Source organism: Delphinus delphis, chromosome 20 (genome assembly GCF_949987515.2).
Source record: "Delphinus delphis chromosome 20, mDelDel1.2, whole genome shotgun sequence".
NCBI classification, from domain to species: Eukaryota; Metazoa; Chordata; class Mammalia; order Artiodactyla; family Delphinidae; genus Delphinus; species Delphinus delphis.
Window position 1 is genome coordinate 25,689,943 of NC_082702.1, and position 60,948 is coordinate 25,750,890.

At 40.4% G+C, this 60,948-nt stretch overlaps 2 protein-coding genes across 2 annotated transcripts in view; both read left to right on the top strand.

Annotated features, from left to right (window-relative positions):
• The window catches only part of CNEP1R1 (CTD nuclear envelope phosphatase 1 regulatory subunit 1), a 14,348-nt gene extending 9,237 nt beyond the window's left edge, over positions 1 to 5,111 (top strand). Inside the window, exon 6 of the mRNA XM_060000803.1 lies at positions 3,750 to 5,111. Coding sequence (XP_059856786.1) covers positions 3,750 to 3,791 — 42 coding nt within the window. The 3' untranslated portion in view covers positions 3,792 to 5,111. The remainder of the gene's footprint in view (positions 1 to 3,749) is intronic.
• An 11,400-nt stretch (positions 5,112 to 16,511) lies between these two features.
• On the top strand, positions 16,512 to 52,941 carry HEATR3 (HEAT repeat containing 3). Its single transcript, XM_059999885.1, has 15 exons — positions 16,512 to 16,789; positions 16,930 to 17,102; positions 18,986 to 19,073; positions 20,976 to 21,088; positions 23,324 to 23,433; positions 25,688 to 25,828; positions 27,342 to 27,619; positions 32,166 to 32,256; positions 32,363 to 32,520; positions 32,810 to 32,892; positions 34,538 to 34,674; positions 40,686 to 40,774; positions 45,587 to 45,730; positions 49,206 to 49,382; positions 52,165 to 52,941. Exons 1-15 carry the CDS (start codon positions 16,655 to 16,657, stop codon positions 52,285 to 52,287), a joined length of 2,040 nt encoding a protein of 679 aa, XP_059855868.1. The 5' UTR covers positions 16,512 to 16,654; the 3' UTR covers positions 52,288 to 52,941.
• The last annotated feature ends 8,007 nt before the right edge of the window (positions 52,942 to 60,948 follow it).

Genomic DNA, 60,948 nt, shown 5'->3' on the forward strand with positions numbered 1-60,948 from the left:
TGCGTTGGGTTTTTGTTGCTGTGCGTGGGCTTTCTCTAGGTGCAGCGAGTGGGGGCTCCTCTTCCTTGCGGTGCGTGGGCTTCTCATTGTGGTGGCTTCTCTTGTTGCAGAGCACAGGCTCTAGGCACACAGGCTTCAGTAGTTGTGGCACATGGGCTCAGTAGTTGTGGCTCCTGGCCTCTAGAGTGCAGGCTCAGTAGTTGTGGTGCGCAGGCTTAGTTGCTCTGTGGCACGTGGGATCTTCCCAGACCAGGGCTTGAACCCGTGTCCCCTGCGTTGGCGGGTGGATTCTTAACCACTGCGCCACCAGGGAAGCCCCCCGCCATGTCTACCTCTTTATTCCTGCCCTGCCTTTTTTCTAAGTTAATTTTTTTTAAAATGGTGCTTTATTTTCATAATTAGAAGGTGAAATAATTACCATTTCAAATAGTTAGACAGATTTGAATATTTCCTATTTTGGTGCTTTCCTCTTCCCTGAAATGTATTCAAAGCCTTGTTTTTTTGTTTGTTTTTTTGAATTTTATTTAATTTATCTTTTTATACAGCTGGTTCTTACTAGTCATCCATTTTATACACATAAGTGTATACATGTCAATCCCAATCTCCCGATTCATCCCACCACCACCTCCACCTGCTGCTGCTTTCCCCCCTTGGTGTCCATAGGTTTGTTCACTACATCTATGTCTCAATTTCTGCCCTGCAAACCGGTTCATCTGTACCATTTTTCTAGGTTCCACATATATGTGTTTATTCCTGCCCTGCAACTAGGTTCATCAGTACAGTTTTTTTTTTTTTAGATTCCATATGTATGCGTTAGCTTATGATGTTTGTTTTTCTGTTTCTGACTGACTTCACTCTGTATGACAGACTCTGGGTCCATCCATCTCACTACAAATAACTCAATTCATTTCTTTTTATGGCTGAGTAATATTCCATTGTATATATGTGCCACATCTTTATCCATTCATCTGTCGATGGACATTTAGGTTGGTTCCATGCCCTGGCTATTGTAAGTAGTGCTGCAGTGAACATTGTGGTATGTGTCTCTTTTTGAATCATGGTTTTCTCAAGGGTATATGCCCAGTAGTGGGATTGCTGGGTCATATGGTAGTTCTATTTGTAGTTTTTTAAGGAACCTCCATACTGTTTTCCATAGTGGTTGTATCAATTTACATTCCCACCAACAGTGCAGGAGGGTTCCCTTTTCACCACACCCTTTCCAGCTTTTATTGTTTCTAGATTTTTGATAATGGCCATTCTGGATAGAATGCCCAGAGATAAACCCACGCACAGATGGGCAGCTAGTTTATGACAAAGGAGGCAAGAACATACAGTGGAGAAAAGACAGCCTCTTCAATAAGTGGTGCTGGGAAAACTGGACAGGTACATGTAAAAGAATGAAATTAGAACACTCCCTAACACCATACACAAGAATAAACTCCAAATGGATTAAAGACTTAAATGTAAGACCAGACATTATAAAACTCCTAGAGGAAAACATAGGAAAAACACTCTTTGACATAAACCACAACAAGATCTTTTTTGACCCACCTCCTAGAGTAACGGAAATAAAAACAAAAATAAACAAGCAGGACTTTTTTAAACTTAAAAGCTTTTGCACAGCAAAGGAAACCATAAACGAGACTAAAAGACAACCCTCAGAATGGGAGAAAATATTAGCAAATGAAACAAGAGACAGAGGATTAATCTCCAAAATATATGAACAGCTCAATATCAAAAAAACAAACAATCCAGTTAAAAAATGGCAGAAGACCTAAATAGACATTTCACCAAGGAAGACACACATGGCCGAGAGACACGTGAAAAGATGCTCAGCATCACTAATTACTAGAGAAATGCAAATCAAAACTGCAATGAGGTATCACCTCATGGCCATTCTTAATTCATGTGTACCCCTGCCAACCTTCCCTATCATCAGGTTATTTAAAAACAAATCCCAAGTGATGTATTTTACCCTCAATCAGCATGATAGAAGCACCAAATTTTTATTCATATATGTGAATGTAAGTCCATAGGAAACAATCTGGAAGAATTCATGCTAAAACTGGTTTCTTCTATAAGAGGGCTAGTGTTTGAGGTGAATGGAAAGGGTGACTTTCAGCTCATCTTGGTTGAACTTTTTATAATGAGATTACATTAATGTCTTATGTAATTTAAAATAGATTTAAAGTGGATTTAAAACCATGATATTTTTATACAGTGGTATACATACATTCTGTATTGCAATAGCAATATAAAAAGGTACAAGCTGCTGAAACATAGTAATGTTGATGAATTTCAGAAACACGTTGAGTGAAGTAGATGAAAAAGAACACGCTGTGTGATTCCATTTACTTAAAGATCAGAGAGAGGCAGATTAACCTGTGGTAAGCAGTTATGTAGGGAGTGGGGGGTACCATTGACCTTGGAAAGGAGCATGGAGGAACTTTCTGAGTGGTGGTGATGTTCTGTAGCCTGATCTGGGTGGTGGTGACGTGGGTATATACATTTGTCAAAACTCATAAAACTGTACACAAGATTTGAGCATTTTACTGTGCATGAATTATACCTCAGTAAAACAGTAGAAAAATTAGTATCAAAGTTCTACCAAGATATCAAGGAGTTACCGAAAAAGAGAAAGTGAGAATTGAGAGGGAGCCAGAATCCTGACAACACTTGACCTGAGGACAATAAAGTGTGTTTCTGAAAACCACCTAGAATTTTACCAACCAAAGATAATCACCACGTTTTGTATTGTGTATTCTCATTTACTTTTATAAAAGAAAGTTGTTATAATCAAGTTTATAAAGAGCCATTAAAAAAATAAAAAGATGTTACGAATTTTTCAAACCTGCTTCTTTGACCCAACATTAGGATTTAAGAGCCACCGTATACTGAAGGTTAACTGTGAAAGGTCCCAGGCCTGTTTTTTTATCTGCATGATCTCAAGATCTTCCATTTTGTTTAATTACATACTGTCCCACTTTATGGACACATCATAATTTAATCCCCTATGTCCACATTTTGCATGTTATATATGTTGTGCATTTTTCACTAGAACTTAAGCTCCGTAAAGACAAGGAACTTTGTCTAGTTAGTTCATTACTGGGTCCCTGGCATCTCACACGTCTGGCACATTAATGGGTACTCAGTAAATACTGAATTAATAGCACTTAAATGTACATCTTTACCCTTGCACCTAGTTTCCTTCAGATAAATTCCTAGAAGTGGAATTGTTTGGATTATATGGTATATGCTTTTATTTTTGATAAATGTGACAGCCCTGTAGAAGAGTTGTATCCACATACACTGAATACCAGCAGTGTATATGAGTGTCTATTGCTCCAACCATTGGTTTACATTTTAACTTGAGGAAGTTAAAGTTTTAACGTTAGAAAAAGGGAAAAATTTTTGTTCAAATACATAGTTTTATTTATGTTTTATGGTAAGGGGCATAAATTAGTCTATATAAGTTGGGATTTTATTTTATCCACTGGGTTGGTTGGCTGATTTTCTGGTAGCCAGTGGATAGGGAATTCATCAAATAAAGATTTTATGTGTATGTGTTAAAGTACTAAAGATTTTAGAAGAAAGTTCCATACAAAGAACACTTTGAAAACATAATTATTAATTGCTTAATCTTGCCTAATATAGGGGGGTGTTCTAATGCCCTTTAAGGTTTCTAGGTAAGTGGTGGTGTTCTTAATAGAACTGTATACTTTTAAACTTTTTTTTTTTCATTTTTACAGACAGGAAAACTAATTTTGAAACCTAGGCCTCATGTTCAATGACAATCTGCACTCATTGTTATGGGACTTAAAACAACCTTTCTTCAAAAAGTGATACAGCAAAAAGCCATAAAGGATTACTTTTACAGTTGGATATGTGAACGTCATAGCAACAACTGACAAGAAATGTGCAATATTTACCCAGATTATCTTCATGGTGGTGACTCGCGTAATCAGTGCTTTGGTACCTTTGATTATTTGTGTTTCAGTATTAGTGTCACTTTAGTACTTCAGATCCTGCAGAGATTTTTGCAGATGAAGTATGTATGTATGTTACTAAGTTAAACTTAGAAACAGAACCTCATCCAGTTTTTATAATGTATTTTTGTAAACTACTGTAAATAGCAAATCAATGCCAGTGTTAAAAAGGAAACGTTATGTGGACTTTGTTCTCCTGTACCAGTGTTTCAGGAACATCTGCTTGCCATCTCCACAGCTCTTTAAAACCAGCTATTACGTATAGCTGTGCCTTTCACTCTTACACTCCTCTCTTTTAATCATAATGCAGGAAAAACATTGGATTGAGCTTAGACTAAGGAAAATTCATCTCCATTATGTTTTAAGAAATTATAGGTGTTTTGAGAAACAGTTTTTGTTAAAACTAGATAGTGAACTTCAGCCACTATTGTGATATTTTCCAGTTCATTGTTTTTATTTAATGCTAAATATACTTTATATTTTTTTAATGATTTTAAGAACACTCCAAAGGCTTCTGATAGACAAGTTTAGTTATAAATTATGTATTGTCTGGGGAATTTGATAGTCATTGTTTTAGATAATGGGATTTTATGCTGTGGTAGACGTGCTGTTACACTAGTATTGTGCAGGTGTGCTTGATCAGCCACACCATCACAGGGACAACTTGGGAGCAGTGCCACAAACTAGAGTCTACAATTCTCACTGTTTAGAGAGTGTTAATGACATACTGTGTATGCATATTAGCCACATATACTATAACAGCCCTTAAAATTAAGCTATTGGGATTGCTGTAAATATTTTAAAGAACTGGAGGTGCCTTTTACCTGTTTATTAGAAGATTTTGAAAGGTTTAAATTATTTCACGAGCAATCTTAAATTTCATTTAACATAAGGCTGAAAATTCAAAAACAGGACAAAAAACCTTTTTAACAAGGCTGCCATTTATCTTAAATGTGTTCATCTTGGCTTTCACGTGTATAAAATTTCATTCTTTGAACTGCAGCAATAAACCCCTCTGCTCCTACGAAGTTTTAAGAGGGTATTCCATATATTCTGCATTGTTTTATTTCCTGTAAATTTTGTAGGTAAATATGTGCATAAAAATAAATACTTTATATATATTTAGTGATTGGGCTTTTTCCTTGGTTTATTTTAAGTCTGTAACTGAAAAAAATTTTAAACATACTGAGTGTGTCAGGTACAGGCTAACATAAAATGAGTCAGATACAGGCTGAGTAAAATGAGATACTTTAACTGTGTGTCCAGTAGAGCAAATTTCAAGTAGCAATTGAAGGTACCCAGTTTATTAGGCTGTGAATACTTTAAATTTTTTTTTTAATATTTATTTATTTATTTCACTGCGCTGGGTCTTAGTTGTGGCATGTGGCATCTTCATTGCGGCATGCGGGATCTTTTAGTTGCAGCATGCAGAATCTAGTTCCCTGACCAGGGATCGAACCTGGGTCCCCCCCCCCCCCCCCGCATTGGGAGTGTGGAGTCCCAACCGCTGGACCACCAGGGAAGTCCCCTTTTAATATTTCTTATTCATCATTGTCTGATAATATGTGGTGTTTAATTAGGAAATGCAGGTTTTCTCAAAAATTAAGCTCTGCAAACCTGGATCACTAGTTTCCTCCAAGAGTATAAAGCTGAAGAGGGATTTTATGTGTCCTAAATCCTTTTTGGAATCATCAGCTACTTTTTGTATTTAACAAAATCCTTGAATCTTTTCCCCTAGAAAAATATGTCTGTGTATGTACATATACGGTGCATGTACTTGGAAAGGTTTTCAAGGATTTCCTGATGCCAGGCTACTTGGAATCCATTGGCTCCAAGAAAGAAACTTTTGTTACAGTTCCAAAGATTTTTCATACCTTTAATTCTAACAGAACAGTTCATTTTCCAAAAAAGTCTTTGCTCTGGTTGAAATGGCCCAAGGATCCTTGCTAGGTTAGCCTCTCATCACCAGCGCCCTCACTCTCTCATACGCTCTTCCACACTGTTAGGAAATTACTGTTGAGTCTAGTCCTCTAACTTTACAGGTGGGGAAGACAGTCTTAGATTTTCAAAGTGACTTCACTCTACGTCCCCATGACGTACTGAAGACAACTAACACCAAGTCTCTTGACTCTGCTTGAAAGGATGTTTATGTGTGGGTGTTGAACTTAAGTCATGAGCCATTATAATGGTATGGTTAAGAATGTAGACGCTTATGCCAAACTGGATTCTAATCTCAGATCTACTACTTGCTAGTTTTGTAACCTTAGGCAAATTAGTAACGTTAGTTTTTTCATTTATAAAATGGGTATAATGCCAATCTCCTCGGTAGAGGAAGATAATGTATAGGATATAGGTGTATCGCCAGTCATCTTATATTGAGTATTAAATTGTTAATTCATGGAGAGCACTTAAACAGTGCTTGGCTACAGAGTCAATGCTCAGTAAATCTAGTTGTTAAACCAAACACTAAAAGTAAAAAAAGGAACAAAACAAAAAACCTCATTGTTACAACTTTACCTAATATCAACATCTCAGTTGAGATAGCCAGGAGGAAGTTGTGCTTATCTTTTGAATCAGGCAAACTCCTGAATACTGGATTAAATACAAAGAGAAAGGCTATTTGGCCTCGAATGATTTAAGAAACCTAAAATGGTTCTAGGTGTTTTCTCAAGCAACTTCACTGAAAACATAAGGGCTGTGACTGCCTGATAGTGCTGCTTTTTGAGTGGCTCTTTTCTCCTTCAGAACTGGACTCTTGATGGGCATTTTGTAGAGACTTGAGTCTCTACATCCTTCTGGCTGACAGATGCTCTGCCTTCATCGGCAACTAAAGTGGCTCTATCATTTCCTCTCCTGTTGAAACCAAAGAAACTTGAGTCTCATTCTGTTTCCAAACTACACTTTCTATATGCTTTACATTAAGTAAGTATAATTTCTATCTTTTTCTACTAAAAATAGGTGCACCTTGTCTGCATCATAGAACACAAAACATTTTTTAAATTGATGTTTTTAGTGAATGATTGTGTGCCATGCAAATCTATTTGTGTGAGAGACAAAAAAGGAAGTAAAAGGATATCCATTACCTGAAAGTTTTAGGTGTGCTCCTTCATCACCTTTGTACACTGCCCTTTAAGTGGCAAGTGCTTTGTTGGGTATTTGTGTGAGGAAGAATTTTTGCACTCTCAGAACTTGTTGCCTGGGGGGAATACAGACTAGTGATTGAGCAGTTACCATGTGGTTTAAGTGCTATGAGGGGTAAAAGTGTGGGACGCTATAGGAGCCCAGAGGAAGTGGGCCAGCCCAGACACAACTTGACAGAGGTTATTTCCTTCTGATCTGAAGGGTCAGTCGTGGGGGGTAGGGGTGGGGCAGAGGCAGTTCTTGAACTTGCCTGGTGGTGAGGAGTTGGAGAGGAATTGTGGCAAGAGCTGAGGCTGGAAGTAAGTAGGCATCTGGCGTTGGGAGTCTTGTGAGGGTAGTGGCAAGCCACCAAACTGTTTTGGTAGGGAAGTGACTTAACTGGATTTGCATTTTATGATCATGACTGCAACTGTGTGGACTGAAGGGCCATGCCCTGGAGGGCAGTTAGGAACTGCTGCTATATAGTCCAGGTGAGAGATGAGGGCTCCTGAACCAGAGAAGTAAGAGCTTTCAGTAGTCAAATGAGTGGGACTTTGTGGGAGGCCAAGAGAGGGAGCAGTTGAGCATCAAGTCTACCACTTTTTCCATCCTGTTACCTGTTACAGAAATAAAGTTTCGATGATTACCAATGATTGGGAACTATTTTATCTTCTTAGAGAGTCCCTATGCTCCAAAGCATATTAAAAGCTCCAAGTGGTCCTGCAGTAGAGGAACCTGTTTCCCTGACGCTTTGTGAAATGCCTGTTAACGTACACTGGATGTTTGGATATTTGTCATGATATTTGTCTACCAAGGTTGTTTTGAATGCCCTTGCTAGGTGTGGGGAATGCCAGCTGAATGAGTCCAGTCTCTTGGAAGACAACCCAGAAAACTCCCTTCCTTTGCATTTGGGACGAGGGTGAGGCCATAAAGATAAGTTTCTGTTGCAGAGTACTTAGTAGTGCTCAGTGGTAGTGGCACTGGTTTCCTCATCAGGCCAGCTTGATGGCATGGGTATGGGCATTCTTTTCTAAAAGTTTAGCCAGACCTCCCCCAAATCCTGTGAGGTACCCAACCCTTTCGATAGTCTGTCTTCTGTTTAATCAGCCAAAGTCAGCTTCTCTTTCTTGCCAATAAGACCCTGACTTACAGAATATTACACAGAAGAAGTGTTCCAAAGAGCATGCTTTGAGGAGACTTGACCCGTCCCTGTAAGGGACTAGGGAGCTGCTTCAAACCAAGCGTGATGTCATCTTCCAGGTAAGGGGTCTCTGGGCCATGTGTAGTGGAAGAGTCCAGCCTGGCTGGATTGACTTGGGTCATAGTCCTGGTTCCTCCATTAACCGCTTAGGCAGGTGACTTATTCTTAAAGTCCCTATATTCTGAGTCCTTGTCATCCGTGTATCTTTAGTACCCTAGAGCACCTGGCATTTGGAAGATGCTCAGTTACTGTTGGTTGAATGAGTGAATGAACCTTAACTTTGGTATTTAAATTTTGTACATAATTACACCAAGTCATAAGTTTTCTTACATAATGTATCTAGTTTTATGGGGAGGTTCTTAAGATAGAAGGCTAAATGCTAAGATTTGTAAGGTAAATAACAGTAGGGAAACTAAAATAGCTAAGTCTATTATAACTTCATTAAGTAAATCAAAAGAGAAATACTGTATATGCTTGCTAGAAGTTGCTGTTTTTTAAAAAAATTTGTTTTTGGCTGCTTTGGGTCTTCGCTGCCGCGCGCGGGTTTTCTCTATTGCGGCGAGTGGGAGCTACTGTTCGTTGCACTGTGCAGGCTACTCATTGCGGTGGCTTCTCGTTGCAGAGCACGGGCTCTAGGCACGCGAGCTTCAGTAGTTGTAGCATGTGGGCTCAGTAGTTGTGGCTCGAGGGCTCTAGAGCACAGGCTCAGTAGTTGTGGCGCATGGGCTTAGTTGCTCCGTGGCATGTGGGATCTTTCTGGACCAGGACTTGAACCCGTGTCCCCTGCATTGGCAGGTGGATTCTTAACCATTGTGCCACCAGGGAAGCCCCTAAAACAATAATTTCATACCATCAAATATTCAGCTCATACTTCCCCAGTTTCCTCATAAGTGTCTCTTTTAGAGTTGGTTTGTCTGAATCAAGAATCAGATAAAGTAAATTTAAATAGCAACAGTTTGGGAAAAAAACCAAACTAGGGTCTGGGCCTGGGTTTCTGAAATTATATCTGATTACATTTGTGAACTCATGCACATAGAATACTTTTTAAATAAATAAAATGACTCCAGTTAAGAGCTTCCACAGTAAACAACATTATCACAGTGAACACCATTGCTCTCTCTTCATGTATTAACAACTTCAAAGGAAATGGGGAACCCAATACTCAAGTCACAATGAAAGTCCAGTTTGACTGCTGTGCGGCATCCTTAGAGAATTCCCAGTCCAGATAAGGGCAGGAGGAAAGGAAGGAGATCACAGGAAGAAACTGGAATGGATATATTTGAACATACGGCAAATACTGTTGACAAAGATGTTAGACATTTGGAAAAAAATAATGGCAGATTGATGGAAAGCCAGGATAATGAAAAAAAGGCAATTATTAACTCCAAGATAAATGAAGGTTGTATAAGAAAGAGACTGGCTTTAGTGGACTTCTTAGAAGTTTAGCAGTGAGCAGTATTTGCATTGTCCTAGTAATTTGGATAGTGATCGCTGATTTAATCAAGAATTGTGGTACAGTTTTGTTGGATGAAGGAGAAATGGGGGAGAGGTACAGGAGAGCTAAGTCCTTACCTACCAGGGCAAGAAGGTAAGAAATAGTATATAATACTGACAAATAAGAAAAAGTAATAGCTTATCATTTGGGAGTATGGAGATGATAATAGGAGAAACAGGTAGAATAGTTGAGAATGTCTACTTCCTAGAATGGGCTTGGGGTTGGGAAGAAGTAAAGCAAGGGACTGCCGTTCTTTTATGATTTTCAAATTGTGTATATGTATAAATACTTCTTTTCAGTGAGGTAGCAAAATGAATATGAGTTTGCTAGCTGGAGTAGTTCATTTTATGAGTGGAGAAACAGGTATAGAGAGCATTTTACCCAATTTGGGAGCCCTTGCTCTGCTCTTATACTTAGTCATTTTCTGCGTTCCTCCCTTTATCTGGTGTTACCCATTAAAACTTTGGTTTCCTCAGTTTGCTAGCTCTTCAGTAAATACCAACAAATTCATTAGGAGACAGTGTATTGCATTTATTATAACTCAAGTCTGACTGAGTAGGGTCAGTCCCATATTTGTCGTTTGCAAATCACGTGCTCTTAGGCAAGTAGCTTAACTTCTCTGTGCTTCAGTTCTCTCATCTCTAACATAGGGATGCTAACGTCACATGGGATTGTTGACGGTTTATATAGCTTAATACGTGCAAAACTCTTAGAGCAGTGTCTGGCACATAGTGATGGCTCAAGAAATACTGTCAGTGGGACCCTCACTCTCCAAATAGGGAATGGAACCCATTATTATTACCAATGAATATGGGGGAACTGATCAAAACAGGGATAGGTTCTAAAGGCTTTTAAAAAAATCAACTTTATTGAGGTTAATTTACATAAAACAACTCTCATTATTATAAAAAACAGTTTTTAACTGTACAGTTCGATGGATTTTGATAAATGGAGCACCCCTGTAACAAACACTACAAGCAAGACACAGAACATTTCAGTCACCCCAAAGGGTTCCATCCCCCCATTTCCCAGTCAGTTCCATCCCCTACCCCTGGCTCTGGGCAACTCCTGTTCGGCTCTTTAGATTTGTGGTTTCTAGAGCTTCACATAAATGAAATCATAGTATAATCATACAGTACTCTTTAGTCTGGTTTCTTTTGCTAAACATATTTTTGAGACTTTTTGTCTATGTTAATATATGTATCTGTAATTCATCCCTTTCCATTGCTTTTTTCTGTTTCTCCATTTACCTGTTGATGGGTATTTGGATTGTTTCCAGTTTGGGGCTGTTATTAATAGACCTTCTGTGAATATTCATGTACAGTTCAAGTGTGGATATATTCATTTTTCTTGGGAATACCTGGAGTGGGATTGCTGGATTATGGGCTGAGTATACGTGACTTTATAAGAAACCACTCAACTGTTTTCTGAAGAGGTTGCCCCATTTTACATTCCCACCAGCAATGTTTGAAGGTTCCAGGAGCTATACCCCCACTAAAAAGGCTAAAATGAGAAAGACTGACAATACTGGTTTAGGCGAGGAGATAGAACTGACTCTGTTGACTTTTGGGTAAATAGGACGCTCTTAAAATGTTCTCCCATCACTCTGTTTGGATCAAAACCATTTAAGGTTTGTTGCTTTCCAAAGGTTAAGTGAGTTAGATGGGATTTAGGGCAATCCGTATTGCCCTAAATACTCATCGCAACGAAGAGTAGCCCAGGCTCGCCGCAACTAGAGAAAGCCCGCGCACAGCAACGAAGACCCAACGCAGCCTAAAATAAATAAATACATAAATAAAAAATTATGCCAATACTACCTGCTTATTCTAGAAAACCCCCAAAATAAACTAGTTGAAAAATAAGATATTTAAATGATCTCCTTTAACTCCCCCTATAGTTAAACACAGGTGACACTTCGGTATATATACTTTCATAGGTATTCCCTCTGTGTGTGTTTTTCCAAAAATGGGATTATACTATATATGCTGCTTTGTAACCTGCCTTTTTGCTTCATAGTACCTGGTGAACACCTTTCTTGCCTTATGAATAAACACTGTCAAAGGATGATTTTCAACAAGTTTAAATTTTCATTCATCAAATAAACGTATAGTGAGCATCTGTCAGTTCCTTAATGAAGGAAACAGGAAGATGGTAAAATTGGTATAAAGGAGGAACAGAAATTTATTTAGTGAGGAATAATATACTTAAACAAGACTGCTAGGAAACCATAAAATTCCTAGAAAGAAGAAAAGATTGGCAGCACTCTTTCTTTTTTTTTATCTTTTATTTATTTTTAAATGAATTTTTATTGGAGTATAGTTGCTTTACAACGTTGTGTTCATAGGCAGAACTCTTTGACATAAATTGCAGCAATATTTTTTTGGATCTGTCTCCTAAACTGAAGGAAATAAAAGCAAACATAAACAAATGGGACCTAATTGAACCTAAAAGCTTTTGCACAGTAAACTAAACCATCGACAAAATGAAAAGACAACCCACTGAATGGGAGAAAATATTTGCAAATGATATGACTGATAAGGGGTTACTATCCAAAATATATAAACAATTCAACATCAAAAAAACAAACAACCCAATTAAAAAATGAGCAGAAGAATTGAATAGACATTTTTCCAAAGGAGACATACAGATGGCCAACAGGCACCTGAAAATATGCTCAACGTCATTAATCAGCAGAGAAATGCAAATTAAGACCACAGTGAGATATCCCCTCACACCTGTCAGAATGGGCTGTCATCAAAAAGAACACAAATAACACATGTTGGCGAGGATGTGGAGAAAAGGGAACCCTTGCACACTGTTGGTGGGAATGTAAATTGGTGCAGCCACTGTGAAAAACAGTATGGAGGTTTCTCAAAAAACTAAGAATAGAACTACCATATGACCCAGCAATTCCACTCCTTTGTGTACATAAATATATAGAGAGAGTGCGTGCGCGCAAGCGCGCTAGTTGGAAAAGATACATGCACCCCAATGTTCATAGCAGCATTATTTACAATTGCCAAGATACAGAAGCAACCTAAGTGTCCATCAACAGATGTATGGATAAAGAAGATGTGGTATATATATATACGGTGGAATACTACTCAGTTATAAAAAAGAATGAAATTTTGCCATTTGCAACGTGGATGGACTTGGAGGGTATTATGCTAAATGAAATAAGTCGGACAGAGAAAGACAAATACTGTATGGTATCACTTATATGTGGAATCTAAAAAATAAAATAGTGAATATAACAGAGAAGAAATAGACTCACAGATACAGAGAACAAACTAGTAGTTACCAGTGGGTAGAGGGAAGCGGGGGAGGGGATTAAGAAGTACAAACTACTAGGGACTTCCCTGGCGGTCCAGCAGTGAAGACTCCTTTGCTTCCACTGCAAGGGGCATGGGTTAGATCCCTGGTTGGGGAACTAAGATCCCGCAAGCCGCAAACCACGCAGCGCAGCCAAAAAAAGAACACCAAACAGTACAAACTACTATGTATACAATAAATAAGCTACAAGGATATGTTATACAACACAGGGAATATATTTTATATTTTATATAAATTGTAATATTTTATAACTAATGGAATATAACCTTTAAAAATTGTGAATCACTATGTTGTACACCTGAAACTTACATAATGTACATCAACGATACCTCAAAAAAAAAAGAAGATTGCTAGGTTAGGTATGAAATTGGTTATGTCCTACAAGGCAATGAAATTGTATTCTTTGAGGTTATATTTTCTACTAGACAGAAATAATTTGCATCTCAATAGGACAAAATCATTTGTAATTTATCAATCTATAAATTATATCTAACTTCATAGAATCTAGACCAATAAGCAAATAGTCACTCAACAAAAGTACATTTCTCTGATTCTCAACCTAGGGCAATATTGCTGCCCAGGAGACATTTGTCCTCTGAGGGGCAAAGTCATCCCCCCTGTTTAGAACCCCTGGTGTAGATTTGCACTGTACAAAATGGTACATGGAGGGCTGAGGATAGAGTATCTGCTGGGACAGGAGGACAACAGGCCAGGCCCCACAGGACAGCCATCTTTTTGGTTTACATCTCCTATCCCACAATGAGTCTAACACTCAGAGGAACTGGAAGTAGATCTAAGACTGTGTATCAGGAAAATGGAAATGATTAATGCCAGGGTGTACTGGGGAAGCTTGCTGAGCTATACAGCCCCCAGGCCTGGGTAAAGGAAAGTCCGAGGGAGTTTCTGGGGTGACTGAGGAGGCTCCCAGGCAAGAGATGAGGTGTTGGAAGCATGTGGCAGGGTGCTGTGGCTGCACAGGTATGTCATGTAAAAGTCTGAGCCTGATTCTACCTGGTTCAGTTATGCACCTACAGGGTCAAAGGTTTTCAACGAATATTGATCAGAGTGTGTTTTTAGGAAGATTACCCAACAGACGTGTGAAGGGGGAGAAACAGGAGTCTGAGAGAACAGCTAGTTCCTATTTGAAACAAAATTTATCTGCAAATAATTGATTACAAGCATTTTTATTGTCTCAAAAGGAAAGAGGCCTTCTAAGCAATCTAATTCAAAAATTCCCTCTTGACAGTGATAATTTGTAGGAAAAGGGGGTGGTTGGCTGGATCATTGACGTTGATCATGTCAATCATTGCTTGGCTGGATTTTTTAAAATGCCTGGTTAACCTGGATTATTAGATGGTTAAAGGTCACTGGGCTTCCCCTAAGACTGATGATCTTAGGTGGGTCCTGGAAGGGCTCTTAAGCTCATTAGTTTATCATTCATTTTTAGTAGAAATATAATATCTCACAGGAAATAGTAATAAAATAGATCCCATAGTTCTCCCCCGACTAAGGTTTTGAACTATTTTTTCTTGCTCATCCCCATAGTGAGAGAAATAGCAAGAATCTGTTTTGTCTCCCCCTATTCTGTCTAGATTGCATGCCCTACTCTTTCTTGATTATGTGGTCTCTATTCATTTAAGAAATGGCATGCTTATTTTGTGCCAGGTCTTGGCCAGTGTTGGGAAGACAGTGATGTGTGAAAACAGGCAGTCTTATCCTTACAAGGTTTAGTGTGCAGTTGGGCAGAGTATGGGTATAAGAATTGTGTAGAACTATACACAAATTTAAGTTATAACTGTAATTTTGAACTGTGCTTTGAAGCAAAGGAACAGGATATGTGCCATCTCCAGGGAGACCCATCTCAGACTTCAAAATCAGAGGAGGCACCTATGAAGAAGTGACTCTTGCATTCACCGTGACAGCGGTGGGGTCTGGGGCTTGTCCAAAGTCCTAAGGCAGAAGAGGCCCTTTGGAGGGCGGCTTAAGGGCAGAATGCAGGAGGTGACGTGAGATGAAGCTGCAGGCCAGGATGAGACACTGCAGCTGGCTAAGATTTTGATCCCCATCCTAAGAGAAATGGAAGCCACTGAAAGGGTTCAAGCAAAGGAGTGCATATGAGAAAGTTGGAGGGATATTCATTCTTAAAGAAATCACTCCAGCTTCTCAACGGATGGTGAGGGTAGAAAAAGAGACCAGAAGGCCATGTGGTCAAGACAAGAGAAGACAGTAGCTTGGACTAGGGAGGTTAGATCATCAGTAGCCAGAAAAGAGAGATCTAGGAAGTAAAACCCACCAACATATATCTGGGGGCTCCAAGTTTTCCTTGTGCCTAAAGTTGGTCTTTGATGGGCCTCAGCTTCTGTACAACTTCAGCTACACCTCTGTGATTATTTTCCAAAATATGCTATAGTAATTAGTCATTTCCTTTACTAGACAGTCAACTTTTTGAGGGTAGTGTTGCCATGGGATGGAACTTTTCTCCCATACATTGGTGACCTGAAAGCTATATATCTATTGGGTGCTCCATAAATGCATGTAATTATAAAGACTACAGGAGATTCTCCTGTACTTTTTCTTCTTTCTGAGTACTTACCACAACTGTAATTAAATACTTACATAATTATATATTTAACACATCTCTCACTAAACTGTAAACTCCATAAGGACAAAGACAAATGACAGGGTCCATATCTGTCTTGGTTATTGTTTTATCCCAATGCCCAGCACTGTACCTGGTACTCAATAAATATTTGTGAAAGAATCCTTTTGTTATTTGTTAAACGAAAGTTTCAACCATACATTTATATGGTGCTTATTATGTGCCCGTCTCTGTTCGTAGCATATTAAACACATTAACACATTTATCCTTATAACAACTCCATTACGTATATATTACTGGTATCCCCATTTCATTGATGAGGAAACCGAGGCAGGAAGGTTTAGTAACTTCTTAGGGAGTCCATCAAACAGGGACTTTGTCTGTGACAGGAGCTGTGCTAGGCACAAAATAAAATCGTGGTTAATATTTTTTGAGCACCTACTACATACATACATCAGGCTTGGAGTTAGGCGCTTTACATAATATTTTTTTAAGCCTCACAATAACCTGGCAAGTTAGGCATCCTTAATCGCATTTGATTATTATGGAAATAAAGGTTTGGCAAGTTCAGTAACTTGATAAATGTCACTAGCTGGTGGGAGGCGGAGTCGGTTCTACCCTTCAAATCCAGCCTTCCCCTTCCTGAGAAAACCCATAAGACACGCCCCTCCGCAAGGTCTGGGCCCGCCCAACCTCCCCTCTACGCCTGCGCTCTCCCCGCGCTGGCCACCACCCCGCTCCGCCGCCGACACGCCACGCGCACGCGCATTGCTTCCCCATGTGGGCTCGGGCCGTCATCGGGCGCAGCTGAACAGTAGTGCATAGACCCCCTAGGCTGCAAGACCTTGCTGCCAGCTGAGCAGACTCCACCGTCTTGCTGTTGCCCTCCTCTCTCGGTCTTCCCGCCAGCGCAATTCACAATGGGCAAGAGCCGGACGAAACGCTTCAAGCGACCTCAGTTCTCCCCTACGGGCGACTGTCAGGCCGAGGCGGCGGCGGCGAACGGGACTGAGCCAGAGGAGGACGACGGGCCAGCGGCGGAGCTGCTAGAAAAAGTGAGGCGAGGGCTCGCCGGGCCGCGCGGGGAGGGGCGGGGGGGCAGGCCTCCCCCGGAGCCCCCCAGCAACGCCACACGCCCCTGCCGCCGCGTCCCCGCGCGTGCGCTCTGCTCTCTGACACTTGTTCTTTCCCGCAGCTCCAGCACCCGAGCGCCGAGGTCCGCGAGTGCGCCTGCGCGGGGCTGGCCCGGCTGGTGCAGCAGCGGCCGGCGCTGCCGGGCCTGGCTCGGCTGGACGCCGTGCGACGCCTCGGGCCGCTGCTGCTCGACCCCAGCCTGGCGGTGAGGGAGACGGCGGCTGGCGCACTGAGGTGAGCAGGGAATGGGGTCCGGGGTTGTGCCTCGGAACCGGGCCCACGGCGTCCAGCTGGCGCCTCCTGTGTGCCACGCACCGTAGCTAATCGGCTTCATCCTCAGTGCACTTGTCTGCGGCAGCTCGGGAGGGCCAGGAACTGCAGAGGCTCTCCTGTTTGCAGAGGGGGGCATTTGAACACAGGCTTCAGACTCCGGAGGACCCCATGAGCCCCGGACTACACGCATTGCTGCTTCACCTGCAGTAGCCACCTGTCAAACGTCCTCTCCTCAAGGCCTAGCGCACGTTGTACCCTCTCCAGGGAGCCACCATGGAGTCCTGAGGTTCAGTGAACTCTTCCAGTATAAATGCCAGGTGTTCTAGGTGCGGTAGATTTTGAGCAGGCAGGACATTGAGCAAGACAGCCAAGATCCCTGCCTTCGCAGAACCCGTGTTGATGCGGAGACAGACAGGAAACCAGTAAACAGGTGAAACATAACATTAGATCGTAAGTGGTGCTATGGAGAAACCAAGAGGATGATGAGTTGGGGGTGGGAAGTTACTTTAAATTGGGTGATCTTTAGATGACATTTGTGAACTCTAGCCTCCTGGCTCTGGAGGCTAGAGCCAGGCGTGGACAAACAAGGGAAAGAGCATTCCTGACAGAGGGAACAGCAACAGCAGAGGGCTTGGCATGGTTAAAGAATGGGAAGGTTATGTGGCCGAATAGAGTGGAGGGCGGGCCTTTTAAGAGTTGAGGCTGGAGAGATGGTTAAGGATCCGGTGGTGTAGAGCTAAAGGACCTATTCTAAGCAGGAGTGACTGGTCTAATTTACCTTTTCAAAAGGCCACTCTGGTAGCTGTGCAGAGAATGGACTGTAGGGGGGGCAAGAGTAAAGTTAACATTCGTAGTTTTCATAGCTCTGTCTTTATTTATTCTGTTTCATTCATTGATTTAGCAAGTATATATTGAGTGCCTGCTGTGCACCAGGCAGTGGGCTAGGTCGTGGGCATGTGGCAGTGAACAAGACACATAATTTCTGTCCTTAATGGATCTTACAGTATTGAGGGAGGCAGGCATTATGCAATTAATCACACAAGTGTGTAATCACAGCCAGTGATATTTACAGAAGATGCTGTGAGAAGGTATACCTGGGGGTTCAGGGAAGAAAACCCTAAGGGCGTGATGTTTGAGGTGAGATCTGGGGGATGAGTGGGGATTAACCACTTGATGGAGGAAACAGTGTGTGGAAAACCCTCCCCTCCCCCCAAAGCATACACACACTGAGAGCTCCTGGAAGATGGTGCGGCTTCATATCCTGAGTGCCTAGCACAGTGCTCTGCACTCAGAGGGCAAGCACTGTCTTTCCAATGAAAACTAAATTTAGTCAGGATTGCTTCAAGGGAATGTCTTTCTCAATAGCCTCACCCTTCCTACCCTGGAAGTCCTGATTCCAAGAAAAGTTCCCTTCGTATAAAATCAGGCAGGGGACTTCCCTGGCAGTCCAGTGGTTAGGACTCCCTGCTCTGTCTGCGGAGGGTGCGGGTTCAATCCCTGGTCGGGGAACTAAAATCTCAAAGGCCAGGCTGTGTGGCCAAAAAAAAAAAGATCAGACCATGACTGATTCACATTAAATAAGAGAAGTCTTCCCTCTCCCTGTGTATCGTCTCAGTCCTGAAAACTAAGCTGTTCCAAGACAGAGACATCTGTTTACTTCATGCAGAGCAAGGGTCAGCATAGGTGGAGATCTGTGGATTGGCTGTGCAACATCTTACAGGAATCATAAGCGATTTCTTCCGGGAAACCTTAAGTATGGGTAGAAATAGAAATAAACTTGAGCGCTTAATATGTTTTGTGACATGTGGTCTGAAAGTAAAACCTGTTTTAAACTTCTTGTGTAGAAATCTCAGTGCTTGTGGCGGTTTCGAAGTTTGTGGTGACATGGTGACCAAGGATATCATGACTCCGCTGGTCGCACTGCTGAAAGAGGTATGCCACTTTCCCAGGTCGCTGTTAGTATACACACTCAGACAGTTTGGGGTTTTGTTTTGCCTTTTTTTTTTTTTTCATTAAGTTTATTTATTTATTTTTGACTGCGTTGGGTCTTGGTTGCTGTGCGCGGGCTTTCTCTAGTTGCGGTGAGCCGGGGCTACTTTTCGTAGCAGTGCCTGGGCTTCTCATTGCTGTGGCTTCTCTTGTTGCGGAGCACGGGCTCTAGGTGCGAGGGCTCAGTAGTTGTGGCTCGTGGGCTCTAGAGTGCAGGCTCAGTAGCCGTGGCGCACGGACTTAGTTGCTTCATGGCATGTGGGATCTTCCCGGACCAGGGATCGAACCCGTGTCCCCCGCATTGGCAAGTGGATTCTTAATCACTGTGCTACCAAGGAAGTCCCTGTTTTGCTTTTTAAGTACTTTGGTGTTAGTTATTTTGTCTTCCCTCAAAACATTCCATAGGAATTGTATTTCTTTCCTGGAAACACTGATCTCATCACGGATACTAGTCTCTAGTTTGTCCCCACTACCTTTATTTATCTGCTTGTTAGAAAAGACCTTCCTAAAACTATAGACTGACTCCTTTAGACTTTAAACTTCATACGATGAAAATAATTTGTATTTATTGGTTGCTTATTTATGTGCTCGTTGCTGTCTTGTATATTATTTCACTTAATCTTCGGAGCAGTCCTATTTGGCAGGTATCGTTATTCCTGTTTTACAGATGAGGAAGCTGAAGCGCAGACATTAGGAATTTGCCGAGAAGACTAGATTATGTTCTCAGATTTAACATCATGCCACCTTTATTGCATGATGTAGTTCAGGGATTAAGGAGCTCTTCCTCAGCCGTGCCTCCGGTCCACTCTTCTGTATTGATGGGTAATTTTCACTTGGGGCCATATAAAGGATATCCAGTTTCGATGAGAGGTGTCAGTCTTGTTCCCTTTAGAACGGTGATTGTACTAGGGATGATGTGCCCTGCAGGGGACGTTTAGCAATGTCTGGAGCCATTTTTGATTGTCATGGCTTTGGAGTAGGGGTTGCTACTGGCATCTAGTGGGTAGAGGCCAAGGATGCTGCTGAACATCCTGCATTGCGCATGACAGCCACGTGCACCGCAGCAAAGAATCATCCCATCCAAATGTCAGTAGTGCCGAGATTAAGAAGCCTGCTTTAGAGGGTGCCGTGGATTTTAGGAGGGGCAGAACTGCAGAGTGGTTCAGAGCACCCAGTTCGGAGCCAGGATGCCTGGATCTGAATCCCACTTCGCTAGATACTAAGCTACGCCTTCAGCAAGCTCTCTGTACCTGTTTCCTATTTGTAGCAGGAGATTAGGGATAAGAGTTCATCTACTTCATAGGTTTGTGGTGAGGACTAAATGACTTAACAGACATGAAGTGCTTAGAATAGTGCCTTGCACAAGAAGGTAGTGTATAGATGTTAGCTCTTATTATGTGTTACTTTTCTTTGCCTTATATACTATCTTTACCACATTAGATAAAATATTTTGTATTGATTTTACATTTTCACTTAAAATGTGAAATGCTTTTTATCCAGTTTGTACAGTGACTTGTGAACCTTTCTTCTCTGTATTTCTTGCCAGAAGGGCGCAGGGTTACAGGAACTGTACTGTTTGAGAATTTGATGGGCTTGTTAGCCACTATCATTTTTTAAAAAATTTTATTGGAGTATAGTTGATTTACAGTGTTGTGTTTATTTCAGGCGTATAGCAAAGTGAATCAGTTGTACATATACATATCTCCACTCTTATTTTTTCTTTAGATTCTTTTCCCATATAGGCGACCACTATCATTTTTGATGTTTACTTTTTGTGATTCTTCACTGTCTTTCTGTTTAATTATTCTTTTGAACAAAGGTACTAATCATGGTGTTTGATTTCAGTGTAGTACTGGACTGGATTCAAATGAGATGTCTCCACAGGAAAAAAAAGATCAGAACAGAAATTCTATTGAAAACATAGCCAATGAGGCCGTAAACGTGCTGTGGAATATATGGTAAGATGCTTTCCAGACGCAGCCTCCTGCTTCAGTGCTCTTCAGGCTGCTGCTCCCTCTGTTAAACTGCAGAGGAATCTCTGTTCTCTTTGGTAGGCGTGTAAATCTGTGATGTTAGTGCTTGGTCGGAGGTCTCATCAAGTGACCTAAGATCAACTGTCCTTCCCAAGCCGTTTTCCTCGTAGCATCACTACGTCCTTTTTTGCTTTACAGCTCTTCTCTCCAGTCATTGCTGCTGACAAAATAAGAGGAATCAGGGTCATTAGTACCCACTGCACCTCCTTCCTCCCCCACTACCCATGTACCTTAAGGAGCAGTTGTCTTCAAGCCAGCCAGCCTCCAGTGCAGTAGATGCTTTGGCCTGGCATCTGGAATGAGACAGGGACCACAGACCTTAGTGGGTGCTTTACTCCTCTGCCGTGGCAGGTGCCATTTGACAGGGAAGTAGATGCCTGAGAAGAGCTCCTTTGGTCCCAGTAGGAAGAAGGCCATGCTCCATTCCATCATTGTAACAATGGCCGGGGGTGGGGGAGGGTGGGAGTAGGGGTGGGGGTGGGTGGACTTGCTTTTAAGAATGGAGATGGCTGGAAACACAACCTGTATTTTTTTCTATGCCATTTTATTGTCTCACATTTCTAGCCAGATTCTAGCAAGAATCTGTCATTTCCTTATTTTTAGTCAGCAGCGATGATTATTTCTGACCTAAAGCACAGGTACTTCATAGAATACAAGGATAAGTTGGATCCTGGAAAGCTGCCTACACAGCAATCCGAACTTGCCTATGATTTCTCTCTTTTTTTTTTTAGTTTTTATTTTTATTTAATTTTTATTGGGGTATAGTTGATTTACAATGTTGTGTTAGTTTCAGGTGTACAGCAAAGTGAATCTGTTATACATATACGTATATCCACTCTTTTTTAGATTCTTTTCCCATATAGGCTATTATAGAGTTATTGAGTAGAGTTCCTTGTGCTCTACACTAGGTCCTTATTAGTTATCTATTTTATATATAGTAGTGTGTATATGTCAATCCCAATTCTCCAATTTATCCGTCCCCCCCATGATTTCATTTTAAACTAGTGGATGCATTCCACCAGGAAAATTGGAGAGATCAGGTTTGAGGAAATGCCATATTCAAGCAAGCTAGTGGGTGCTGTTTTTCAGATAACTTTAATATATAAATTGTTGAACTCAGAAATTTAAAAAAAGTTTTCTTTGAAAAGTGCCTGGAAAAGTGGTCTCCACAGTGATCTCTCTTTCCTGAGTGCCCATTATCTTAACACGTTTATGCTTTATTTTCCTGACTATACCTGACTTTACTATGGGCTTCTTGAGGGGAAGTTCATAGCAGTGTTGCAGTAACTAGATGGATGGATGCATGGACGGATGGATGGATGGATGGATGGATAGATAGATGGATACATAAACAGAAAATAGTTTAGAGAGCAGGATTGAATTTAATCATTTAGTCAGCTCTGTTAGCTGTTAGTCTGTCATGTGTATATATGGTATGTCTGGAGGAATATTCTTCTCTGGAACCAGGAAAAAAATTATTATAATTAGCTCTGTTTACCCTATATTTAGCATATATGTTAATAACATTGATAACATTAATTCTGATTCTTTTATTAAAAAATAGTGTAATTTCAAAAATGCTTATTATAACAATTTCTCTGTTGCAATCTACAAATTCTGTTAAAATTATAATAGTCTAGATGGAATGAATAAAATTTTAATTTTACTTTCTTTTAAATTTGTACTTTTTGTGTGATAAGTATAGAGGCCTTCTATCCTTACTTTAATTTATTATTACTGTGATACAGTGGAAAGACAAGTTAAGCTGGACCCAAAGACTCACCAGTAACAAAGTGTGTGATCTTTGGACAGATCACTTCACCTCTTGGGGTCTGAGTTTCCTTACCCACAAAATGAGGAATTGAAGTAAATGATTTCTAAGCTCTCTTCCATCTTTAACCTCCTGTAAGGAAATTGGCGTGCGGGTAAAGAGATTGGCTAAAAGATCCTACTGTGATGGAAATAAATGTACAGATAGCCAGTTGTGTTCCTGCACAGTGACTATGAATGGGCATTGGTTTCTTCATCTATAAAAATGGTGGATGTTTGACTACAACTCTTTGGTTCTTTTACAAAGCCTAATTATTTTTTCATGAATTTCTGTGGTTGATAATGTTAAAATGTGAATAGTAAAACTTTTTTTTCCCCCCTTCAATTTAGTGAATGCAGTAGTAGAGCAGTATCTATATTCAACAAAGAAGGGTGTTTGGAGATTGTATTAAAGTATTTAAGTAGGTTTTCCACCAATGTTGACCTGGCTATTTCAGTAGGTAAGTGAAGAAAAGTATGTGTGGCCTTATTCAAAATTTTTTATTCAGACATAGCATGTTTATTTTATAGGAGTGATTTTTTTTTCTCATTGTATGTAAATGCATAGCTGAGTTCTATTCTGAATCTTTTAAAGTCTGTGATTAATGCTTTACTTACTCATGTAGTTTTCCCACTCTTGACCCTGAGAGGGAGGAAAGTAATTATGTGAGCATATGTGGTTTCTAGTATACTACCATTCTTAGAAGGCTTTATTAATTCTGGAAGCTTTCATCTCCCATTTGCCGAGAAACAGTAACCCACAACTACCAGGCCTTTGAGCCATAGTTAATTGGAATGTAGACCTATTTAAATGGCTTGTACCACTATCTCATACTTCCAGAAGAATACTTCTGATAACCTGCGCTTTTTTTGAGAGAGGAAAATAAGTGATTGGAATTTCACATAGGCCTGCTTGCCTTCCAGGCAGGGAAAGCAAAGTCTGGCAGCTTCAGCTGCCTTGGCTCCCTCGCCTTCTGTACATGGGGTTAGAGAGCCACCGGGGGCCCTTACTCAGCAGGTGGAGGAGACAGAAACCAGAGGGCGGGTGGCTCAGCAGAACTCTGGGGGCAAGTGGAGAAATAATGGGTGAAAAGCATTTTTTTCTACCCATCGTAATATAGGCATCTGGCTGTCCTTTTATTTAACTGTGTATTTCTCCTGGCAAGGGCAAGTTTATTCCACTTACTGAAGTGTATTCCCCTTACCAGTGTTTCTCTTGGCTCTAGTGGACATAGAACAGAAAAGGAAAAAATAATAGTGGAATAAATACTACTGAGACAAATTTTTAAATCAGTTTCTCAAAATGGAATCTTTGGCAAAGGGGAGATTTGTGAGTAAATGAGAATTTTAAAAACAGTCGAACTAGGAAATTGGTAGGTGACTTTTAGTCTCAGAGGACAGTCTTTATTACAATAAGAGAATTTCAGGAAAGTTCATAGCTTTTAAAAGAGAAACTTCACTTCTGTTTTGGGGCCTTAAGTTTTGTAGATTTGGTTATTTATTTAGTTTTTTTCCTAAAGAACTTTTTTAAAGAACTTTAAAAAAATGGATCAGAATAAAGTTATTTTGCATTGTATAGCAGTGTTTTCCTTGGCACTTACCTAGGTTCATGATTTTTTAAACAAATGTCAAACTACTTCTGTTTTGAAAATCAAGCACGGCTTACATATAGTAAAGTGAAATTCTGAGATTCCATCCTATGTATTAATACAGCTTTCTTTGAGCTTGTGTTGTCATAGCAATCACAACTTATCTTGTTTTTTTGCTAAAGTGAGTTTAATTAGTCTCTTAATGAAAAAAATACTACATTGGGGTATATGTATATGTACATATGTGCATATATATGGATTTATATATAAATGTATTTTGGAAACCAAAATAGAGCACAGCAATAGCGTGTATTTTGACTACTAATTTGGATGGGAACGATCTGCTTTGGAAGTTTTAGACCTGGAAAGAAATGGATTTGTATGGTCTACAGTATCTCAAAGAAAACAGATTTGGGCTTGCTTCCTCATTTGTGCTTCAGTCAGACCTTTCATGCAGTCCCAACTGTTTTTATACTTTCAGTTAATTATTTCTAATTTACAAGTTGTAATCCATTGTCTTGTTCTAATGCCAGAGAACAGTTAAGTGCTAAATAAATCATATGTCTATTAATATTTTACCCATCTCTTAATTTGATCATATTTTTATATAAAACACTTTTTTCCTTAAATATGTTTCACCAGAAATAACTCTAACTTTTAAGGTCGTGCTGAATTTCAACGAAACCAGAATGTTCCCAAACCTAGGGCTTGTCTTTGACAACAGAACTACCCTGAGAGTGTTGTCAGTGCACTGGTGTTTGGTCCGCAGGCTGTTTGCTACTGGTCTGTGATGAGTACAGAAATAGAGGCTAAACCTTTATAAATGTTTATAGTAATTCCACATTGTCACGGCGGTTAAGAGGCTTTTAAATTATATTTCATAAAAGTATAGTTTTATAAAGGATTAGAAATTAAGAAAAAAGGGAAAAAGGTCTTTTATACCTCTGATAGTTTGGGAAGCCTCATTTGCATGTTCCGTGTTTGAGGGAAAGCGTATATCTCCTACAAAAGCTACCTGTGTCCAAAGAACTTGTAAAGATGCAAATGTTTTTCGATGAGTTATTTTGGTTTAAATTATCCTAGCAGAATTCATTTTTTTCTAAATATTTGATGTTTGTCTTTATAGCATATTGTTTGCAGACGGTGACTGAAGATAACCCAGAGCTACTGAAATCTTTCAGTGCCCCAGCATTGCATGTGCTGGAATCAGCAATGCTTTCTCCTGTCAATTCCATGGAATATATTCTATTAAAGACATTGGTGGCAGGTAAAGTTTAGCCATATGTGATAGTGTGCTTTTTTAGTAACTTGTAGTAGGTAGAGATGGGGGACAAAGTTATTCCCCCATTTCACCGCATCAGGGCTTTCTGTGCTTAGTCTGTTCTGAAAATTTTAATATTTTAGTGGAGACCCTTAATTCAAGCGGTTCTGCATAGTTTCAAAGCCTTCTAAGATTAAATGTGTTTTTAGTTTAACAAACTACTGTTGTCTGATAAAGAAATGCTGTTGTCAGGACCCCCTCTTATTTATGAACCAGTGAGTTCAGAAGTTGACTGTGTAGTGTAGGCATCTAAGACATGACCATTCACTTTCCTATAAGATCTTCACCCGCAATGCATCTCCCCAGAATTTCTAAATACAGAAAGAAGAAATAATCTGATGACATGTCAAGTAGTAGGAAACTTATTATATAGTTTCCTCTTGCCTTTGGTCTTCCAGGGGTAATTTATCTTGAGAGGTGGTTTTTTCCCCTAAACTGATAAAATACACATAACATAAATTTAACATCTTAACCATTTTTAAGTGTACAATTAAGCAGTGTACATTCGCATTGTTATATAACCAATCTCCAGAACACTTTTCATCTTGCAAAACGGAAACTCTGTACACATTAAACAACTCCATTTCCCTCTCCCCTCAGCCCCCAGCAACTACTATTCTCCTTTCTGTCTCTATGGATTTGACTACTCTAGTGCCTCAAATAGGTGGAATCATACAGTATTTTTCTTTTTGTGACTGGTTTATTTCGCTTAGTGTAATGTCCTCAGGGTTCATCCATGTTATAGCATGTGTCAGAATTTCCTTCCTTTTTAAGGCTGAATAATATTCCACTGTATGTATATATGACATTTTGTTTATCCATTCATCTGTGGACGGACACTTGGCTTGCTTCCACCTTTTTGTTATTGAATAATGCTGCTATGAATATGATTCTACAGATGTCCATGTGAGTCCTTGCTTTCAATTCTTTTTGAATATATATACCCAGGAATGATTTTTATTTTAACCGTCACATTTTTTTTTTTTTTAATTAGTCTAACTACTTAGTGGTAGCTATTCTAGTTTCATAAGCAGAAAACCAAGAACCTGCTCTCTGGTTGTCCGTGAGACCTTGGAATTTTAGTGCATTCCATTCCACTCTTGGAATATAAGAAGCTGCTTAGGAGAGCAGCTCAGGTTAAGATGAAAGAAAGCCAGGCAACTCAATTTGTCGTGGTAAAAGAAACTTGATCGGTGTTCTCTTGATCTGTTGCTCTCTGGTGTATCAGAGCAAGGCATTGTGTGCCAAGAAAAGGAGACGATTGTGAAGGACTGCTGTAATAAAGGGAGCTGCCTCAGTGCAAAGCTTTCCGACATTTAATAAAAACTGAACAAAGGCAGTGGGATTGGGATTTTTTGAAATTACACCTGAGCTTAAAGAGCCACTCTCATGGAAACTGTATTTAATAAAAGATTTCACAGTTGATTTCTTTGTCCTTATGCTCATTTTTTTTCCACAGGCACAATTTGGAATCTAAAGGACATTATTCCATCCAAGAGTCAGGCAGAAATCATAAATGCCATACTAAAGATCTTATCTGAAGTTCTGGAAATGGATGCTGGTGAAACGGTTCTTCAAATGAAGGAGGCCGAAACTCAAAGGATAAAAACTGCTGCAGAGACTGAGGACACATTACAGAATGTTAATGGTGATGATTTGATTGAGGATGATGAAATGGAAGGAATTCCTCATAGAAGGAAAGTCAGAAGGAAAGCTTTCATTTCAGATTTACTTCCAGTAAGTCGGATTGATGCTTTCAGACATGGATTAATACAGCTATTTTCTTTCAATAGGTATCCTAAGCTTTGTAGGAAAATGTTACAGCAAAGTTAATTATAACGTGAATTTCAGTTAAAAAAAAAAGTCATGTTTTCCCATTAACTCATAACTCAGAAATCTCCCAAAGGAGAAAAAAAAATGTCCTAAGACAAATCTTTTATATAGAGAAGGTTTGAAAGATGGGGTAGACCAGTACTTTTGCAGCACTTCAGAGACATGTGGTCATCTCCCACTTCAGTTACACATTCTCTTCCAGACTGTCTTCAAACTAAAGGAATTTTTACTTTGCTTGAATTGTCCCTTGCATTCTTGTCTCTTTTATTTTAGTGTTTAGCCTTACCAAAGTAGCAAGCCAAACTTTCATTTACCCCCTACTGGCGAGCAGAGGAGGTTGGGTGATTATGAAAATTAATGATGGTTTGTAGTTTTTGCAGACTGGTTTATAGTCTTTGTTTGTTTGTTTGTTTTATAAATTTATTTATTTATTTTTGGCTGCGTTGGGTCATCGTTGCTGCACGCAGGCTTTCTCTAGTTGAGGCGAGCAGGGGCTACTCTTCGTTGTGGTGTGCGGGCTTCTCACTGCAGTGGCTTCCCTTGTGGAGCGCAGGCTGTAGGCACGCGGTCTTCAGTAGTTGTGGCATGCGGGCTCAGTAGTTGTGGCTCACGGGCTCTAGAGCACAGGCTCAGTAGATGTGGCGCACAGGCTTCGTTCGGCCACGGCATGTGGGATCTTCCCGGACCAGGGCTCGAACCTGTGTCCCCTGCATTGGCAGGCGGATTCTCACCCACTGTGCCACCAGGGAAGTCCCTGGTTTATAGTGTTTGATTGGGGCTCATTTGTGCTAGTGGGTGTGACGGTGGGGTGAGGAGGAGCAGTCTTGGGTGCAGGGAACACTTCAGCTGAGCCCGTCAGCAGCGATGGAGCCATACTTTGGGAAAACATTTTTCCCAAGGAGGAGAGCAGGTCATCGGGAAGAGAGGGAGGACAGTGAGTTGGGCTTTATTCATCTAGGTGCACATTTTCTGTGCTTACTCTGTGTGCCAGGCCCTGTGCCAGGTGCTGCTGATAGAAAGATGATTAAGGCATATTTCCTGTCTTCAGGGACCTTTTCCGTCTTGAGAGGATAGACATGTAATGATAATTTATTATAATGCCTGTGCTAAGAACAGTGATAGGGCTGTGCACAGACTTCTGAGGGGGTCGTATCTATAGAGTAGGCACACCTGACTCAGCCCTGATGGAAGCAGAAAGGAAGACGCTCTCAGAAAAGGCTTTGTGGACAGAACACCTGAACTGTCTTAAAGGATGGCGTAAGAAACAGCATGATGAAAGCGGATTAGTGTTGTTTGAGGGGACTGGAGGCAGGAAGACCGGACAGGAGGCTGCTGAAGTCATTGGGAAGAAAGACAATGAAGCCTGAACTGGAAGAACCCTAGTAATGTCCTGTCACACTTTCTACCATCTCACTCGTGGCCTGTCCTGATTCATGTGCAATGAACTGAAACTGAGAAGTATCTTAAGTCAGTGTCTTAGAGTTTTGACAGATTTATTTTTAAAGAATTCTTAGTGGGCATAAACTCATCAGTATACCACTGCGCTACATTCCTGAAGTCTTGTAAAGCTGAATTGGTGGTGTCTTAAAGCAGTCAAATGCTGTAGTTAAGAACTACTTTCTCACTACAGATAACTCAATTTCGTTTCTTTCTATGGCTGATTAATATTCCATTGTATATATGTGCCACACTCCCCATGAACAGCTGTTAGGTGCAAAGCATTGTGTTAAGTGCTGGGGTGAATCCGAAAATGAAAAGGCCATCCTGCCCTTGAGTTGCTTGCAAATCGTAGAGCGGCTTAAAAATCATATCACCCCCTTTTGGTGCAAGAGGCGTGTATTTGAACGCCCAGTTTACTCCTTGTCTCACTTGTGCATCTGAGTCAGAGTGGGTAGAATTTAAAATCAGTAAAGCAAGATAGACAAAGGCATAGCTCTGAGCCTTGTCATTCCAAAGGGTGTTTCTAGAACCCCAGCAGCAGCCCCTCAGGTACCACATGGAGGTGAGTTACAGATCTGGGATCCACATGTGGAACATCAGCTATAACAGGTCAGGGTTTGGAGGCTCTTCTGCAGGTGTTGCATCGTGCTGACCAGGTCACTTTGTCCTGCCAGATGCACATATACTATGTTTCCCCACCCCGAATTCCCATCAGAGCAGAAGTGGAAATTCCAGTTGGGCTGTCAGGGGACTCTGAAAGATCGGACATCTCTGGCTGGGAGAACAGCACTCCTGCAGGGTTTCCTCATCTCCAGCCTTGCTTTCAGGGGCCCCACAGGGAATGAGTGAGTGGGGATTGAGATCCACATCCACCAAGATGAAGTGTCACTGTTTCAAAGTATCGATATTTAACTGTTATTTAGAGATTCACTTTCCCAAGTATTACTTAGAAATAGAATTTTGGTGCTTAGAAAATGCAGTGTTTTCTCTTAACAAAAGCTTGCTTTTTAAAGCCTATCACCATAGCTGAGTAGACCGGATGATTAACATGCTGATCAGGCAGCCAGTGTTTAAGTGCCAGTAGTGTGCTAAGCATCGTGCTGCCATGTGCCAGGAATACAAATTTACAGCCAGGCAGTTCTGGTCTTTCAGGCTGCCCAGTGGCTTGTGCAGGGATCCTTTAGAATCAAAACCCTTAATTGCATCATTTAACTTAAGAAGGTATAAGCACAAATCTGTAAAGAGAGAACTGACCCAAGTTGTGGCTGTAACATGCAGAAGTAGGACAATCCCTACCCAGCTTCCGCAGTTAGCAGTTGTCAAATCACAGTCTGTTTTCTTTCATCTATTTCCCTACCCACTCTCCCAACTACTGAATATTTTGAAGCAAATCTCAGCTGTCATAACATTTCCTCTGGATTGGTTCTTTAGGTCAATTTGGTAACAATAAGAAGCAGGGAAATGTTCTGAGCAGGAAAGTCAGGTAAAGAAGTGGAACTTAGTTTCAGAATTCTTCTAAGGCAGATCTTTGTAGGTTTTAAGTGGATGAGAGCCCAGCAAAGGCATGTCTTGTGTAGCTTTGAGTCGCCTCTAAGAAATGTTTAGTTGAATATCATACACGCACGAAGTGAGTAGGAATAAATTTTAGATACGTTCTTTTCTTTTTAATTAATTAATTTTATTTTTGGCTGTGTCGGATCTTAGTTGTGGCACATGGGCTCTTTCATTGCGGCGCACGGGCTCCAGAGCACGTGAGCTCTGTGGTTGTGGCCCGCGGACTCAGTAGTTGCAGCGCGCGGGCTTAGTTGCCCCGCTGCATGTGGGATCTTAGTTCCCTGACCAGGGATCGAACCCGCATCCCCTGCATTGGAAGGTGGATTCTTAACCACTGGACAACCAGGGAAGTCCCTAGATACATTCTTGCCAGCAATAAAATGAATATAAACATAGGGATTCCTGTGCTACATCTATTAAATAAGCTGTCTTCTTTTTTTTTTTTAAGAATGTGGTTCAAAATTACAGTTAAATCGTTGCACAAGAAGTTGCTGGAGGATTAAAAATGAGTACAACATTCTGGAAAAGGAGAACAGGAATATGTCACAGTATCTATAGGTGTGTTTTTAACCTTTGATCCAGTAAATCTGAGGAAATAAGATAACCAAGTAATCTGAAATATTCCATGCTAGAGGAATGCTTAATAAATTATAATACATTCATTTAATGGAATATTTTACAGCCATTGAAAAGACAGAAACTGGGAAACATTCAGACAACAAAATATACATTACTTTTAGCTTATGTACTGTTTTGGAGTGAAGCTATTTCACTTTTCATAGGTGACTTGAGAATTAAGGTCATATAAATTTATACAACCCATTTTGAGAATGTTACTTGATAAGTTAGGTTCATGTTATTTATTCCCAGGAGAAAAAGTCCCCCTCTTCCTTCAGTCTTTAAGAAATGCTTTATTGCAGTCTTCAGAGAAAGCCAGAAAGCAGCAAGCCTGTCTGCTCCTTAGTCAAGTTCTGGTGGTCATATAAGGGCCTGTTAGTAATTCTGGTTAATGAAGTCTCTTCCAAGAAACTGTGTAAGTGTCTAAAAGCAGGTTTGTTGTGTGTAAGTGCCTGGTGTCCAAAATGAACTCTTGTTTTAATCTTAGTATGCTGAGCTACTTCTTAACACATTAGATTAAGTTTCAGGGTGAATTTAGTTCAGAATTCCTGCAATATTTTTCTGTTCTCTCCAGCTAACTAAGCAACACTTAGAAAATAACCGTGCAGATAGATGGAAACCCGGTGAACAGTGGCACGCTGCACAGTGCCAAGAGGAATCATAATGCCTGTTTGTCCTTCCAGCACTTTATGACTTTTCTTCTACTTACCCAAACCCACCCAAGTCCTCTATTCCAAGTGCAAATATCATTTAGTAGGCTTTGACTAAGGAGAGTCACATGAAAATATTTTTCCACACATTTGAGAGTTGGTCGTTTGCTTTTTTTTTTTTTTTTAAGCCCACCGACAAGGAGCTGAGAGAGACCATAGCGTTGCTGACAGCTCAGCAGACTGCTCTGGAAATCATTGTCAACATGTGCTGCAGTGAAGGTTTGTGACCAGTTCCCATTTAGATATCCTCCCCTGGACTGGGAGGGCAGCTTCCATGAGGATTATCTTAAATAGTCCAGTTCTGTGTGATCTGCACTCTTCCCAGATCCCACCGACGATGAATGGGAAGAGCTCTCCAGCAGTGATGAAAGCGACTCATTTATGGAGAATTCCCTCAGTGAATGCGGTGGGCAGCTGCTGTCTCCCCTCTGCCTCTCCCATGAGGTTCACACCGCTCTCACCAACTACCTCATCCCAAAGAAGGTAATCTGTTTTCAGTCTAGGCTCATTCGAGAGCACAGGGAAGGCTGAAGAAAGCTGTTCCTTCCTTCTGTGTGCAAAAGAAGTTCGCTAATACTGCCAGGTGTGGGTAATTGGTAAGACCTGGGAAACAAAACAATGACCAGCACTGGAGGTGGGCCGTTCAGAATTCCTGAGCACCTCTTTATCAAGCCTGACCATCTCACTTAGAAGTCACATGTTGGGATTTTATAAAGGAATCGTGTAAAAACCCTACTCTTTAACCTTTGCCTTACTTCCTTTTTAAATTTAGATTTTTGAGAAAACTGCCTTTCCAAACAGCACTGCAGTTGACGTGTGTTCTAGGAACCCCAGTTGGAAACCTTTGATTAGAAAGTAAGAACTTTTCTAGTTTCAAAACCATTTGTCATTATGTTATTATATGAAATGATGGACCATTCAATGGAAGAAGCCGACTCCCCCTTCAAGATCTCTCCCCCTGTGTCCTGTGTATGTTCCCTGGAGAAGTCTGCCCATATGTTCACTAAGACAGGAGAGTGCACATAGCAGTGTGGTTCACAGTTGCCCCAACTTGGAAACAACCTCAATGTCCATCAGCGGCAGAATGGATAAATAAGTGCTGACATAATCATACAGTAGCATACATACAGCTGAGCTGCTTCTTAACACATTAGATTAACACATGCAGCAATAAAAAATCTGAACTAGAACACTGACACTAAACTGTTTCCTTCAGTGATGCATACATAGGTGGTAAACCTGTAAAGAAAAGCAAGGAAATGTCTGCTATAAAAGTCTGGAGAGTGGTGACCTTTGGGGTCAAGGAGGTGGGGCGTGATAGGGAAGGGATAGGTGGGCCGTGAGGGCGCTAGCAGCATTTCTTTTCTTTTTTTTTTTAATTGAAGTATAGTTGACTTACAGTGTTGTGTTAGTTTCAGGTGTACAGCAGTGTTTCAGATATATATGTATTCTTTTTCAGATTCTTTTCCCTTATAGGTTATTACCCTATAGTTCTCTGTGCTATACAGTAGGTCCTTGTTGCTTATCTATTTTATATATAGTAGTGTGTGTATGTTAATCCCAAACTCCTGATTTATCCCTCCCCCCCTTTCCCCTTTGGCAACCATAAGTTTGTTTTCTATGTCTGTGGGTCTATTTCTGTTTTGTAAATAAGTTCATTTGTATCTTTTTTTTTTAGTTTCCACCTATAAGCGATATCATATGACGTTTGTCTTTCTGGCTTAGTTCACTTAGTATGATAATCTCTAGGTCCATCCATGTTACTGCAGGTGGCGTTATTTCATTCTTTTTTATGTCTGAGTAATGTTCCATTGTATAAATATGCCACATCTTCTTTATCCATTCATCTGTCGTTGGACATTTAGGTTGCTTCCATGTCCTTTAAATAGTGCTAGCATTGTTTATTTCCTACCTAGATGCACAGGTGTTTGCTTTGTAAACCGTTAAACTCTGTATATTCGTTGAGCGCTTTATGTATGTCATATTTCACAATTAAAAATAATTGTAAAGGTACTGCCATGCATAGAAATTTTTCTCAAGCAGATTCCATGTGACGCATAAATGTGCTGTGCCTCAGAGGCCTTGAGTGCTCAAGCAGTTTGATCTGGTAGGATTTTTTTTTTTTTTTTTTTTTTTTTGCGATATGCGGGCCTCTCACTGCTGTGGCCTCTCCCGTTGCGGAGCACAGGCTCCGGACGCGCAGGCTCAGCGGCCACGGCTCACGGGCCCAGCCGCTCCGCGGCATGTGGGATCTTCCCGGCCCGGGGCACGAACCCGTGTCCCCTGCATTGGCAGGCGGACTCTCCACCACTGCGCCACCAGGGAAGCCTGATCTGGTGGGATTAACAGTTCACTTTACGAATCCTTGCTCACTGCCCTAGACCTCCTTCTGCTTACAGATGGTCCCTGTCAGAATCTGACACTTAGTTTCAAGGTCAGTGCTGAATTCTGCTGGGTTACTGTGAGAGGAACAGACAGCATTCTCTCTCTTCCTTTGCAGAATGAGCACTATACAATGCAGAGCCCTCGTGTGTCTCCAGAGCCTTGTCTCCCTCCTGGATGTGGACCATCTGGGAGGACCTGCAGCCCTTCAGACACTTGCACAGCATCTGTCACAACTGCTTTTTTCTCAGCCAGGTAAGTATTTAGGCCTTATTGTGAAAAACGACTGGGATGGAGCAGAATTTTGAAGGGCCAGGAACTTGGAGTTTGTAATTATACGGTCTCTCATCCAACCTGCAGAAACCTTTCCCAGACACTAGCAGTCATATATTTATAGTTGCCGGTGGGATAGAGTCAACAAAGTATGCAGGCAGGCCTCTGGGGTATAATTATCTTTTTCATTAAAATTGCTTGCATCCAGTTACGTCAGGACAATCAAGGCTGCATCACAAATATCATAAATATTAGGGTTCATTAAAATATTTGGGTAATTCTCTATTCCTTAGTTTTCTTCTTAAATATAAAATCATTTGATTTACATTTGATTGGGTGCTACAGATGTGTATGACAGAATTCACAAGGTTTGAGAGCACATAAAGTGGAAAGCCTCGCTCCTTTTTCTCACACTACCCAGTTCCTCTCCCAGCATTGGTCACTGTGGCCAGTTTCTTGTGTATTCTTCCAGAGAGATTCTCGATACCAAAGTATGTATGTGTATTTTTAAGGCAAATGATAGACTACCGTACACACAGTTCTACACCTTGCTTTTTTTCTAACACATCTCTTTCTTCAAATACCTTTGCATGGTACAAGCTGAATCTCTAAGTTACAGGTATCTGATATGGATTAATTTCATTTGTACGCGGAAACCTAGAGAGATACTGTACATTAGATAGGTGTTCTTTTTTTTTTTTAATTTTTACTGGAGTATAGTTGATTTACAGTGTTGTGTAAGTTTCTGCTGTACAGCAAAGTGAATCAGTTATACATATACCCACTCTTTTTTAGATTGTTTTCCCATGTAGGTCATTACAGAGTATTGAGAAGGGTTCCCTGTGTTATATAGTAGGTCCTTATTAGTTATCTATTTTATATATAGTAGTGTGTATATGTCAGTCCCACTCTCCCAGTTTATCCCTCCCCCCCTTCCCCCTGGTAACCATAAGTTTGTTTTCTACATCTGTGACTCTGTTTTGTATATCAGTTCATTTGTATCATTTTTTAGATTCCACATACAAGCAATATCATAGACTATTTGTTAACTGTTCTTTTGAAATGACCTAGCTGTACAGTGTATAATGCATGCTCTTCTAACAGATTGTCATAGTTCACTGTAGTAGAATCTCATTTAACTTCGGCACATTAAACTATAGGAGCTCAAACAAAACCGAGAAAGGAAATAGAGGTATTTTACATAGTAAAGGAAAATTCTTCGTGTTACTCTATCCGGCATGTGTGTCTGGAGTGAGGGTTAATATGGGAGATGTGAATCTGCTCTATTTCTGTGCAAAACTGTTTAACATTTCCCCTTCTCAGACACAGTACTAAGTCCAAGAGCTGAAACTCTTAGAAGATCAAAATATGGTCACTTTTCACTAAATACAAGTTTCTGTATAAGCATTCCTTCAAGAGGCGGTCTCTGATTCTTTAAGACATCTATCTTGCACTCTATGAAGAGGTGCTGTGTATTTAATGGTGCATGTTTTAGAAGTTCTAGATTAATTTTTAAAGATTAAATAAATAAATATTTAGAAACTCATTATATAGTTATCAATATTTGTCCATTAACAGGTGGAGTTTTCAAGTGATCTCACGCTGTGTATTCTTTAGCTGGTGCCGTCATGTGAAAACCACATGCCCAGCCATACCTAAGACAGGATGTTGAACAGGATGTGAGCAGTATTAGCCCCACTCCCGTTCCAAGCCCGTACTGGGCCAGCTCTGGAGCACAGAGGTGACTGGTCATTGTGAGCTGATGACTATAGCTTTATATTTCTCTCCCAGCCTTATAAACCTCACGAGATCTGGCTGGCATGGGGGGCAAGAGGGATGGTTTCCGTCAGCCCAGCAGGATGTCCTGTGGAGGGGTGGCTGGGGGAGACTGCTATTGCTCATGCCCCCTCCCATCCACGCATTCCCATGGGCTCCCTGCAACGGGCAGGGCCAGATAGGGGAGTCCACAGCTAGGCCCCCAGGCGAGCAGGACCTACCCAGACCTCTTAGTGCTTCCAAGACCTGCTTAACCTGAGAGAACCCTGTTTGCCCTAGTTTCACAATTACCATCTCTTTCCTCTGGGCCATTTCTCCATGAGAGTCCAGTCAAGGTCCCACAAGCCCCATCCCCTGCCAGCATGAAGAGTTTATTTCACTGGAAGTAAGTGCACATATTCTGTGCCTCTGCTTATGTAGAACACACTTAGGTGTGTTTCTCCTAGTTCAGCTGGCTGTTCTTGGTCACTGGTACAGGCTCATTTATTACCTGGAAAGATCATAGGAAAACCATAACAAGCTGAGCCTTAGAGAAATAATGGAAAGTTTCTGAATTGTGAGAAAGTATAATTAAGCACTTAGATTTTTAATAAATTCCAGTTTCCTAGCTATTGTAGACATAACCTTTTTATCAGAATGAAATTTTTGATAAAGGATAATTGCTTATACTATTCTAGTATAGTCTTTTCAAATATTTGGGATTTATAAAATAGTATAACCCTGTGAGCTCTACATGGATAATGTGAACTGTTATTGAAGAATTTGGTGGGGAGAATGGGGCTAAATTTCTCTCTTGTGTGTTTCAGAGTTAAATGTATGAGGATCGTACAGCTGTATTGTATTTGACTTGTTTTAGTTTTGCTGCTGAAATACAGTTCTGAATACTTATAAAATTTTTGATACATACCTCCATAGATTTGTGGCTGACATCAGAGATAAAATGAGCAAGTTTTTAGTAGAGTCTGGTCCTTGTGTTCAAAACACCAACATCTTTGTCTCCTTCATTTAAAATATTGATCTTCAAAACATAAGAAATTTTTAACAATGTTGTATTTGCAGATTGGGTCAGTTTGTCATTTTTTCCATTATGCGGGTTCTAAAATCATTTAGGATTCCCTGCTACCCTAGATTTTGGGGAGCAGAAAGCTCATTTTCATTACAGTTAGAATGGTGGTAGCACCCATTCTGGGATATGGTTTTTATTCCACATCAGAACATTGAAAATCAGTCTGCAGAATTCACCTAAATATAATTTGCTGCTTGATTACTTGTGGGTTGACTATTTACCTACATTTAGGTGTGCTACAAATTCTTAGATGCTGTACAAAGTTGTTGCGGGGAAAGACATTTTGAATCACCTCTTTTGTTTAACTTCTTTTGACATTTACTTAATTTCTTTTGACAATACCACATGTCTTGACCTTTTACTGAGCATTTCTCAGAAAGGCAGAGTTGTTTGAACTTCCTTCCCTAATTTGGATAAATGAACAGAAACGTGAATTAAATAAAAATCATCCAAATTTAGGGAAAATATGAATTTCATGTAATGTAAAACAGTAGTGTAGTTTAGATTAGGATTTTGAATCTAAGGTCATTGTTATTTTCCTAAGAATAGAGGATAGAAAAAAAATTGGTTCTGAGATGTGTTCTAGTTTGTATCAAGTTAGTTCTTCATAACATGGTTTAATAGTTTTATGTGCAGCTGACAGATTTCCAGGACTACACTTACAGCTTTAATCAAATATAAGTTACTTTTCAGAGCCAGTATGGTGGCTTTTGGAAGTTTAATAGTAACAATTTTATACCAGTTTTTGAGGGCCTGTTAGGTACTAGGTTTTATGAGCTAGGCATTTATTACTCCACCTGCCTGACGGGGACGCTGAGATTTAGAGGTTTAGGGACTTTTTTCAGGGGGGTTCCTTCTTTTAACAACTATTTATTTATTGACTTACTTTATGCCTCGCGCTGTTCTAGGTCCAAGGTATACAGGCATAAACAAGATAGGCAAGGCCGCCATGGTCATGGAGCTTGCATTTTCATATAAATAAAGGTTTAAGGTCATTTTGTCTAGGAAGGAAAAACATAAAAGCAGAATGGTATGAGGTGTCGCACTAGTTAGTATGGAAAGGCCCCTTTGAGGAGCTAACACTTGGGCTGAGACCAAAATGAGAGGTCACATAATGTCACAGGCTGGATTCTGGCCCTGGTCTGTCTGATCCTAAAGTATCCTAGTATCTGTTCTGTGATACTTACAGGAATTCCCTACCTCTGTGCATAACATATATCTGAAAATGAGAGAGCCGAAAGATAAAACAAGCCTTAATTGCAGTCTTTGCAGAAGCTGCCTTGCTCTCATGTGGCCCAGAAAGGGGCATCAGAATCTCTATTTGGCCAAGGGCACCACAGAGGAGAAAGACACAGTGTCTCCTGCTATATAACAAATCACCCCAAAACTTGCTGGCTTAAAACAGCAGTAATCGTATGCTATTTCTCGTGGTTTCTATGGGTCAGGGATTTAGAAAGGGTCCAGCGGAGATGGTTTTCTCTACCCCATGATGTCTAGGCCAGTGTGTCTCAACTGGCAGCAGTTTTTGCCCCCCGACGATTTTTGTCAATGTCTGGAGACCTTTTTTGTTATTACAATTTGGGGGTTGCTGCTGGTATCTAGAGGGTAGAGGCCAGAGATGTTGTTAAATATCCTAGTGCCTAGGCGACTCCACGTGCACCACAAAGAATGATCTGGTCCAAAATGTCCATAGTGCTGAAGTTGAGAAACCCTAGCCTAGGGCCTCTGCTGGAAGACTGGGAGCCAGAATCATCTGAGGCCTATTCACTCACATGTCTGGTAGTTGGTTTGGGGCTGTCAGCCGGAACACCCACCTCTGACCCCTTCATGTGACCTGGGCTTCCATAATATGGTGGCTGGGTTCCAAGGGCGAGAGTTGAGAGAGAGGAGAGAGCAAAGGCATGTGAGTCAGGTGGAAGTCATGCCTTTTACCACTTAGCCTGTCACTTTCACATGTTGTCCTGGTTGGAGAAGCCACAAAGTCCCACCCAGGTTCAAGGGGAGGGGAAATAGACTCCACAGTCTTTATGGGAAGTGGCAAGGTTCTGCAAGATCATGCAGAACTGGAAATACTCTTGTGGCTATTTTTTTCATTTTAAATCAATTTATTGGGTTTTTAAAAAAAATACATTTATTTATTTATTTGTTTTTTTATTTTTGGCTGTGTTGGGGCTTCGCTGCTGCACACGGGCTTTCTGTAGTTGCAGCTAGTGGGGCTACTCTTCGTTGCGGTGCATGCGCTTCTCATTGCAGTGGCTTCTTTTGTTGCGGAGCATGGGCTCAGGGCACGCGGGTTTCAGTAGTTGTGGCTTGTGGGCTCTACAGCGCAGGCTCAGTAGTTGTGGCACACGGGCTTAGTTGCTCCGCGGCATGTGGGATCTTCCCAGACCAGGGCTCGAACCCGTGTCCCCTGCATTGGCAGGTGGATTCTTAACCACTGCGCCACCAGGGAAGCCCTGTTGTGGCTATTTTTGGAAAATATAACCTATCACACCACATCAATTGCTTTCCCTTCCACCAAAGGGGTTAGGGAGCCAGCTCACCTAGGCGGTCCTCACCCTCCTATATGGCTGTGTTATCATAATTGTTTATTGCTGTTGTTCTGTTTATTCTGTGTGGGAAGAAGGGACAATAAGAAAAGAGTAAAAATGAGCAAGAGTAAGAAGGGGAAGTTGGGTCAGTAAAAACCACAGGAGCCACTGAAAACCAGAGGCATAGTGGCCTGGCCCTGCACAAGCAACACTTCTTGGCTGGGCAGTGGGCTTGGGTTGGCGAGGAGGCACTCTGACTTGGGAGATGACTCTACCCTATGTCTGCCCAGCACCGTGATAGCAATCTGTGAAAAGCTGAATTCAGTCTACAAAGGTTAACTCAGGCTTATCACGTGCTAGTGTGAGTTAAATGAAAATCCAGCATCTACAAGTCAAGGACTCTCAGGACTATCCTGATTATTTCAATCGTGGTCATCTTTCCGACTCAAATATGCAGTTCACAGGGAGCTGTGAAGTGGAAGTTTGGGCTTAAATATCAAATGTTTTTAATATTGTAGCATATATTAACATTTAACATGTTTTGTTTTGACTCTTTTTCTATAAATAACTCTTCTTAGAGAAAGACAAAAACAAATTTATATTTCACTTTTGTGTTTTAGATTTTGCTAAGCATGTTGACTTTTTAGAAGCTATAAGTAGTGCCTTGAGGGCCCTTTTGCAAACGGTGGCCTCCAAGAACATTCCTCAGGTAAGGTTTTAAAATTTTTTTGTGGAACTAGCCAAGATTCTGTATTACGGAGGCAAAATTTATTGCACTATTTTTAAGTATTTATTTCTATTGAAAGAGTAATGCATGATCCTTGTAAAGTGGAAACAAAAGTACCGAAAGTATAAAAGTAAAATCTTTTCCTTCTCCCCACCACCCCCAGCAAAACATACACAGTTTTTTAGTTGATATAATGTGTTTGGCATTTGTGTTGTAAGTATTTTCTCTGGAAATCATTTGTCTTTTTTAAAACATTTTATTACAGAAATGTATAGGCATGTTCTCCAGGTCCTCCACAGTGATCTGTCTGCACCTGTGATAGGTGCCTTATCACGTTTATTTTTTACTTTTTATGAAGGAAATTTTCAAACATTTCTAAAAGCAGAAATAGTATTGTTACCTGAACGCATTATCACCAAGTGTCAACAAGTTGCCAACATCTTGTCATTCTTGTTTCTTTCACTTTCCCTACATTTTTGTTTTAGCTTCTTGGAATAGTTAAAGCAAATCATATTATTTCACCCATGAATGTTTTATTGTGTGCTTCATTATGTGTCTGTGACAGAAAATGAACTTTTAAAAATCTTAACCGCAATACCATTATCCCAAACCCCCAAATCAACAGGTGTTTTAAAATTATCATTTGATATGCAGTCTGAGTTCAGTTTCCCCTGATGGCTTTTAAAATGTTTTTTTTTCAATTGGTTTGTTCAAATCAGCATCTAAGTAGGATCCATGTATTGTTCTTAGTTGGTATTTTGGTCTCTTAAATACATATATTTTAACGGGGTTAGTGAGATTGAATTCACATACCATACAGTTCACCCATTTAAAGTATACAATTCAGTAGTTTTTAGTATACTGACAGATTCTTAAATCTCTGAATTTATAACATTTCCCCTGCCTGCCCGCCTTTCCCCATACTATTTATTCATCGAAGAAGCGATCAGGTTTCCCTGGTGGCGCAGTGGTTGAGAATCCGCCTGCCAATGCAGGGGACACGGGTTCGAGCCCTGGTCCAGGAAGATCCCACATGCCGTGGAGCAGCTAAGCCCGCGCACCACAACTACTGAGCCTGCACTCTAGAGCCCGCGAGCCACAATTACTGAGCCCATGAGCCACAGCTACTGAGCCCGAATGCCCAGAGCCTGTGCTCTGCAACAAGATAAGCCACCACAATGAGAAAGCCGTGCACTGCAACGAAGAGTAGCCCCTGCTCGCCGCAACCAGAGAAGAGCCCGCGCACACCCAAAAATAAAGACCCAATGCAGCCAAAAATAAAAAATAAATAATTAAATTTTTTTTAAAACCCAGAAAACGCCATAATATTAAAAAGAAGAAGAAGATGCTGTCATCTGTCCTAAAGAATTTCCCCCATTCTCAGATATGGCTGCTTTAACAATGTTATTATTTAACAGGTCCCTCTGTCTCCCATATTGCCTATAAATTGGGAGCTAGGTCTAGAGCCTTAATTAGATTCAGGATCAGATCGTTTAGGCAAAAATAATTCACAGTGCTGTATGTATATTCTACTTTTATATCACAAATCACATATTGTTGTAAAATAGTGATGGTAAGATTAATCAATGGATTCACTTGTAGCAACCAGTGATTTTTGTTGTATAGATCCACTATTTTGCAAACCACTATAGGGTTTGCAAAATGGAGATATCCTAATTTTGTCATTCCTTTTAAAGCATTTATTAGCTGTGATTCTTCTGTAAATAAAAACTTCCTATTTCATCAATTAGTTGGTAACTTTGAAATAAATTTCATACCAAAAAAGATAGGATATGATTCTCCCTCCCCCCACCCCACCCTTTTTTCTAGAAAAATGAGTTGGTGTCCTAGCAGTCTCTAAAAATAACCAGTTTTTTAAACCATCATTAAAAACTCATTAATTATTTACCCTACAGAATATAGTTAATAATTTCAAAATAATGGTATTATTACTAACAATAACACTACTGAATGCAGTTTAAGATTTCTTTGTGATTCTTCATGTCCTTAGGGAAAAAAATCCCTCTAGGACTATACAAATTACTGTGTTTTAAAGTTGCTTGAAAAGTTCTCTTTGTGACTTGTTATAAAGTTAGCTTCAGTTGTTTCAGCTTTTATTAAAGCATTTTTTGTTTGCTTTAATTTTTATTTTTTAATTATATAAAATATTTACACAGTTTCAGAGTTAAAACTGAAACAAGATATATTCAGAGAAAAATATGGTATATACATACTATGGAATAGTATTCAGCTTTAAAGAAGAATGAAATTCTGATACATGCTACTGCATGGATGAACCTGGAAGACATTATGCTAAATGAAAGACAAAAGGACAAGTATTGTATGAATCCTCTCATGAGGGACCTAGAGTAGTTAAATTTGTGGGACAGAAAGTAGAACAGTGGTTGCCAGGGGTTGGGGTAAGGGTGGGGTGTGTGGGGAGACATTGTTTAATGGGTACAGGGTTGCAGTATGGAACAATGAAGAAGTTCTGGGGATGGATGGTGGTGTTGCCCCAACCGGTTGCACAACAGTGTGAATGTACTGTACTTACTACCACTGAACTGTACTTTTAAATATGGTTGAAATGGTAAGTTTTACGTATATTTTATCCCCAAAAAGAATATATATATGTATATATTTAGAGAGGTCTATCTTCTGTCCCTTTGCCCCTGTTCTTTCCTTTGTGCCATTGGTAATCATCCTTTTTGGTTTTTTAATTTATCATTCTATTGTTCTTTTTTGGAAAACATAAGCAAAATATGTATGTATTTGTATTTCAGTCCTTTTCTTTTTTTTTTTTTTTTTTGCGGTATGCGGGCCTCTCACTGTTGTGGGCTCTCCCGTGGCGGAGCACAGGCTCCGGACGCACAGGCTCAGCGGCCGTGGCTCACAGGCCCAGCCGCTCCGCGGCCATGTGGGATCCTCCCAGACTGGGGCACGAACCCGTGTCCCTTGCATCAGCAGGCGGACTCTCAACCACTGCACCACCAGGGAAGCCCCACTCCTTTCCTTAAAAGTAGTGCTTCTGTACTTTGCTCTTCTCCCTTATTAATCACCATAGACATGTTTCTCATTTCTTTTTTACAGCTTCATATCACTCCATTGTGTACATATTCCATATTCAACATGTCTGCATCGATGGATATTGTAGTTGTTTCCAATCTTTTGCTATTACAAATAGAACTGCAGTGAATAGCCTTTTTACAGAAGTTCTGTTGTGTTTTTTGCCATTGTGTCTTTGGGATCGATTCCTAGAATTGGGCTTGCCGGCTCAGAGAACAGATGGATTTGTAGCTTTGCTCTGGGTATTGCTGTAGTCCCCTCCTTAGAGTCTGAGCCGTTTCGAATCTCCACCAGCAGCGTTTGAGAGTGCCTGTTCTGCCAGAGCCTCACCAGAAGAATATGTTGTCAAAATGTTGGATTCTAAGTGGTCTGATGGGTGAGAAATTATATCTCAATTTTAATTTGCATTTCTCTTACTGTGAGGAGGTTGGACATCTTTCCATGTGTTTTAAGGGCCTTTGCATTTCTTTTTCTGTAACTTTTCCCATCTTTTGCCAATTTTGCTATCGGCTCTGTGGTCTTTTTCCTCTGTGTGTATAAGGGCAAATCCTAGGGCTTTGCCCCCAGTCTACTGAAGCAGAAACTCTGGGGAGGGGCCCAGAGATGTCTGTGTTTTAACAAGTGCTCTAGGTGATTGTCATGCACTCTGAAGTTTGAGAACTACAGTTCCAAACCGTCCTCACTGCTTCCTTTCTAAAATCCTCCAGTTCTGAGTACCATGTCACTAGACCACACCACCCCACCTCTCTTGGTTACAGTCACCCACCACCCCCAAGGGCGCCCCTCGTTCCTTGAAGATTCCTGCTGTTGGTTTCTGTTACTTTTCACTGGTCCCGTCATGATTCTAGGTGATTTCAGAATCCACGTGGATGCTCCTCCCAGGAACCTGGCTTCGCAGTTCTTCGGCCTCCCTTCCTCTGGTGGCCCGTCTTCCTTCCGTCCTTAGTCATTGCATGGCCACACCTCTAGAGCAGTGCTAACCCAGACTTGGCCCTGTTCCAGAGTTTAATGGGAAGTCTCTGGTGTTTTACTGTTGAATATAGCACATGATGTTGGCCTCTAATACATACTCTTTAAATATTTTCTCTTTGTATATTTGAGAATTATTTTCAAGAACGTAACTTCTAAAGAAAAAAGAAAGAACATAACTTCTGACCCTCAGTTTCTATGAAAGGGAAAGTGACATTTGCACTCTTGTGATACCTGTGTCCACGTGTGTGTTCAGATCAGCTTAAAATGAAAATTATCACTACTTGGTGGAAGCACTATATGATTTAATGGGTTTTACAGTCTTTATTAATTTACCATAACACACAAATCTCAGAGTCAGTTCTTACCTTGTATAGATTTCAGCCCATTTTTATTAAAGCTGCATGGTCCTATTTACATTTTTTATGATCAACGTTGAAAAGAAATGAGAATCTCTTTGGTCTGTGTATCTCTGAATGAAAGTCTTCAAATGAGACAAATAGGATCTGAAGGTTCTTTTACAGGCTTACAGCCATGGGATAGAGTAAGTGGTGACAGTGACATGAGCAGGCCTCGTCCTAGTTCAGAGTTACCAACGTTATTAATGAGTGATTAGAATATGTAATAACTTCACCGAGAGTTTGTGTCACTTGTAGCATCGTGCCTCTTGTAGAAGAGACTCCTGCCAATCCCGTTGCACATGCTGTTGGAATTGGCTGAGTTTAACGTGCTAAATACTCTCTCCTTCTCTTTCAACAGTGCATGACTCCCGACCAGCTGTTGACACTATGCAGAGCAGGCATCCATAGTAGTAATGTTGGGGTGAGGGTGAATGTGGTTAGTATTTTAGGAATCACTGGCAGCGTCCTAGCCAAAGAAGATGGTACACTTGACACTCTTAAGGTAAAAACAATATGCTTCCAACCTAAATCATTAAGTCATTAGAAATGGGAGAAGAGTGACTATTGGTGTGGGATTTTAAAAACTTCTGTGGACTTCATGAGAAGAAATCATATCAAGGAGTTGCTTACTGGGGACTTCTCTGGCGGTCCAGTGGTTAAGACTCCAAGCTTCCAATGCAGGGGGTATGGGTTTGCTCCCTGGTCAGGGAACTAAAATCCCGCCTACCGTGCGGCACAGCCAAAAAATAAAACTAAAAAATATATATATATATATTGCAAGAAAAAGAAAAGTTGCTTACTAAGGTATATTATTAAAACATACCCTTTGGCTTAATCTAACTCCATGAATCAGATAGGTACTTGAAGAGTTGTCCCATTTTGCCATTTAACTTTACTCCGGAGATGTTTTATCAAAAATAAATTGGTCTTCAGTGGAAGGCCAGGGTTCAGAGTTGTTCAGGATGCCTCTGCCTTTGCTGTTGCGTTAAATGTGTACATGTTGTATTCTCCTCTTGATGAAGGAACAGTCCAGACAGTTTCCTCAGCACACCAGGCTGTAGTGCATTCTGCACAAAGCCACCCAGTTCATCCTAAGACCTCTCATAAATTTTAAGCAGCAACTCTGGTAGTGCCAGCACACTAGGAACTCACTCAGCATGTTTGCTTCCAGCACTTTATCTCAACAAGTTGCTTAGGAACTGCACTGCCAGAGATACAGCCTAGTAACTAAAAGAACAGTAATAGTAAAATTACCCTTTGTTGTGCTAATCATCATTGCTGAAGTGTAGATTGCTGATAATGGATTATAAACTGATTATTACAAAGTATTTTCTTAACTTGCTAAGAGCTAAACAATGTGACTGGTATTTTTTAGCAGCTTATTTTGAAATGGTGATACATGCGTATAGCAAAACATTTAGGAAAGTAGAAAAGAATCTATAGTGCAAAGACACATCTCCACTCCTAAACATCCGGTCCCCCAGTTCCACTCTAGAGAGGCAGCCACTGTTACCCATCTCTTCTGTGTCATTCCAGGGATTTTGATTATATATAGACAACAAGTGAGAGAGCATGGCTGTGTGGCTCTGTACGTGTACACATATACCAATGAGCATGTGTAGGTATAATCACTTCCTACCCCTTTAGACTGTAAGGTCCAAGGTCCACTTTAGGGGAACAGCGAGTTTTTCTCAGGCATAACATAAGATTTCTGAGATATTTTTATTTAGTCACATTTTCAAGCATGAAGAAAAGTAGAAAGTACAGTAAATTTTTGTACAGCCATCAAGCGTATTTAAGAATTACTAGTTTTCTATCATATATACTTCAAGTAGTTGCTCTGCTGAGTGTGTTAAAGACATCCTGGTATTTTGCCCCTATGGGTTCAGTAGGCATATCTTAACAAGAGGGACACTCTCTTATATAACCACCATTATGCTGTACACAATTAACAGTTATTTCTTAATATGTCTAATACCTGGTCCATATTCAGAACTTTCCAGTTGTTCCAAAAATATCTATTTGTGGATGGTTTGTTTAAACCAGGATCTAAGTCAAGTCTACATGTTGTGCCTGTTTGGGGGTCTTCTAAGCCTCTCTTCATCTAGAGCCGTGCTCCTTCTTGCGCCACCTCCCAACCCCTGTTTTCTCCTCAGCTCCCGGGTTGGTTGTGGTTCGTAATGTTCAGCTTCTGGATTTGTCTGATTGCTTCCTTGTGACGTTACGTTTGTTCCTTTATCCTCTGAATCTCCCGCAAGATGGAAGTTAGATCTAAAAGCTAGGTTCGATTCAGATTAATCTTTTCAGTAAAACTACTTCGTAGGTGATGCTGTATATTTCATGTTGTATGATAAGATACTAAATTTAAATACTATCCTAGAGGTTATCTAGACCACTTATATTCAGATGAGAAAATTGAGGCCCAGCGTGGGTAACGGAACAGTCCCGGAGTCACCCCGTTATTTATGGTAGAGCTGGAGTTTGGACTCAGCATTTCTTAAATTTATTTTATTTTATTTTATTTTATTTATTTTATTTTTGGCTGTGTTGGGTCTTCGTTGCTGTGCGCGGGCTTTTCTCTGGTTGCGGTGAGCGGGGGCTACTCTTTGTTGCTATGTGCAGCCTTCTCATTGCGTTGGCTTCTCTTGTTGTGGAGCACGGGGCTCTAGGCGCGTGGGCTTCAGTAGTTGTGGCTTGTGGGCTCTAGAGCGCAGGCTCAGTAGCTCAGTAGCTGTGGTGCATGGGCTTAGTTGCTCCGCGGCATGTGGGATCTTCCCAGACCAGGGCTCGAACCCGTGTCCTCTGCATTGGCAGGCGGAGTCTCAACCACTGTGCCACCAGGGAAGCCCTGGACTCAGCATTTCCACTCTCCCACCCGTAATACAGATGTGCACATCGCCCTTAAGACATAAAGTGTGAAGCACAACAGCCAAAATAAAATAACTTTACTCTTAAACAATTCTTTGCAGGTAGGGAATGGTCTGTTCATTAGCTAGCTAATTGTGAAAGAAATGGGTAGATGTTAAAAATCATCACAGTGGTGCAAAATAAGATTATGTGCTCTTTAGTTTTTTAATTGTCTTAGAGTGTTTTTCATGTAATTTAAAAAGCAGGGGCTTCCCTGCTGGCGCAGTGGTTAAGAATCCGCCTGCCAATGCAGGGGACGTGGATTCAAGCCCTAGGCCGGGAAGATCCCATGTGCTGTGGAGCAACTAGGCCCGTTCGCCACAACTGCTGAGCCTGCGCTCTAGAGCCCGTGAGCTGCAACTACTGAGCCCGTGTGCCACAACTACTGAAGCTCACGCACCTAGACCCCGTGCTCTGCAACAAGAGAAGCCACTGCAATGAGAAGCCCGCGCACTGCAACGAAGAGTAGCCCCCGCTTGCCACAACTAGAGGAAGCCCGCGCATAGCAATGAAGACCCAACGCAGCCATAAATTAATTAATTAATTAATTAATTTAAAAAAAATTTTTAAAAAAGGAGGGTTTTTTGTTACAGATAATATTTATATGCATTTTGACACCATGGGAAAAGCCTTTTTGATGGAGATAGAAGGGAAATTTTAATAACTTCCAATATCTGTCTTTCATATATCATTTATGGATCTTAATTCATTTTATTTAGGAATATAAACTCTAAGATTTTAAATTTATCTTGCTTATGTTATACTTGGTATTTTTATAAATATGTGTTGCCTTTGATCTTTTTAAAGTTTTAATTTTTCCCTAGCCTTTATTTATTTATTTATGGGCCACACCACGTGGCTTGTGGGATCTTAGTTCCTCAACCAGGGATCACACCCACGCCCCCTGCAGTGGAAGTACAGAGTCTTAACCACTGGACTGCCAGGAAAGTCCCTCCCTAGCATTTTTATGTAAAATTTTAATGCGTGAATTGTTGTCACCTTTAGAGTTAGTACTTATTTCGAAAGCTGACTTAGGATGTTGGATGATAACTGTGTTTTGTTGTCTCCAGACCATCGGGTGCTTTCTGCTTGAGGTTGCCACCAAAGATCCCTCCCTTGTAGTAGCAGGAGAGGCTTTGGATGCCCTCTTTGATGTTTTTGCAGATGGTAAAGAAGCTGAAAGGGCCTCAGTTCAAATTAAATTGTTATCTGCTCTGAAAGAATTCCAGCCAGTCTTCAAAATGAAGGTATGTAGCGTTTTATTTAGAAATGCTGAAGTCTCAGCGTTCTATGGGAGGAGGGTGTGTGTGGTTCCCTCCGTGCAATCTCAGTGATTCATATAGCACTCCATCCCCAGTTCTGTGTAAACGCTTGTTGGCTGAGTCAGGGCTCAGTCTCCCTTTCTGTTGAATCACTGTGACGTGAGCCAAAATGGTGTCGACACGTTCCTCTTTCTGCAGCGGTTTAGAAATGTTAACAGTGCTTATGTGTAAGCACTACAGTCTGGCCTGCAAAGCACTTTCATAGACATGTTAAATTTATTTTATATCATGTAATGCATTATAGGCTAATTTCATTGTTACGAATATTTCCCTTTGGTGCTCTGAAAAAAAGGCAAACAAACTCCAAGTTGGCCTCTAATGGAGAACGTAGCTACCTTCATTTGCCCTTTTATTGATTGATTGATTGATTGATTCATCAGAAGCATCAAAGCTAACTTTGAGTCAAAAAAATAATGTTCAAAAACTGTTTTAGTGGTTGGGGGAAGGCAATCAGAAATTTTAAAAACAGCGTTTGATCACATGTCCACGAATGTAAGTTTATCAATTCTCCTCTTATCTAAATCTCTATTTCATTTTGAGAAATAAAAACATTTGTATTTTTTGCTTTTACATTTTAAATTAAACTTTTGCTTTTAAAGCTTTGTCAAGAGAATAGAGGCTTTAATGGAAAAGTAGCTTACTTTTGTTGCTTTCCAATACGTGTTTCTTTTCTCTCACAAGCTTCTAAGGCAGAATTCAGTTCCTGTGCCCAGAGCTCTGTGACAAGTTTTTAGGTGAATGTGATTGTATGTTTAGAAATTTAAACTTTTTGAATTTTTTTAAGGCATAAAAAATAGTTTTCTTTTGCAGAAGAAAAAAATAGCAGCACATGCCATGCACATTCTGTGTCACAGTTACATCAGTATTAGTTTAGGAACATTAATAATTGGTTTGTTTTTAACATTTTCATGTTTTGGCATCCCACATTTAAAAATGTAGTGATAGTGGCTGACACTTACTGAGTTAAGCTTCACCAGTAGGTGACTTTAGTCTTGGGGGGGGAAAATTGATCAGTTTACTCTTAATTATGCTTTGTTTAAGCCTGTAGTTTTGTTTGTTTCTTTGTCTGGGTTTTGTTTTGTTTTGAGATGTAATTGACATATAGTGTCAGTTTTAGGTATACAACATAATAATTTGATATATGTATCTATTGCAAAATGATTACCACAATAAGTTTAGTTAACATTCATCACCACACATAGTTACAAATTTTTTTCTTGTAATGAAAACTTATAAGACCTACTCTCTTAGTCACTTTCAGATATATAGTACAGTGTTGTTAACTGTCATCACCTTGCTATACATTACATCCCCAGGACTTATTTCTCTTATACAGTTGATCCTTGAATAACACGGGGCAGATCCACTTAAATACACAGATTTTCTTCCGTGGTAAATACTACAGTACCACATCATCCGCAGTTGGTTGAATCCGTGGCCAACAGTAAACTTATTCCCAGGTTTTTGACTGGGGGGTGGGGAGTTGACGCCCTAACCACTGCACTGTTCAGGGGTCAGCGGGAACCGAAGTGTGTACCTTTTGACCACCTTCACCCATTTTACCCACCCCGATCCCAAAGACCTAGTGTTTATTTTTTAAGCAGTGAGAAGTTTTATTCCCACCTGTTCCCTGTCTCATGGGTAACCAAATTGAATGGTGTTTCTCTAAGCAAAGACAAATGCACCTTAGTATTTTCCCCCTTCATTATCCAAAAGGTAGTATAATATATTCACATTCCTGTCCTTTTTGTGCTTTTACTTAACACTGTCTCCTAGAGACATTTCCATACCAGTACGTGGAGGGTGTCCACATTGTTCTTAAAGATCACAGGCCCTTTAAACTTCTGAAAAAGCAGTCTGCATGGTAAGGAGAAAATGTCCCCTTTCCCTGCAGCTGCAAGGAAAGCAGATGCAGTTGAGTCATCAGACTGTGTAGAAGCGAATGCTTTGAGAGCAGTGATGTAAACTGTGAACTAGGAAAGTAACCCCTAACCTCTGGAATGTCCATTGTTCTGATTGATTTTCCTACTTAATATGCCTTGCAGTGATGGTGATATTTAATTGTTTTTCTTTTCTCAAAGCTATAAAGCCCTGATGAAATTTCTCTGTTAGCCAGAACGGCAGCATGTAGTTTTTTATATGAAGCTCCTTTGTGAATGAAGCCACAGTTGCATTAAAGGCTGTTTGGTATATATTTAGCCCCAAATTGCATCTAAACACAATACAGTGCATTTTACCAAAAAACTTCTTTAGAGCAGCTGTCCTCAAAAGTGTCCTGTATCCGCAGCGCCAGCATCACCTGGTGACTTGTTACAAATGCAAATTCTCAGGCCCAGCTCCAGACCTACTGAAAATCAGAAACTGTGTGGATAGGCCCACCAGTCTGGTTTTTAACAAGCCTTCCAGATGCTAAAATTTGAGAACCATGGCTCTGGATTAGAGGTGAGGTATAGTTCACATACCATACAACTCATTCTTTTAAAGTCTACAATTCAGTTGTTCTTGTAACTATCAGTTAAAAGGTGCACAATCTTAATTTATCTTTATTATGGCTAATGTACTGTGTTCCATCACCTTGGAAGTGAAAATGTTTCACCAAAATCTGACTGCTGTTTGTTCTAAAAATAAATACACCACAAATTAAATGCTTTCTTATTTAAAGGAATTAGTGATATATACCAAATCACATATGATATATTTTTGGCAGATACGGAAAGAAGGGAGAGCTAAATACAGTCCAGATCAGCTGTGTGTTCTTGACAACGTGAAGATGAACTTGAGAAGGTTTGTCGCTTATCAAGAAACTGTTGAGAAAAAACTGACTACTTGAAAGAGACCAGTCCTCGTCTCAGAGCGTTCAAAGCTGAAGAATACTAGAGGGTTTCCTTTCAGTGTGTGTGTTCCTGAAAGTCATTTTTTAATGCCTGTACACTAATTTGAAGTTCATAAAAACTCCAGAACCTATCAGAAACTCTTAAAAGCTCTGGGATCTGTGTGGCATTTCTAGTGCTCTCAGAAATGTTTCCAGCATATTTTAATCACTGGAAACACGAAGAGTGGAAACACAAGGAAATCTCAGGTGCTTCTTCACGAGCAGTGAAGACACTTCCAAACAATCATGTTTTCCTTGAATTTTGCAAAAAAGGAAAATCCGAAGCATTGCTTGGCTGCTCTTTTAAGCCATTATCATTTTATATTAGCTAAATCTTTAACTGAAATATGAAGACAAGCTTTATAAATTTTTTTTGGTATGAAGTATATCAATTATGCTTACCTTTTGTGAAGAGGGGAGTGAGTTGGAGTCATACACCACTATTTAGCAGACTATACTACTAGCTAATGAGCTCATGAGGTCATCGTCGTCCTCTGTACAAAAGGATCTGATCGGATACTGCTTTGGAACATCACTCCTTATTTAATTGGAATTTAAATGGAATCAGAATTGGAAGAATATGTTTTTTAATAAATAACTTTTTAATTGAAAGCTTTGTGTCTTGGAAGATCTTTTTTAACATATCAGATAATCCTATTACTGCGTGTTTGCTTGCTAATGGATCTTGCTTTGAATATATGTGTGCTATTAAAAACAAGACTTTATAACAAGAATCTCCAGCATTACTGTCAATGTCCTTGAGGTAGTACGGTGACAGGTGGAGCAAAGGGAGGGAGCTTCAGTGCACATCATTGTCGGAGTGGGGCCCCTGGACCGGGTCTGTTGTCTGTCTATTTGCCTGATCAGAGGAGTTGTTGGAGATTTGAAAATTTACCCACTGTAGATCTCAGTTGACCTGTTAAAAGGCCCAATACCCAGCACAGGACTTAACTTTAGTTAACATCCATCACCTCACATACATTTTTTTTCCTTGTGATAAGAACCTTTAGCATCGACTCTCTCAGCAACTTTCAAATGTGCAATACGGTATTGTTAACTGTAGTCCCCGTGCTGGACATGACGTGCCCAGTCACTTATAATTGGAAGTCTACCTTTTGACAACCTTCACCCATTTTGCTTGCCCCCCACCGCTCACCTCGGGCGACTAACAATCTATTCTCTCTATGCATTCAGTTGTTTGGTTTTGGGGCGTTTTTTTGTTTGTTTTTTTAGATTCCACATATGAGTGAGATCATACAGTATTTGTTTTTCTCTGATGTATTTCACTTAGCATAATGTCCTCAAGGTCTACCCACATTGTCACAAATGGCAGGATTTCCTTCTTCTTTATGGCTGAATACTATCCCATTGTGTATATACAGTACGTTTTCTTTACCCATACATCCACTGATGGGCGTTTAGGTTGTTTCCATGTCTTGGCTACTGTGAATAATGCTACAATGAACAAATGGTACATATATCTTTTTAAAAATAAATTTATGTATGTATGTATTTATTTTTGGCTACGTTGGGTCTTCGTTGATGCCTGGGGGCTTTCTCCAGTTGCGGCGAGCGGGGGCTACTCTTAGTTGTGGTGCACAGGCTTCTCATTGTGGTGGCTTCTCTTGTTGCGGAGCATGGGCTGTAGGTTTGTGGGCTTCAGTAGTTGTGGCTTGCGGGCTCTAGATCGCAGGCTCAGTAGCTGTGGCGCACGGGCTTAGTTGCTCCGCAGCATGTGGGATCTTTCCCGACCAGGGCTCGAACCCGTGTCCCCTGCATTGGCAGGCGGATTCTTAACCACTGCGCCACCAGGGAAGTCCTGCAGATACCTTTTTGAGACAGTGATTTCATTTCCTTCAGATCTATACCCAGAGGTGGAATTGCTGTATCATATGGTGGTTCTATTTTGAATTTTCTGAGGAATCTCCCTACTGTGTTCATAGTGGCTACACAATTTACTTTCCCACCAATATTGCACAAGGGTTCCCTTTTCTTCACATCCTCACCAACACATATCTCTTGTCTTTTTGAAAATAGCCATTGTAGCAGGTGTGAAGTGATAGCTCATTGTGGTTTTGAGAGACAAATTCTTCCAATGAAGAAAAGTTTCAGAGTTCTCCCTGCTTCAAATGTTTATAGCATATATTCATTTTCAAGGAGGATAAAATTTCCAATTTTGTAATCTTTCCCACACTTTCCAACCTATAAACATTATGCAAAATAACTAGCACAGGGCTTAGTACATAGTAGGCTCTCGATAAATATTTGTCGAACAAATAAATGTTAGTGATTTTCTGTCTTATTAAGCAAGCTTGTTGCAGTTTTTGAATGCAGAATCACCCTATGGAACAGTGGAACGTGAGTTATTACATTGGAAATGTGCCATCCCCCCAATGTTTTAGGCTCTGAGGCATTAAGAGTCTGTACTGCTACCATTTAATTTTGCTATTCAGAACAACAATAAAGATAGGAAAAGATTAAATATACTCTACAGCTGTTTACGTAATAGCTCAGCAAGCATATGAATATTATTCATGCCACAGTAAAATAGAAACTGTAGTTTTTTATGTAGGAAAAAAAAGTCTGCTTTAAAATACAGTTATTTGCAAATTATCCAGAATAGTCCATTAAGCATATACACTCTTTTAAGAGTTGAAGTATAAGCTCATGTGAGAGCCTTTTTTCTAGAAAATATTTTTAAGTGTCCAACCTGCCATGGCATGTTTATCCAAGGAAATAAAAATCACTGCTTTACTTCTCTCTTTTTCTTTTTGCCTTTAAGATGGAAACTCATTTTAAAATAGAATTGATTTTGAAGTATTAGTCATTTAATTACATTTCTTTATCTGTAGTTTTATCTTTTGCCTTTATCTAGTCTTTCAGAGGAATACCTTTGAGTAATCAAGATAGGGAAAGTTCTTATCTCTTCAGCGTTCCTGTTCAGCCAGTTCTGTTGCAGGCTTGCTTCCTGCCTTTTTGAAATTGCATGGACCAATACTTGATTGTACAGGCAGACCTCGGAGATACTGGTCCAGAAAACCGTGTCAAAGCAAATATTGTAATAAAGTGAGTCACCAATTTTTTGATTTCCCAGTGCATAAGTGTGCAATAGCATTATGTTTAAAAAATAATGTACATACTTTTTTTTTCCCTTTTTGGCTGCGTTGGGTCTTTGTTGCTGCGCGCGGACTTTCTCTAGTTGTGGCCAGTGGGGGCTACTCTCCGTTGCGGTGCGTGGGCTTCTCATTGCGGTGGCTTCTCTTGTTGCGGAGCACGGGCTCTAGGCGCATGGGCTTCGGTAGTTGCAGCACGCGGGCTCAGTAGGTGCGGCACGTGGGCCCTAGAGCACGCGGGCTTCAGTAGTTGTGGCGTGTGGGCTCAGTAGTTGTGGCTCGTGGGCTCTAGAGCGCAGGCTCAGTAGTTGTGGCGCACGGGCTTAGTTGCTCCGCGGCATGTGGGATCTTCCAGGACCAGGGATCGAACCCGTGCCCCCTGCATTGGCAGGCAGATTCTTAACCACTGCGCCACCAGGGAAGTCCTACATACCTTAATTTTAAAATACTTTATTGTTAAAAAATGCTACCCATCATCTGAGCTTTCAGTGAGTTGTAATCTTTTTTGCTGGTGGAGGCTCTTGCCTGGATGTTGATGCTGCTGACTGACCCGGGTGGTGGTTGCTGAAGGCTGGGGGCGCTGTGGCAATTTTTTAAGTCACCAGTGAAGCATCTCTTGACGCCTCCTTTCGCAAACAAGTTCTTTGTAGCATGCAAAGCTTTTGATAGCATTTTATCCACTTCTTTCAAAATTAGAGTCAATCCTCTCAAACCCTACTGCTTCCTTGTCAACTAAGTTTTTGCTCATCCATAAGAAGTAACTCCTCATCCATTAAAGTTTTATAATGAGATTGCAGCAATTCAGTCACATCTTCGGACTCCACTTGTGATTCTAGTTCTCATGCTGTTTCTACCACATCGGCAGTAACTTCCTTCACTGAAATCCTGAAATCCTCAAAGTCATCCATTAGAGTTGGAGTCAACTTCTTCCAAACTGCTGTTAATATTGATATTTTCATCTCTTACCATGAATCATGAATATTTTTAATGGCATCTAGAATGGTGAGTCCTTTCCACAAGGTTTTCAGTTTATTTTGCCCAGGTCCATCAGAGGAATTGCTGACTTTGGCAGCTGTAGCCTTACAAAATGTATTTCTTAAATAAGACTTGAAAGTGGAAATTACTCCTTTATCCATGGGCTGCAGAATGGGTGCTGAGTTAGCAGGCATGAAAACAACATTAATCTCATTGTACATCTCCGTCAGAGCTCTTGGGTGACCAGGTGCATTGTCAATGAGCATTAATATTTTGAAAGTCATCTTTTTTTTTTCTGAGCAGTAGGTCTCAACAGTGAATTTAAACTATTCAGTAAACTACGTTGTAAACAGATGTGCTGTCATCCAGACTTTACTGTTTCATTTATAGAGCACAGGTAGAGTATATTTAGCATAATTCTTAAGGGTCCTAGGATTTTTGGAATTGTAAAGGAGTATTGGGTGCAACTTAAAAAGTCACCAGCTGCGTTAGCCCCTGACGAGAGACTCAGCCTGTCCTTTGAAGCTTTGAAGCCAGGCATTGACATAACCTCTCTAGCTGTAAGTCCTAGACAGCATCTTCTCCCAGTATAAGGCTGTTACATCTACAATGAAACTCTGTTCTTTAGTGTAGCCACCTCATTAATGATCTTAGCTAGATCTCCTGGATAACTTGCTGCAGATTCTACATCAGCACATGCTGCTCCACCTTGCACTTTTATGTTATGGAGTTAACTTCTTTCCTTAAACCTCATGAACCAACCTCTGCTACCTTCCAACTTGCTTCTGCAGCTTCTCACCTCTCTCAGCCTTCATAGAATTAGAGAGTTAGGGCCTTGCTCTGGAATAGGTTTTGGTTTAAGGGAATGTTGTGGGTGGGTTTGATCTTCTATCCAGACCACTAAAACCATTTCAGCTATAAGGCTGTTTCACTTTCTTATCATTCCTGTGTTCAGTGGAGTAGAACTTTTAATTTCCTTCAAGTACTTTTCCTTTGCATTCACAACTTGGCTAACCATTTGGTGCAAGAGGCCAAGCTTTTGGCTGATTTAGGCTTTCACATGCCTTCCTCACTGAGGTTAATCGTTTCTAGCTTTTGATTTAAAGTGAGAGACATGCGACGCTTCCTTTCACTTGAACACTTACAGACCAGTTAGGGCTATTAATTGGCCTAATTTCAATATCTTTTTGAATTATAGTTTTTGAATTCTAGTTTTGTCTGGATATATACCCAGGAGTGGGATTTCTGGATCATACGGCAACTCTATTTTTAGTTTTTTGAGGAACCTCCATACTGTTTTCCATGGTGGCTGCACCAATTTACATTCCCATCAACAGTTAGAAAAGGAGGGTTCCCTTTTCTCCACACCCTCACCAGCATTCGTTATTTGTAGATTTTTTAATTATGGCCATTCTGACCAGTGTGAGGTGGTACCTCATTGTATGCTTAGATTTATTTCTAAGTGTTTATTTCTATTATAAGTGGACTGTGATACTGATAGATTGTCTGCTGCCAAAGTAATTCGTGGTCCTTTGGATGGTTCTGCCCCAGGGCTTGGACTGCTGTGGAACCAACACCAAGTCAAGTGTTCGTGAGACATTTGTGGCAGGAGCAAGTGGCCTGTGGTCACAATGGTGTCCTCTTTGGGGCAGCAGTTTCTTACTAGGCCGTTCCTATGGCTGCACCAGGTCCCTTGTGCCCTGTGTCTGCATTTCCTGCCCATTGAGAGAAACTGATTCTCCCTCCCTCTCATCAGTTTTGTGAGCTACCCTAGAACTTTATAATAAACCTTATTTTTTGATAGCCATGCTGTTTCTGCTGCTTGCAACCTAAAAACCCTGGTTGATAGGTACCCTTCTAGAACTTTCTGGGCACATCCATCTAGACATACATGAATGTATTTTTTCTACAATAGGCACATAATGTTCTGCAGCTTGGCTTTTTTCTTTAACAGTAATTCAGGGATGTATTGTCATGTCAGAATTGTGATTAGATCTTAGGGTAAAGACCTAATATTTAGGTCTTTAGACCTAAAGACCTAAAGACCTAATCTTAAGGTCAAGACCTTTCTTCTTGAACGTGAAAAATCACTTCATTTCCACTGGAGCGTCTGTTAGATCTTAGCTTGATAGGTTGGGGTGAATTTGCTTTTCTAGGCCTGTTCTTTTTTTTTAATTGAAGTATAGTTGATTTACAATGTTGTGTTAATTGCTGCTGTACAGCGAAGTGATTCAGTTATACATGTATATACATTCTTTTTCATATTCTTTTCCATTATGGTTTATCACAGGGTACTGAATATAGTTCCCTGTGCTATACAGTGGGACCTTGCTGTTTATCCATTCAATATATAATGGTTTGCATCTCTAGGCCTGTTCTTGAGACAGCACTTTTAAACATTCTTTTGAATCTTCCAGTGGTTTGGAAAATTGAATCTCCTCATTTGTTGGACCTAATCCCAAACTTTTATTAAAAATAAACCCATAGAAACTATAAGATAGGGACCAAAGATTTTTAGAAATCTAGTACGTATTTTACAGTAGTAATTCCTAACCTTTTCTGGGTCATTAATTATGCTGAGAATCTAATGAAAATTATAGACGCTTCAAATAAATGCACTGCATTAGTTATCTCCTGTGTAACAAATTACCCCAAATTTAATAGCTTAAAATAACAAACTTTATTATCTCACAATTTCTGTGGATCAGGAATTCAGGAGCAACTTAGCTGGGTGGTTCTGCCTCAGGGTCTCACAAGGTTGCAGTAACGATGTCGTCCAGGGCTGCAGTCAGCTGAAGGCTTGACTGGGCTGGAGGGTTTCTTCCAAGGTGGCCCATTCACTTGGTTATTGGCAGGAAACCTCAGTCCTCATGACACAGCAACTGGCTTTCGCCAGAGTCAATATTCCAAGAGAGAGAGGAGAAAGCTGAGATGCCTTTTATAACCTATTTTCTTTTCTTTTTTGTTTTTAAACATCTTTATTGGAGTATAATTGCTTTACAATGGTGTGTTAGTTTCTGCTTTATAACAAAGTGAATCAGCTATACATATACATATATCCCCATATCTCTTCCCTCTTGCGTCTCCTTCCCTCCCACCCTCCCTATCCCACCCCTCTAGGTTGTCACAAAGCACCGAGCTGATTATAACCTATTTTCAAGAGTATGAAAAAGAATATGTATATGTATAACTGAATTGCTTTGCTGTACAGCAGAAATTAACACATTGTCAATCAACTATACTTCAATAAAATTTAAAAATTAAATAAATATAACCTATTTTCAGAAGTAGCACGCCATCACTCCAGCCATGTTCTATTCGTTGTAAGTGAACCAATAAGTCCAACGCACGCTCAGGAGGAGGAGAATTAAGTTCCACATCTTGAAGAAAGGAATAGCAAAGAATTGGTGGACATATTTTAAACATACATACCTTTATTCTGCATCAGAGTTCAGATTGTTTATGGATTTTTTCAGTTCACACATGGACATCAGGTTGAGATTTGTGATTTTATACTGAGTTGGTTACTCTTCTAACTTTAAGTCAAAAAGTATTCTGTGCACTTCTACATGCAATTGTCTATTGAATTAATTTTTAAAAATTTTATTGAAGTATAGTTGATTTACAATGTTGTGTTCATTTCCACTGTACAGCAAAGTGATTCAGTTATACATATACACACATTCTTTTTCATATTCTTTTCCATTATGGTTTATCACAGGATATTGAATATAGTTCCCTGTGCTATACAATAGGACCTTGTTGTTTATCCATCTTATACATAATAGTTTGCATCTGCTAATCCCAAACTCCCAATCCTTCCTTCCCCCATCCCCCCTCCCCGCCTCCCCCCCGCAACCACAAGTCTGTTCTCTATGTCTGTGCGTCTATTTCTGTTTCATAGATAAGTTCATTTGTGTCATATTTTAGATTCCACATAGAAGTGCTATCATATGGTATTTGTCTTTCTCTTTCTGACTTACTTCACTTAGTGTGATAATCTCTAGGTCCATCCATGTTGCTGCAAATAGCATTATTACCTTCTTTTTTATGCTGAGTAGTATTCTGTTGTATATGTACCACATCTTCTTTATCCATTCATCTGTCGATAGACATTTAGGTTGTTTCCATGTCTTGACTGTTGTAAATAGTGCTGTTATGAACGTAGGGGTGCCTGTATCTTTTTGAATTATAGTTTTGTCTGGATATATGCCCAGGAGTGGGATTGCTGAATCATATGGTAACTCTATTTTTAGCTTTTTAAGGAAACTTCATACTGTTTTCTGTAGTGACTACACCAATTTACATTCCCACCAACAGCATAGGAGGTTTCCCTTTTCTCCGCGTCCTCTCCAGCATTTGTTATTTGTAGACATTTTTTAAATTTTTATTTTATTTTATTTTTTTGGCTGTGCCTTGCGACATGTGGGATCTTAGGTCCCCAACCAGGGATCGAACCCATGTCCCCTGCATTGGAAGGCGAATTCTTAACCACTGGACCACCAGGAAGGTCCCCCATGTAGACTTTTTA

What these genes read in the sequence shown, in the direction of transcription:
- HEATR3 (XM_059999885.1), top strand. Translation starts at nt 16,655, where the DNA reads ATGGGCAAGAGCCGGACGAAACGCTTCAAGCGACCTCAGTTCTCCCCT. An exon ending in CGGCGGAGCTGCTAGAAAAA is followed by an intron (nt 16,790 to 16,929) that starts GTGAGGCGAGGG and finishes TCTTTCCCGCAG; the next exon opens with CTCCAGCACCCGAGCGCCGA. An exon ending in CAACATGTGCTGCAGTGAAG is followed by an intron (nt 32,257 to 32,362) that starts GTTTGTGACCAG and finishes CACTCTTCCCAG; the next exon opens with ATCCCACCGACGATGAATGG.